The sequence below is a fragment of the Anastrepha ludens genome, chromosome 6, assembly GCF_028408465.1.
Source record: "Anastrepha ludens isolate Willacy chromosome 6, idAnaLude1.1, whole genome shotgun sequence".
Classification (NCBI taxonomy): Eukaryota; Metazoa; Arthropoda; class Insecta; order Diptera; family Tephritidae; genus Anastrepha; species Anastrepha ludens.
The window spans coordinates 50,746,939-50,807,010 of NC_071502.1; the positions used below are offsets into that span (position 1 = coordinate 50,746,939).

Here is a 60,072-nt window from a genome sequence, read left to right on the forward strand (position 1 = left end):
TACTCCACTGAGCTCAACTTTCACAATACATTTTACTATTTGTAATATTTTATTGAGTTTTATTTCCTTCCCCTTGCATCTAATAAAATAGAAAGATTTACTTCCATATTAATTAAAATCAGCTGGAAAACGTACACCCTCACTTTTTGTAGAGCATAAAAAGGCGGTAATTTTGTCTGGTCGGAGTTCGAGGAAAAAATACGCAACCTAGTGAAATTGCTGAAAGATGAGCGCTAAAATTTGACGGTCATAGCTCAGAGCAGAATAAATGCGACATCAATACAAGAAAAGAAAACCCCGTTAGGGTTTAACATTTTTAATGTCAATCGTATTCGGAGCATTTTGTTAAAAGTGTGCCATGTGTTTTATGTACCGGTATGTATGTATGTAGGAGGATGGATCCATGTGTAGAAGTCCACGCAAGTGGGGAAAGTTACTGATCGCCATTCACTTGGGAATGGCCAGGACGATTCTTCTGCATATGGTTCAAGCAGCTCACAACGGCCGGGATTAGCCCACGTATCCTCTGGGTAGCTTCCGAACATCCGTTCGGGAGTGAGCTAACGTGAGAAGGCGAAACATTCCAGGATAGCTGGTTGTGCGTTGGGTTTGGGACCCGCCACTTAAAAATCGCCCCCAATGAAAAGTGTAAAAAAGCCTCGGACGAGACCTCCCTATACTGATGACGTCCCCTGCAAACGAACTAAGGATTATAATTTGAGGGCATGCACCTGGAATGTCCGGTCCCTTAATGGGGAAGGTGCCTCTGCCCGGCTGGTTGATGTCCTCGTGAGAGTAAAGGCTGACATCACTGCCATCCAAGAGATGCGATGGACGGGGCAAGGAAAGAAAACCTAGGACCTTGCGACGTCTACTACAGCTGCCATGTAAAGGAGCGCAAATTCGGTGTCGGATTTGTTGTGGGAGAGAGACTTCGTCGCCAAGTACTATCGTTCACTCCGGTGGACGAGCGTCTCGCAACAATCCGCATCAAAGCCCGTTTTTTCAACATATCGCTAATTTGCGCCCACGCCCCGACGGAAGAGAAGGACGATGCGACCAAAGATTCCTTCTATGAGCGCCTGGAACGTTCCTATGAGCGCTGCCCCCGCCACGACATAAAAATCGTGCTTGGCGACTACAACGCCTGGGTGGGCAAGGAGGGAATTTTTGGTCCCACAGTCGGAAAATTCAGCCTGCACAACGAAACATCCGGCAACGGACAAAGGCTGATCGACTTCGCCGGGGCCCGAAACATGGTAGTCTGCAGTACCAGATTCCAGCATAAGAAGATTCACCAAGCCACCTGGCTGTCTCCTGATCGAAAAACACGAAACCAGATCGATCATGTTGTGATAGATGGAAGACACGCTTCTAGTGTATTAGATGTACGTACGATCCGAGGACCCAACATCGACTCGGATCACTACCTTGTTGCAGCCACACTGCGCACACGCCTCTGTGCAGCAAAAAACGTGCATCTACCTACGCAAAGAATGTTCGACATCGAAAAGCTGCAATCACAACAGACAGCCAGAAGATTCGCCACTCGACTCTCACTCCTGCTCTCAGAGAGCACTGCCCAACAAACCGGCATGCATGAGCAATGGAGCAACATTTCTCGTTCTCTACGTACCGCCGCCGAAGAAGAAATCGGATTCCGGCGAGCCCGAAAAAACAATTGGTACGACGAGGAATGTCATGCTGCCGCAGAAAGAAAGGATGCCGCCTATAGAGCCACGCTGCGATCGGGCGCAACGCGAGCCATGTGGGATCGCTACAGAGAGCTCAAAAAGGAAGAGAGACGTATTATCCGAAAGAAGAAACGAGAGGCCGAAATACGTGAGTGCGAAGAGCTTGAGATGCTGGCCAACAGGAACAACGCCCGAAAATTCTACCAGAAAGTTCGGCGGCTTACGGAAGGTTTCAAGACCGGGGCGTTTTCCTGTAAGAACAAAGACGGCGAACTGGTGACTGACGTACAGAGCAATCTTAAATTATGGAGGAAACACTTCTCGAACCTATTAAACAGTGACAGCTGCGCATGTCACCGAGAAAGTGAAGATCCCGATACCCCAATCGTTGACGACGGAATTGTCGTTCCGCTACCCGATCATGACGAGGTGAGAATAGCGATAACGCGGCTAAAGAACAACAAAGCCGCGGGCGCCGACGGACTGCCGGCTGAGCTATTCAAACATGGCGGCGAGGAGCTGGTAAGGTGCATGCATCAGCTTCTATGGTCGGATGAAAGCATGCCTGCCGATTGGAATTTAAGTGTGCTCTGCCCAATCCATAAGAAGGGCGATCCTGCAATTTGTGCCAATTACCGTGGGATTAATCTTCTAAATATCGCCTATAAGGTTCTAGCGAGCGTATTGTGTGAAAGGCTGAAGCCCACCGTCAACCAACTGATTGGACCTTATCAGTGTGGCTTCAGACCTGGAAAGCCCACCATCGACCAAATATTCTCAATACGCCAAATCTTGGAAAAGACCCATGAAAGGAGAATCGACACACACCATCATTTCGTCGACTTCAAAGCTGCATTCGACAGTACGAAAAGGAGTTACCTGTATGCCGCGATGTCTGAATTTGGTATCCCCGCAAAACTAATACGGCTATGTAAGATGACGTTGCTCAACACCAGCAGCGCCGTCAGAATTGGGAAGGACCTCTCCGAGCCGTTTGATACCAAACGAGGTTTCAGACAGGGTGACTCGCTGTCGTGTGACTTCTTTAACCTGATGTTGGAGAGCATCGTACGAGCCGCAGAACTTAATCGCTCAGGCACAATATTTTATAAGAGCGTACAATTGTTGGCGTATGCCGATGATATTGACATCATTGGCCTTAACAACCGCGCTGTTAGTTCTGCCTTCTCCAAACTGGATAAGGAAGCAAAGCGAATGGGTCTGGTGGTGAACGAGGACAAAACGAAGTACCTCCTGTCTTCAAACAAACAGTCGGCGCACTCGCGTATCGGAACCCACGTCACTGTAGACAGTTATAATTTCGAGGTTGTAAAAGACTTCGTCTATTTAGGAACCAGCATTAACACCGATAACAATGTCAGCCTTGAAATCCAACGTAGAATCTCTCTTGCCAACAAGTGCTACTTTGGACTAAGTAAGCAACTGAGCAGTAAAGTCCTCTCTCGACGAACAAAACTAACACTCTACAAGACTCTCATCATGCCCGTCCTAACGTATGGCGCAGAAGCTTGGACGATGACAACATCCGATGAAGCGACGCTTGGAGTGTTCGAGAGAAAGATTCTGCGTAAGATTTTTGGACCTTTGCACGTTGGCAATGGCGAATATCGCAGACGATGGAAAGATGAGCTGTATGAGCTTTACGACGACATAGACATAGCGCAGCGAATAAAGATCCAGCGGCTACGTTGGCTGGGTCATGTCGTCCGAATGGATACAAACGCTCCGGCTTTGAAAGTATTCGATGCGGTACCAGCTGGTGGCGTGCTAACCGGCGCCAGCTCGAAACACCAAGTAAAGCCAAGACCTTCTCCACCTGATCTTTCCAACGCAGAAGAGGTATTTCCCTTCCCCTGCTACCACCAGCTCGTACCGCACCGAATAAGGTCCGAGCCGGGGCGTATGTATCCATTCGGACGTATGACCACGTAGGTTTTAATGGGTTTGGCAACGTGAGGCCGAGCGTTGTCATGCTGTAGAATCACTTTTTCATGCCTCTCCGCGTATTGTGCCCGCTTCTCGCGCAGTGCTCGGCTCAATCGCATCAATTGAAGTCGATACCGATCCGCAGTGATGGTTTCGCTTGGTTTTAACAGTTCATAATAAATAACACCAACTTGGTCACACCAAATACATAGCATAACCTTTGCAGCGTGAATATCCCTCCGAGGCGACGACGTAGAAGCATGACTGAGCAGTCCCCATGACTTTCTTTTCTTTGGATTGCTGTAATGAATCCATTTTTCATCACCCGTCACGATGCGATGAAGAAAACCCTTCCTTTTTGCTGCTGGAGCAATTGTTCACAGGCGACAAAACGACGTTCAACATCCCTTGGTTTAAACTCTTAAGGACACCAAGAACCCTGTTTCTGAATCATTACCAAAACATGCAATCGGTTGGAAATGGATTGGCGGTTAACTCCTAATACTGAAGCAAGCTTTTCTTGCGTTTGACACGGATCCTGATTGAGCAATGCTTTCAGTTCAGTGTCCTCGGTTTTTGGCCTTCCTTCACTTCCTTTGAAGCGACGAAACCAATCTCGGCTCGTTGTTTCACTTAAAGCAGCATCTGCACAAACTTTTTGTAGCTCTCAATACGCTTCAGCCGCCGTTTTTTTCGAATGAAAGAGGGAAATCAACACTTCCCACAAATGACGATTATTCGGCACAAAATCAGACATTTTCACGAAACCAAAAGTATATGATACCAAAACAAAATCACTAATGTGTTGAAGCAGTTTGTTTACCATATATCTAAGCTTAGTTTATGGCGTTTAGGTTGCTAGAAACGAATAGCACACACTGCTGGCGGCATCTATTAACATTAGATCTTAGTTCCGCACCTAATATATGAAATATCACGTCATCCAAATGGCTGTTTTGGCTTCAGTGACAATGTTTCAATCAATTGGCCCAATTACTGATGACTTGGTCCAATATGTGCGGCCTCGATCTCTTCCAATGGGGTTAGTTTGCTAGGGTAGACTTAGAACGTGATGTAACTTCAGAGAAAATAATCGAGGGGCATCCAGTCGGAAGATCGCTGTGGCGAACTCTCCCCGGGAGATGACCCAGGCGTTAAATTTCTTTTTCACAACTATGAGCGTTGCCACTATTTGATGGCAGCGTTCACAACTGTCATTGGGAATTCCTGGCGAACTACTCAGATCTCTCTCTCTCTCTCTTTCTCATGGGAATAGTCATGCAAATTTTTTACCATTATATGCAATTGCATATAATCCTTAATACCCTTCCCAAAAGATTCCTTTTTTAGCAAAAAATTTAATCAAAGCGCAGTATTCGAAATATGGCAGAGTTTTTAATGTCCGTTGTTGTTGCTTGTTCCAGGCATAACTGTTAATGAAAAAATAAAAAGGGCTATTATTTAAAATACAAACGAGTCATGCAAATAGTGTTATCAGTACCGAGTTGTTGAGTCATCGCTAAGTACCTTAGTTCGCGAACCTATCAGACGCCGGCACATGCATGTATGTGTGCATTCGCATCTGTTAAGCTGTCACAAGCAAACGTTACATGAACAATCTTACCATACCTTAGTTGACCAGCCGTACTGGGTATAAAAAATTCCTGCATAACGTGAATTTGAGATAACCTTTACCTTAGCATAGCACTTACTGCCAATTATCGAATATATGTTATAACCATTCTCTCTTAACAAAATTACATATCAATACTTTCTCATTATCTTCCAAGACCCTAAATTTATTAAAAGAAAACTACAATTTGCGATTTTGGAATGAAATTCTTATCCTATATTTTAATGGCGCTCAGCAGAATATAAACACACATATGCAAACAAACAGCGACTGAAGCCGTGATTGAAAAAGCGTGAAGCGGAATTCTCAGCGAAACTTGGCGCAATGATTGATATGGCAGCTGATAATGCACCGAAGAGAGGCGATGTCGATGCCGATGTCAATGCCGAGCCAGAGAAATGCGGATTCAAATCTACGCTTGATCAGACCAATAGACCAACGAATACTTTTCGATGTCCATCAACAATCAGTCGGGATTTGTACGGATGCACAAGTTGTTGAAACGCGTTATTGGTCAGGTAGTTGGGACATTAGCGTAGAGAAGCTGTAGGGTTAAACTCAATGAGAAAATATTAAAAAACGAAAGTGGTACATAAACATTGCAAACAATAAGAAAAAACCGAAAACGAAATCCCCAACGTATATCTAATATAGAGTAGTGCAGTGTTATTGCTTTCTAAGTGTATATGTACTTGTGAAAATTGTAAAGAAAATAATTTTGTGTAAAAAAAATCGTTTACAATCGGTAAGTTGAAATATTTTTGTTGTTAATTTTCAATACTGATATTCGAATGACCCCACAATTATATTGTTAGTTAACAGCGGCTCAGCAGTCATGAGTATTTGTTTGTATTTGTATGATTTTCGAAATAATACTACAGTTATCAGACGCCCTATTCAAATGCATATGAATTTACACAGCCTTATTAAATTCAAGTGCCTGTGATGGAGGTCAATACCAAAATTGTTTCCCCGTTTAGTTTATAACACGTTTTAGCATTTGCACGCGGTAATGACATCCCGCTCTTTAAGTATTTCAGCTGCTCGCCTTCTCTGTAACTTCTGTTGTCTGTCTGTTAGCTTACATGCTTTCACTGGACTTCACATTGCCGTTTATCACTCACATGCTATGCCATCCTTTTTTTTGCATTTTTACCTCTTCGATTCTCCGTTCTCCTCAATCCATTGCTTTATGATCATTTTACTCCGTTTGTTAAATAATCATTGCTGCAAAGAGAATTAAGAGTGTGTATTGGCGATACCAGAACGGTACAGAGCTGCCGCTACAGTAGATTCGGCCGCTGGTACTGGATACCGGTACATATATTGGCTCGTAAGAGGGGTAGAGGAGAAGAGATTTTGTATAATCATTGTGTTGTGTGTTGGTGTGGAGCGCATATTGTTGGTTTTGAAAACGCCTTGAAAATTACCATACATACCTATGTATGTACTTGAATATTTGTATGCACAGTTTTGTGGCTATGTAAATGAGCATTTTATTTTGTTTTAGAATTTAATACTGAAGTTGAGTTTTCTACGTTTCGATACACTTTGATCTCTATGCCTGTTGATAATTTTCTTCTTTTTTTTCTTTTTTTTTTTGCATTGCCTTGTCTTCTTTGCAGCCGCACTTCCTTTGCAGTTTTTTGTTCTTTTTGCAATATCAAAATTTTTGTGTGTGTTATTGTTTTTCACAGCGATAAAATAAACTCTAAATATAAAATATTTTGAATTATTGCTTTTAGCAAAAATTCGCGACATTTGATTATATATTTATTTTTATTAATTACTAATTAATTTTTGTGTATTCATATTGACTAGTATTATATGTATGGATGTATATTATATATGTACTTGCAAATATTTTTATGTATATGTGAACTTATAAAATGAACTCCTTCTCACATATTCTACTTTAATGGGCAGGCTGAATCCCAGTTGAAAGAAACATTTTTTATCTTTTCATATTTCATATCAACTGTAAGCTGTAAGCTTCGAACCATCACCCAACACCGAATGGTAATCACGCAATAGCAAAAAACTGCAGCCGGCGTATTTTTTTTACGTCAAACGGAATCTATACAAGGTGAAGTCACTGGAGCAAAAGCCACATTTACGTGTATTTGTTTTTTATAATATAATTCGCTGCTTGGACGTTTAAAATTCCAAGCAGAATGTAAAAAATAAACAACAGCTACAAAGCAACAACATAAAACCAGATCACTTTGACATTCAACCCACCCAATCGCAATAAAGTACCGAGTAACAACACCTCTTAATATTCGTTTTGTGCCTATTCGAACTTAGACCAATCCAATGGTATTCAGTCCCAAGCCCAGCTAACTACGGCGGCCGCTATAACTAATTTTTAGTTCTTCACAAATGAACATGAATGCAACTATTATACGAGTATCAATGGCGATAATGATGTAAAGGTACCCCGCATGATACTGACCACCTATTCACTTGCCCTCTTAAACCCACTCATCTAACACTTATCTCCCTTTGAACTGAAGGCACCGAGTTAGCATATTTCTTGGGCCTACCGTTAGATGGGATATACGAGGACGACCGGTGACCACATCGTATTGACCAGGCTTGATGAACTGCCACAACATCAACTAAATGTTTCGGAATAAAGATAACCCCAAACAATGACTAAAGTCGCCATTTTGTTATTTTCAGAGCCGACTCGGAAAAAACTCGTCAATGTATTGTTTTTTTTTAATTTATGCGACTTTTGAACATTTTGATATTCTTATATATACATTCTGTCAAAAAAGTACCGAAAATTGTTCCATGAAACGCAAATTAATTGTTTAATTATCAAAATTTATTTTTTGCATTCAAAATAGACTCCATTCGAAGCAATTAAAGCACCTTTTAAAAGCATTTGAAGAGATCTTCTTCAACTCCTTCAGCGAATTTTCCGTAATGGCCTCTAACGATTCAAAGTGGCGGCCGCGAAGTGGCAATTATGTTTTGGGAAAAGAAAAAAATCACAGGAGGCTAAATCCGGTGAATACGGTGATTTTTCGATGATATTTGTCAAGTTTTTGGTCAAAAAAAGGTTCACAATATGAGCCTTGTGAGCCGGTAAATTATCATTGTGCAAGATCCATGAGTTTTCTTTCCACAAATTAGGCCGTTTCCTACGCACATTCTCGTTCAAACGTCGCATAACTTCCAAATAATATTCTTTAATTACCGTAGAACCATTTGGAATGAATTCCGAGATTTCGAATGCACAACACCATGATAATCAAAGAAAACGAGTAGCAGGTCTTTCACTTTTGAACGACCTTGACGTGGTTTTTTGGGTTTCGGTTCATGTAGATAGCGCCTGTTGACTAGTTTGCATGTCAAACTCATATACCTACGTTTCCTGTTACGATGCGCTGGATAAAGATTGGGTTAGAATTCACTTGCTCAATAATGTCTCTAGCCACCTTCCTCCGATGAATTTTTTGAAAGAAATTCAACTTTCTTGTCGAACAGCCACGCGTCTCATGCCCAATTGATGGTGAAAAATATTGCAAATTTATTCGTGAGACATGCTAAGGCCACGAACTACCTCTGTCAAACTTAAATAATGGTTTCCCAGCACCATTTCCTTGACTTTGTCGAGGTTTTCTTCCGTTAAAGACGTTGATGGGCGACCAGATCGGCGCTCTGCAAAAGTCTTATACCACTCGTAGATCCGTGTTTTGATAAAGTACACTCGCCATAGGCTTTCTGCAATATTTTCAATGATTCGGCACACGAAATCCCGTTTAAATCACAAAATTTAAGAAAAAATCTTTGTTCGATATTTTTATCCATAGTGAGAAACGCAGAGCACACCTGCGGTTGACTGACATAATTAAATGCCAAAAACAAGCCAATCGGCAGATTACTCTAAAACTCTGCGACACTATAGAGGACAGTTGTACCAACATTCCTTTTGTGTAACGCGCACTTTTTAAATGAACAAATCCCGATATTTGTTAGACAGAATGTATATTTTATACTTTTTTGTTCTAGAAAATGTTTTCTTAAAGATGCCTACATATTTTAATATAGTATTTTTTGAGTTTTAAAGCTTCTCGAACAAAAATATTCTCGCATTCTCCAAAATCAATTATTTTCCCACGGTAACTCTCGATCACTTGAAAATTTTTATACAAGAAAATGGATTCTTGAGCATCTAATAAAATTTACTTCACTTGCTTTCGAACAGCTAAAAAAATACCTACTAATTTGAGAGAAAAGTTAAAAAATAATTAGATATTATAAGGAAAAGTGCTCTCAATCTGATGTCTAAATTTAAAAAACATCAAAAATTAATATCGGTAAAATCTATAATATAAAATTTATTTGCACAAAAACATGTAGTTAAAAAATTCCAAGCACTTTGAAAATTCTAGTTAAGCCAAATATGTTCCATTAGAATGAAATTACGAGGGTTGGAAACTCATTTTAGACCCATGTCGTAGTTCGTAATAATAAGAGGAATGAAAAAAATTTGGTACCAGTGCGGCCGATTCCCAAAAAGCTGGCCAAAAGTCGAAAAAAAAGTTTCTAGATAGAGTTTTTTGTCTTTGGGTTGGCTACAGTAATGCCTTGAGTAGTGAAAACCGTTCATAGCAACGCCCTGTACCCTAAGTATCCTCTGTATTTTCAGTCGCAACGTGGCCTTCGTTTGAGCATCGTATTACTGTCGATGAATAGTGAAAGTTGTACACATTTGAAAGATTTTGTAATGGAGTAAATTGAACAAAACCAAATGGAATCATCTTCGGAAGGTTAGTAAAATACGAGAAATCTTTAGTACATATCAATACCTCGACACAAAGTTTTTAGCTGCAGCATTACGTAGATACATTTTTTGCAATTTTTTTTATAAAATTTGAGTTTTCAAACTGTATAGTAATACAACGCCGTCATATGCTGCTTTGAAACCTATTAAAGGTTACTCAAAAAAGTAATGGTTACTGAATAAAACAAGATTCAGCTGCTACCACTTGCTACCTTGCGACCCCGAAAACATATAAATTTACATGCATCTTGATTATGTTCTTGAATATACGCTATTTCACGTGAGGTGGTTGCCAATAGGGATGGAAGGGGGTGGATTTTCAAAATTCTAAGATCAAATTCGTAATCAGCGACCCCGACATCCCCCGAATAAGAAATTTTGAATCAATTACTGAATTTTTTGAGTTTTGGCCAGCTTTACGGGAATCGGCCGCTTTATCGTCTGCCAAACCACCCCACCTAGTATTCATAGAATATGAATTCTATTTTGTTCACTATTCGAATGAAGATCCGACCTTCCACAGAAATGAAAATTTTGGCCTTTTAGACGTAGTAAAATTAATCCATGGCTGTAAGCACTTGGATTTGTATGTATATGTGAGTCTCAGAACACGACTTGATATGTATATATATAATTGGTGCCTTCACCCTTTTTGGGTGTTTGGTCGAGCTCCTCCTCCTGTTTGTGGCGTGCGTCTTGATGTTGTTCCAAAAATGGAGGGACCTACAGTTTCAAGCCGGCTCTGAACGGCAAATAATTTTTGAAGGCGTCGATGGAAGAGCGAGAATGGAGAGTAAAATTTCAAGGCCATGCAACGTTTAGGGCATTTTCGTTCCGCGAGAGAGAAAAAAGATATAACGTAGAGGAAAAGGAGAGAGAGAAAGCTATACCTTATATATATCTTAGATACACTTTAGGCTATTTTTCCTGAGTTTTTCCTTGTGGTTGCAAATTACTAGTGAGAAATAATACTGTCTACTTTTTGGAGCTTGTTTGTTGGTGCAAGCTTGTAGGAAATATATTTTTGGTGCCTACTTTTTGTCGTTATATTTCCTTGGTGCCTACTGTTTGGGGCGTTTTTTGCCCCCATTCTTTTTTTAGTTTTTTTTTTATGCCTACTTTTTAGTGCTTATTTCCGTTTACTGGATTTATTGGTATTGCCTTGCGGTAATTTGTGCCGTTGCTGCGGTCCTGGAAACGCTGTGTTTGTGCGGGTGATAAACGCTCGTAGTAGTGCGCGTTGTTGCCACGGTTTGTGGCTGGCGTTTACCTACACCGGTCGACCCTTCTCTGTTTTTTGTAAATGTTGGCTATTTGTATTCTCTGCAAATGTTGTGAATTTATTTACTAATATACTCTTTCTCCCTCTCTCTCTCTCTCATTCTCTCTCGGGTCTCTTCCTCTTTCTTTGTCTGCCTTAAAAGTTTCACTGCTGTTATGTGTACTAAGCTACACGCACTTGTTTTTATGAGGAGCTTCTTCATGGCAGAAATACACTCGGAGGTTTGCTATTGCCTGCCGCTATTAGAAAAAACTTTTTCTTCTTTTGGTTTTTTCACCTTGATTCGAACCTACGTTCTCTATGAATTCCGAATGGTAGTCACGCACTAACCCATTCGGCTACGGTGGCCGCCATGGGTTAGAAATGAAATACTTGATAGTGGCGCTTTTATCCGAGAAGAACCTTTTACACAATCATTTGAAAAATTTCGACCATAGTAGTGCTCTTGGTGTAAATAGAGCATTATGTTAATGCAAAAAAGGTTAACTTTTTAAAGATTTTCTGAAAACAGTATCTATTTTAACTCAACTAATATACTCTGTATGTACATTACTCATTTATTTTATCTCGGAAATAGACGTAAATACATATAAAATCTAACGTGTATACATTTATTTATACAGAGTAGTCAGTCCAACGTTTCGAAATTAATTCGGCTATAAATTCGGCATGAATATTTTGCGAGGAACTCTTTTTTTTGTATTGCAAAGCGTAAACCTTTCCATGGCTAACTATTTCATTCACAGCTGGCTTTACAAAGCATATTCTGTCAAATAAATATTCTAATTTAGTCAACTCGCAGCTCAAAGCGCCCAAGTGAGCCTGACTATTCGATTTTTGAAAACATTGGGTAAAAGATCAAATATAAGAGGGGCTGTATGGTACGTAGGATGTCCTGTTGAAACGAAATATCATCTATGTTATCGTTTTCTATTAGGAAAAGAAATAAATTGGTTAGCATGACTCAGTAAAGCTTGCCAATAACTGTTACGGTGGCTTTTTGCTCATTTTCGAAAACAAATGGATCAACGATGACGCCCCCTCTATGAGAGCAAATCTACATGCTCGAAAATTCTGTTTCTCAACGCAGCCACTGAGAAGAGAACGAGCGTCCATTTCATTCACTCACATAAATTTCTTACAGCTTACTTTAAAGAATCTTCATTTTGGAAATACAATATATTTGTAAAATGTAGCAACTTTGTTCAAGCAAAAAGCGAACCATGCTGTGAATGTGTAACTAAAATTGAATTTCTTACAAACCGCACCTGTTTCCAGCTATCAAAGTCAAAAAAATGTACAGTTCAAATGCCCTGGACTACCCTGTAAACTAGTTTCGTTAATTTTATTCATACAAATATATGTATATTATTTACGCCTACAATGGCTATAAATATTTTATGTTTGCATTTATTCCGTTATAGGCTTAAAGCGCATAAAGGCTTTTTGAACTTTTCTATCGCTGACCTCATTAAACTTGGCGCCCGGCTTTCTCGTATAAATGAAAATACTAATCAAACACACACACACACACACATGCATACTCACAGCTATGTTCAGAATAATTGCAGCGCAATACATTGCAAAGTTTTGATCATTTATTTATTTGTTATCACATTTTTTTATAGAAAAGGTTTAATTATTTTTTATAACACTTTTTATAAGAAATATTTTTTTTAATTTTTAGTTTTTTATAAAAAGTAAGGGAGAATGGGGAGTTGTGAGACGGGTTTTGTTTTTGGACCCGTATTACTCAAAATCTTAATATTCTGCATATGTCAACGATGGAATCTTTAGTCAATGAATACTGGAAGCTATTGGTATGGCCTATTTAACAAAACTACAATTTTCCTTAAAATTAAAATTGTATATAATCATATAAAATATAATAATTACAAAATACAAAAATGTGGGGAGTTGTGAGACACCATGGCTTAAATCAATAAAAATGACTTATTTTAGTTGTTAGTTCTTTATTAAGATGAAAAATAAAAAAGAAAAGACAATTGTTATAAAAAAGTGTATTAAAAATGCAATGCCATCAATCTGATGATTCGCAGTGAGAACATGTATAATAACCAGTTCGTAAATTGGCGCACTTTAGGTGCACAGCTCGATCGCGTACATTGCAATGAATGGAACTGTTTCTGCTTAACTTAAAACAATAAAAACTCAAATTTAACCAAAAATTTCATGATATATGTACAAACAATGCATGAATATTGCGAGGTACTTATGAAAGATGCGTTAAAACGTCGAAAAAAACGGTGTCTCACAACTCCCCACATTTGTTGTCTTACAACTCCCCAAATCGTTTTTTTTATAAATGGCCGCGTAGTCATAAACACATCGAACGTTCATACCCAAGTGAATGTGTAAATTCAAAGCTAATAGGACAATTAATAATTTGTATATATTAACATTTGCAATTTGCTTCAACAACTGATCGAATGTATCGCAAAGCAAATGATGAAAAAAACTTACCGAGAAATTCCAAAACACAGTAACTGGAGAGACGCGTCGAATGCGTGTAAATATGACCAATGCTAGCTGAAAAGTGAGATCGCATCGAGAACACTTGTTGACACTTAAAATCGAATGTAAACAAATGAATAATGCCGAACGGTAACAATGTCTCACAACTCCCTATGTCTCGCAACTCCCATTCTCCCCTATTTATTTATTTTTTATTACATTTTTTATACAAAAGATTTATTTAGTTTTTATTGGTTGGTTGGTTGGTTGGTTTAAGGGTGACCCCGCATCGGTGCCACATAGACCGCAAGTTGGGTCCGTTGTGTTGCCCTAGAGCTCATTATTTTAAATGATTTCCCCACCTAACCGAGATTTTTATTGCAGATTTTGGTCAAAGATATTAATTCGTTTCGAAAATTTGATGAGAGATAGTTTTTATTACATTTTTTATAAAAAAGATTTGTTCAGTTTTTACTAGATATTTTACAGAAAATATTTATTTAATTTTTAATACAATTTTATAAACAAATATTTATTTATTTTTTATTACCTTTCTTATAAAAAAAAATATTTATTTTTTATTACATTTTTTGTAAAAAAATATTTTTTTCATTTTTAGTACATTTTTTATAAAAAGTATTTATTTATTTCTAATCACAGTTTTTATAAATAGATTTATTTATTTTTTATTACATTTTTTATAAAAAAATATTTATTTAATTTTTTATAAAAAGTATTTATTTTTTTTTTTTTTTTAATTTTTTATAAAAAAGATTTATTTATCTTTTATTACATTTCTTATAAAAAAGATTTGTTTAGATTTTAATAAATATTTTACAGTAAATATTTATTTAATTTTTAATACAATTTTATAAAAAAATATTTATTTATTTTTTATTAACTTTCTTATAAAAAAAATTAATATATTTATTTTTATTACATTTTTTATAAAAAATATTTATTTTTTATTACATTTTTTGTAAAAAAATATTTATTTAATTTTTACTACACTTTTTATAAAAAGTATTTATTTATTTTTTTATCACAGTTTTTATAAATAGATTTATTTATTTTTTATTACATTTTTCATAAAAAATTATTTTTTTAATTTTTAATAAATTTTTTATAAAAAATATTTATTCAATTTTTTATAAATTTTTTTAACTTTTTTTATTTTGCATACATTTTTTATAAGAAAGATTTGTTTAGTTTTTATTAGATATTTAATAGAAAATATTTATTTAATTTTTAACACAATTAAATAAAAAAATATTTTTTTTTATTAACTTTCCTTTAAAAAAGATTTATTTATTTTTTATTAAAATTAAACATTTAAATTTTTATTTAATTTTTAATACAATTTTTTTAAAAAATATTTATTTATTTTCATTACATTTTTTATAAAAAAATTTTATTTGATTTTACATACATTTTTTATAAAAAATATAGTTTATCTTCACAGTTTCAACCTTTGTAGAAAATTTCAAAAAATTTTTAAATTTTAACCGGAATAAAAAAAATCTGTTTATAGCTCATTCAATTTTGTTAAAATAAATTGCAAGTTTGAAGTAGCTCAAAACTTACATGAATTATTTAAAATACTTTAGAAAAAAATGTCGATCATTCATTATACGGAAGACAATGCAAGATACTGACAATAAAAAAAAATATTAAAAATCAACACGAATTCTTAGCCACATTAAATTATTGGAATTTATATTATCTCACAACTCAATTGGTTATAAACTACATACGCAGAATTTTTCTAAAGATGCTTATCAAAAAATTTAAAAATTCTAGTAAAATTTGTTGAATTTTTAAGTTTTGATCAAAGTTTAAAACTTTGAACTCTACGCTTTTTGTTGTATTTTTGTAAAAACATAAAAAAAATAACTAAAAAATAATTGCACATTCCAAACCGTGCAATATATCGCACTGCTATTTTCGTGAACACAAGTGCACATATGTTTGTTTACCAATATTCTAACAATTATTTGCTCTATCACGTGAACAAAATAATACAAAATTAAAATTAAAGACCAAATTCCACTTCCACTAACTAACAAATTCAACATTTCAATAAAGACTTACAATAAAAAAAATATATAGTTCTCACAAATAATTCAATGCGTTGCTCATAAATAGTAGCGATTACTGATAGTGAAATTTGCACCCACAAAAACAAGTATTAATTAATTATAAATTTTTGAATAGTTGCGCTGATAAGGGCCAGTGGTTATGCAAATAAATATGTATGCACATATATGTGTATGTGTTGTGTCTTTACTATACAGAATCTGCTAGGGCAGTATGAGTGCACATGTATGTACATACATGCACATATACGTCGGCAAAAAAAAGACAAAAAAGGAACAAAAAACATTGATCGACATGTAAATTTATGTGTCGCCAAATAAAAGTGATTTTGCGTGTTTGCTCTTTGATTTTAATCGAACAAAGCGATTACTTCATCCAAGTGTTTTTTTGTTTGTTGTTCAGAAAGCGAGGCTTTCCGTCTGCTCTCTATTTCAATGAGTCAAGTTCAGCATAAGTTGTGTCTCGCTGCGCTCACAGCTGCTGCCGTTATACCTAATCTTGCTGTGTATACATATGTATGTACATTTGTAAATGGAAGACGAGTACAAACTAAATAATATTCAGCGATAATAAAAATAGATTCACACTAGTAGAGTATATTACATACATACACTTGTAAGTATGTACATATGTACAAATATTTAGTTGTAAAGGGTGGTTAAATATTAAGGGCCGATGTTAAATGTGAACCACACCTAAACATCAAGCTTTTCTGCATTTGATTTGACATTTTTTAATCTCAGACTAATTCTATTTGAACCATGGAAAGATACACAATCGAGCAACACGCTAAAGTTATTGCGGCTTATTATGAAAATGGGCGTTCAAATCAAAATGCATATCGCGCACTTGCGTACAATTGTGCAAAAGTTTGAGCAAACGGGGTCTGTAGGAAATGTGAAAGCTCCAGTGCATGCTCGTACAGGTCGTACTGCAGAAAATATTGCTGCTGTTCGCGGTAGTGTGGTTGAAGAGCCGTCCACCGTCGTCGTGTCCAACAATTGCACCTCTCACGCTCGTCGTTGATGAACATTATGCATAAAGACTTGCATTTACACGCTTACAAGGTCCAATTGACTCAAGAACTAAAGCCTCTTGACCCTTTCAAGCGTCGCAAATGGTCAGAATGGTGGCAGGAAATGGCAACAGTGAATGACCAATTTTCGAAGAAAATCATCTTCAGTGATGAGGCAAATTTTCACCTCAGTGGATTCGTCAATAAGCAGAATTGCCACATTTGGGCGAATGATAATCTAAGAGTTATTGCCGAAAAACCAATGCACCCACAAAGAGTGACTCTTTGGTGCGGTTTATGGGCCGGCGGCATCATTGAGATGGGGAGAAAACTCCTAATCTCAGAATTGTCTGCCGTATAGACAATGACCGCTTATACAAGCCACGACCTTCAAGATATTCTCTTTTGAGAGGCTAAGCAGTTCCTTTCCTTTTTCTTGTTCATTTGTGGCCATAGTAACCTTGCTGTCACGCGCGTGTCTTCAGCTCTCCATGCCCTATTGGCCTCTTGGATAATGTTTTTCTTAATTAATAATTTGCTCGTGGGTACAGGTATCCCAAAGTACTTCTATCAGTGAGCAGTTGAAGAGTAGTACCTTTCCTGGCTAACTCATCAGGTTTAGAACTGCCCTCAATATCTTTGGGTCCCCGAACCTAAGTAAGGTTGACCTTGAATACGACACTAATACCATTTAGGGCAGCCGGCATTCCTGTGCAACCTTCGATCTCAGTATAGCGGCACTCATTAATTTAAAAAGCCGCATAATCCAAAGTTTAAAACTATGTACAAAATAAAAAAAAACCACAAACTTTTATGAAAATTTAAAATATTTTTGTCAGAGTTCAAACAAAAAAAAAATGTTACACAATTTTGGAGAGTGCAGCTTTATAGCCCTTTTGGTTTAATAAAATGCAAGTTTGAGACGGCTCATAAATTGTGTTGATTTTTGAAAGTATTCTCTTACTGGCGGGTTATGCATTTTCTATATAAAAAAATTCCAAGCACTCGTTATATGGAATAAAATGCACAACACCATCAACAAAAAATCAACGTGAATTTTAAGCCAATTACACTGCCTTGCATGGGTACACACCGAGAATTTTTCAAGAAATTCTGACAAAAAATTTTAAATTTTGATGAGAATGTCTTTATTTTATTTTTTAATTATTACATAGTTTAAAATTTTGAGTTATGTGGTTTTTATACGACGAGCTATATTTTAGTAAAAAATAAAAATTAAAATAAAATTAAAAATACTAAAGAATAGATAAATAGGAAAAATTTAAAATATGTTGCGCTGCTATTATTTTGAGCATAGTTGTATGCATTGTCATATAGTAAGCGGGGTTTTAAAAATAACAAAATAAAATAGTTAGATGTACCGACCACCAATAAGAGTTTTTACTGTTCTTTAAGTGCCATGTTAACTATCCGAATTTCGACCAGGAAGGAGTAAACGGAGAATTTCGGCCGTGGTAGAATTTAAAACTTCGCTTGTTCAGAAAATCCTCCACGAGCAGTTGCTTTATAAGATATGTATTGGAGGCAACATATTTCTATGTCCTGATGTTTTACTTACTTACTTGCCTATATGGCCGGACCACTACCCGTTACCGAATTAAGGCCCACTGTAACTATCTCACCAGGTCTCTCTGGTTTGCGCGCGCCTTCTCCAACTTGTTACACCAAGCGATGATAGCATTCCCTCGACTTGGTTCTTCCATCGGAGGCATGGTCTTTCCCTACGTCATTGTCCTCTAATTTTCCATCCGAACATCTTCTTTGCAGGAACTTCTGCATCCATACGCTATTGATGCTCTTCACTATGTCCACAACGTCGTAGCGCTTATATAGCTCGTGGTTCATTCGGCGGTAATAGTTATCGCCAACACGAAGAGGATCGAAGATTTGCCGAAGTATCTTTCTCTCAAACATCCTAGAGCTATTTTATCAGTCTGCGACATAATCCATGCTTCTGCGCCTCCTTAGTCGAATAGATGGTGCGTGACTACCATTTGGAATAGCACAGGTTCGAATCTCCATGCATGAGACACGAAATAATAGAAAACGTTTTTTCTAATAGCGGTCCCTTGTCGAATGATTTTAAATTTAAAGTTTCTCCCTAACTGCTGAGCGTAGGCGGGAATGGGCTGTATCAGGTTCGTTATTCGTACGAGTTATTTAACTGCAATGTCGCAGTGGACGGGTGATAAATGTGCGTTAGAAATCGAAGCATATTTCAAGGTCAATAATTCGTGTGGAACTGCTCGTCATACATTTTTTTCACCTTATTATATTCGACGTTTGCGGGATGCTGCAAGTGAAGATTTGACTCGTTCTTGGGTGCGAAAATAGGTGACAAAAAGCTCGGTGGCAAACAGCCCACGGTCGGGCCCAACCGGACTTCGAGAACAAATGAAAATATTGAGCTCGTTGCTAAAAGTTTGTATGATAATCCGCGTAAGTCTGAACGCAAGAAAGTGGCTGCTCTGAGACTTCCAAAAACTCGAATGTGCATGAAATATTGAAAAAGGATCTGATACTTCACCTCCTCTAAATTTAGAGCAAGCAAGCACTTAAACCTAATGGTTACAATTTGCGTAAACATTTCTGCGGGATGATGGTTTTTTTTTACATCATAATTTTTTTATTTATTTTATTTTTTTATTTTTTTTATTTGTTTTATAATATATTTTAACACCCTTTATATATATGTATGCAAAGCAAAACAGAAAAAGTTTTCTCAAGCTAACTAAACCTTGCAATGATTGTCTTTATTACTAATAAAGGTATTTATTACTAATTTTACAGTTGAGCTAAGTTCACTCAGCAGTTTTCCTACTGAAATATGGAGCTGGATTCCAATGCAGAGCAGCAGCAGCCTCATGAACGGTCCGAAACGGAAATCGAACCGGAACCGGTGTTGGAAGCCACCACCAGCGGCAGCGTGCTCTTCGACAAAGCTTATCAACTAATGGAGAGATTCTCATCCACTCGTATCGGCCAATTTGTATTGGAGCGTGGTGATCGAGTGCTGCGCATTTTTGAGGATACCGCCAAGTGGAGTTTGCCACATGGTAAGACATCTTTTGGGGAACTGCTGCAATGCAAGAGTCCAATATTTTAACTGCATTTATAACGTTTTTGTTTTACTTTCAGATAAAAAGGATCCCTGCTTGGTGCGCCCTTTGCCGTGGCTACCATTTCTTGTGCTAATCATAATCATGCGTCAATTACGTCTGGGGCTATCGCTAGTTGCTCTGCTAATTGGTAATGGTCCCGTTACGGCCCACAGTCTCGTCTACTTCATACAAACACGCCGTCGTAAGCTACGTTCCATACGCATGAACGGTATGAAGGCAATACAGGAGTGGGAGAATGCGCGCAAATCGCAGAAAAATGATATAATTGGTGATGTGATGTCCAAGCTGAGCAAGATAATTACTGTAGGTGTGTACCGGCCGCGCATTCACTGCCAACCAGCTGGTGAAGTATTTTCGGCACCTGATATGCAGGACTTGCTTCGGGTGTGTTTCATGGGAAAAATTAATGAAATATATAGAACTGCAACTAGTTTAAAAAATATTTTCTTCTAATATTTCTCACATAGCCACGATTCAGGCAAAAGCGCCCACGCGAGGATGATTGTCCTGAATCGGATTTACGTTGCAACCAATTGTTGTCGATATATGCCAATGCAAACTCCGACGATGACTCTGACTACATGCCAATTCAGGAGGAGGAAGATGCGCTCAATGAGTCTACACCATCCGCTAGCAGTGGATATAGTATGGTAGGCAAGACAAATAAATTCGATATTATGTATTTCAAATTAAAAATTAAATTAAAATAAGAAGGGCTAAATTCGGTCCGGACCGACCTTTCTATACCAGCCGAAATTTTAGCAAATAATTTAATTGAGGCTGGGTGTTAATTTTTAGAATCAAGCAAACTCATGGACCTTGAGAATTATAGTTCGGAACTTCAGATGAATTCAGAGAATTATAGCTCTGAACTATTTTTCTTCGTGGAACCATTTTGTAGCTCTTATGAAGCGCAGAATTGGTCCCATCCCCACGCCACATAGTTCTGTAAGAGAATTGGAAAAGTATTTACCTAGACAACCTGCTCTGATTTAGATAAGTCTGGACAAATGCAGAGGAACTGTTCAACTGTTTCTTTCTCTCCCTCATCTCTACAACTTCTACAATATTCATGGAAGAAAACTCCTAATCTCAGAATTGTCTGCCGTATAGACAATGACCGCTTATACAAGCCGCGACCTTCAAGATATTCTCTCTTGAGAGGCTAAGCAGTTCCTTTGCCTTTTTCTTGTTCATTTGTGGCCATAGTAACCTTGCTGTCACGCGCGTGTCTTCAGATCTCCATGCCCTATTGGCCTCTTGGATAATGTTTTTCTTAATTAATAATATGCTCGTGGGTACAGGTATCCCAAAGTACTTCTATCAGTGAGCAGTTGAAGAATAGTACCTCTCCTGGATAACTCATCAGGTTTAAAACTGCTCTCAATATCTCTGTGTCCCCGAACCTTCAGATGGATGCATGGAAATTTAGGCTTAACATAGAAAAAAGTGGACGTGGGTTTATAAATAATATTTATGTAGGATCTAAGTGAAATGGAGATCAATACGTGTACCAGGGTTGAGTAAGTTTTACTAAGTTGCTTCATATGCATTTATACAAAAGTGGGCGTGGCACTGACCATTTTTTTCTTGCATTGTATTTATTCTTTTGGGGCTCATCTTTTGTACCAAATTTTAGGTGTTTATAACGCCTTTTTTAAAATTATCGCTGGGAGTGGGAGTGGTTAAACAAGGTGAAGTTCAAAATAAACAAGACTGGTGTCATAAAAATGTTTTTGAGGCCGCCATCTTTTTAATGATTTAGTGCATTGGAAGCTATAATACATCTTTAACTGACTTCCAGTGAAAGCTTGCTGGCATTGGGTTGAGTGGAAGCGAAGTTATTGCGTCTAAAGTGTCGGTATATTGGTGTCATCGGCACAAAAATGAGTTTCGAACAAAGAGCTAATATCAAGTTTTGTTTTAAAATCGGTAAAACGTTTATCGAAACATTCGAACTTGTCAGAAAAGTTTATGGCGATGAATGTATATCTCGTGCTAGAGTTCATGAGTGGTTTACACATTTCAGAGATGGTTGGGAGGACATAAATGACAATGAACATACGGGCCGCCCAAAATCAGTAATCACCGAAAACTTCATCGGAATTGTTCGTAAATTTATCAAAAATGAAACCAGAGTTGATTATCTCCAAAACATCGATTTCATTCCGCACAAATTAACTGCAGACCAAAAATTGCTCAGAATTCAACATTCGAAAGACCTCATTAAAGAGGTGAGAAAAGACGAGAACTTTCTTTACAACATTGTAACTGGTGATAAAATGTGATATTTCCAACATGAACCTGAAAGTAAGCAATCAAAAAATCGCGTTTGGAGAAGTTAAAAATCAAGTCGATACTCATTTGTTTTTACGATTCCATGGGAATTGTCCACAAGGAGTTCGTGCTAATGAGCCAAGCCGTCAATGCAATTTTCTATCTTAGCGTTTGGAAGCCTTCGTCGAATTCGTCCTGAAAACCGCGAAGGAGGAAGCTGACGCTTATTGCATGTAATGCCCAAACTCATCGATCCACTCTAGTGACTGATTTTTTGACTAGAAACCGCGTTTTAACCATCAAGTACTCACCGTATTCACCTGATATGGCACCCTGTGACTTCTACCTATTCAGAAAATTGCATTTGACCATGAAAGAAAAACTTGTTGCGACCGTAGAGGCCATCTAAAGGGCTTGTACCGACATCTTGAGGGACATTCCGTTCAATGACCTGAAATACTTTTCCGAAGAGCTTTTAGATCGCGCAAAATAGTGTATCGAGGCCAGAGGGGACTATTTTGAATAAATAAACTCGAAGTTATCAGAACAAAGCTCCTGTCGTTTTTATTTTAGCTCAGTCTTGTTTATTTTGGAATTCACCTTGTACACCGATTTATCATCTCACGGGTTACAGTGCAGCAATGATGATTAGATTGCCAGGTTTGGCTTTTAGCTATGGTAAAAAGCGAAATTGTAAGAATAACTTCACACAATTCCGCATGATCATTTCACATGGAAAACGATTTTTAGAGATATGTTCTTTCACAGACCGTTACTCGGCTTTGAGTGAATTGGACAGAACCAGCTGATGGGCTGCCGCCACTTAGGATGTGTTTGCAAAAAAACTAAGATTTTGTTGGTGATATACGAAAAAATATCAACCAATTCCCCTTAAGGGGGTATTCTAGTCTAGAGGCCCGAATTTCGAGCATTTTTTGACGATGAATTCATATATTAGGAGCACACAAAATAAATTTGAAAAAAAAAAATGAATTTTCATGGAGTTTTGCGTCCTTGAAGTGCAAGGGGGGGGAAAAAGGCAGTGTCCCCGTCGTCATGATTTCTACCCTTGTGGTCATCTGAAAAAAAAAAAAAAATACAAATTCTAAATTAATATGAATGCCATTATCGTATGAATCAGAAAAAACGGAAAAAAAAAAATTTTTTCCATAAAATGGCGGCTACTCAAAAAATTGAGGTCGATTTTTCTCTTATTTTTAAGCTTTCTCGAATTGTTTACACATATTAAAAAATTGAAATTTCCAGTTTTTCGAGCTTCATGCGATAGAGATATATTTAAGGAATATTCATGAGAAATTTCAAGCAAATCGGTTGATTAGAACTTGAGATATCGTGCCGACCGTATCGAACGAAGTAGTTTCGAGAAAAACACTTTTGAAGTTCGGCGTACGCTCAAACCAGTCAAGCTGTCGCGTCACTAAAATAGTTGTAGCTTCGAAAATAATTCGAATTTTGAAAAATCCTTTTAGGGAGATATTTTTGAATAGTTAAACTATCAAATTTTGAAAAAAAAAATTTTCGATTTTTTCAAATTTCTAGACTAGAATACCCCCTTAATTACTATCTGAACAACGATTGATTGGGCGAGTGTGTGAAATGATTGTGGAAATTTCGGCTTGCAGTAAGTCTGTATTAGTGATATACGAAAAAAATCAAAACAACTCTCTCTCATCCTACTTCGTTGCAATCTGAACAACGACTGATTGAACGAGTGTGTGAAATGATCGTGCAGAACTCGACTGCCGAAGCTATCAAGTGACGTGGCAGCCGAAGTTCCCCCCACCATTTTTTTTCTCCATTACGCATTCTCACACTAGTCCAATCAGCCACTGTTCAGGCGGCAACGGAGTAAGATGAGTGGAGGGAGAGTTAATTTTTATATACCATCAATACAGTCTCAGTTTTGTCGTAAGAAAACCGCCGTCACATCCTCTATTACATACATTGGCACTTCTACTGATTCCTTCACATTTGTTGAGTGCCGATGCTGCCCACACCTTCTGAATTTTTTTTCACTATGAACCTAACCCATAATTCATACCCTATTTTAGTAGCCTTTATCGTGTATATCATTTTTGTGTTCTTTGAAAATATTGATAGCTAATTTATTTCTCTTATACTTAATTTTTTTTGCAGGATACTAGCGATGAGAACGCCAAAGACCTCAGTTTTACCGAAAAATCAGAATCGAAAGAGACAAAATCGCCCATTAAGAAAAATATACCTACGATTCAGATCAAAGAAGCAGAGGGTACGACAGCTCCACAGAATTCTGATTATACTGATCAAAAGCAAACAGCTTCAGCGGAAAGTGCTAACTCAGTTCCAGTGTCGCCGAAAACACCGCAGTTAGCACTTGACAATGGGCAAAAAAATAGTGAAAGTGAACTGGGCGCAGTGGGAGGAGTCGGTAATGGATATTGAATAGATAACTAATAAGTTTCGCTTTATGCTTTTGCTTACTTATGTTATGTTATATAATACATTAGTGTTTACTTTTCCACATACATGCGTACATACACTTACACTTACGAGCAAAAAAGAGCTACCGAAATTCAATTAGTTCTAAAATTACAAACCTAATGCTTAGAAATAATTTCATAAAACACAACAATTCTGAAGTAAAATTTTTTAATTAAGAATTTTTTTATAAACAATTCGAACAAAGATTGAAATGAAATATATATATACATCTGTGCAAGTTTTTAATTTTAAATCTCTACTCTATTATTGGCTAATTTTCTCATCTTTCACAGCATCCAGTTTGCTGACACGCGTTGATAGAAGATTTGAATTTTTTTTAATTTAAACTTTTTTCTGTGCACGCAAAATTACTAGCATTGTGCATTTGGTTAGTTCTGTTTGTTTTGTTTTCTTTTCTTTTGTTAAAAAAAAAAAAATCAGTATAATTATCTCTTTTGTGCCGCTCTCCCATACAGTAAAACCGCGTGAGGCTTTGAAGCCTCAAAATGAAAAGTTTTTTAATAATTTGAATGGTCATGCTGATATGCAAAAAAAATCAACACCAGGACATGAAAGCGCCGCCGACACCAAGCCGCACGTACCGCTGCCTCTGCTGAGCAATGTTGTCAACGCAAGTAATTGCCAATTTCGTATTAACAATAATTATGTTTAGAAAATGTATTTCTATCTATTTGTATATTTCAGCTTTTTGTTAACCTATAGTATTTTGTTTTTGCTTTTGTTATTCCCTTTACATGCTCAATCACTCCTGATCCCAAAGTTCCCACGGATGAAATGCTCATAGATGCTATTGATGATTGTATTGCTAATCAAATTGAAATCCCAACCAATAAACCACCACAACCTCAACAACCACCACTACTCTCACCACTTTCGTCTCCATCCTGCTCCACAGAATCCTCCACCTCCTCGTTAGCTTCGTTTGAGACCAGTTGTGATAATGATTTTGTTGACTCTGAGCGCGATGACACGCCAACACTCAATGCGGCTTCGTCGGCGGAGGACGTCTATCTAAGTCCGATCGGTGTGTGTCGTTTTTACTGTAACACTAACTTGCATGCAATATTTTTGAGTTGGAGTAAGAGCTGAATTTTTGCTTGGGTGAAATTTACAATAAATTTAATATTGACGTGTGCATTTATGTTTGTAAGTAGACCTTAATTTTTTGAAAGATTAAAATTTATAACGATTTACTATATTTTCGCTTTACCAAATTGCAATATAATAAAGAAAGTATTATTTCAATTATGAAAATTATTTGATGCTGCTAAATATATTTAAGAGTAAACATTTTTATGCAATATTTCATTTCATTTCATTTATTGCCCAAAATCATTTTAACATAGGAGTTTACAAAGTTATGATAAAATTAGATTATTTAGCATTATCCTAACATACATTTGTATTTATCTAGGAGTTTAAAACTTATTTTTCTTTTGATTATACAATAGGTTATCATTATTATTTGGAATGTCTTTGGCATAATTTTAAAACTTATTTATATTCTCCCAAAAAGGGCTTAAAAAGGAGATAACGTAAGCTAAAAAGTAACCAGAACAACTCTAACTCATCAGCTCTTTCTCCAGCACCAAATTGATCTAAATAATTTCCAGCATCCGAAATTCACACAGCGCTCGACCCTAATGGCGTATACCCTATTTTATTCTTCCATTTTTCTAAAATTTTAAATAATTTAGAGGGACTGCTATCAAAGAAGGCATCTAGCTTTGCTTGGGATCGAGAAGAAATGGTTAAATAAAAATAAAAAAAAAATTAAATAATCTTGTCTATCACTCAAACATAAAAAAACTAGGGTCTGTCAGACTCACGCACGGTAGAAGTGAAACTTCTAAGTTGGTTGTTCCATGCATGGGAGCCCCGGTTTAGATCTCTCTCCCCTCTCTCGTGTTAAATTCAGGCTTTCATATTTTTTTTTCTATATCACTGCACATAAATTTGTACTATTTATTTTTGTCCTTATTAGCTTCAAATTTGACACTTGGGTGCAGTGTTGCACTTGACGCTGACATTTCTTTGCACTTCCAATGGTATTTTTTGCCTACTTTTGGCGCGTTAATCAATTTGCTTTGATCACCGAAACGGTTGAAATGTCATTTTACAACCTTCTACTTCAACTATCGTCACTCGTTTGGCAAACGCACTCATTGTATCGCTTCGTCTCCTCCATACCTACCATCTATTTACTTCACAGCAGTTTCTTATTGCTTTCCCGCTTACACACATTCAATCGGCGCTTTATCTGATACTCACACACAGCACTCATTTGCACGGGCTATGGCTATCTATAATACCCGTTGTCGGTTGTCGATTGTCGGTTGCCTGCATGTCGCCAGTCTACTTCAATGCTTACTTGTGTGCTATATACATTTCGGCGTGTCTCGGTGGCTCCCTCACATCGTTCAGCGCTTGCGATGCGAGAGAGCGACAGAGAGAGCGAATAGGCGAGAGTGGGAAGGAGCAGCTGCTCCTTGGCCCCGCCCATTTGACGGATTTCGGTAACGCTCCGAACTTACCGTTTCACTCGCCTATTTTCAATCTGCCTTGGGGCCCCCGACGCGCCTAAAGAAGTTTCACTTCAAAAATGCAACATTTTAGCAGAGTTTTATGGTCATGTAGGGACTGATTTTGTTGTCAGACTAATATCAGTTTAAATATAAAAATCACTTACTCATAAATACGTTCTCATAATTAATAAAAAACATTCTAATAACTAAACCTTTAAAGCGATTTTCCTGAAAGTATTTGTTCAGACTATAGAATACTAAGTGTAGGTATAGTTACCATTTTGTTGTTAGTCGGCAAAATGTTGTCTAAGCCGTTGGGCACAATCGGTGTAATCTTCGGTGATTTATTGATATTAGTGGAAACATCTCTACGTGGTCCAAATACAAGTCCACCATATTTTTGAATCATAACCCGTTGTGGTGCTGACAGGTCTGTGCTGCCCAAAATCTTAATTTACAGTCAGTATCATACCTCCATAAATGAAAAATACCGGGTATCTGCTTACAAATGTACATATTTTACATTTCTGGAACTCTATTTTTCGTAGAGCCATCAGAGCTGTATTCGATTTTTCCATTACTTTTTTTCGACTGTTAAAACATGTTTTTCCTAGTCGATCTTTGACTCAATCAAGCAGTAAAAAATCGCAGGGAGCCAGATCAGGTGAATTCGATAGCTGTTGGCTGGTATTTGTTTCGTTCTTCGTCAAATATTCAAGGATAATTATGGTACTGTGCGACGGTGCGTTATCGTGGTGCATAATCAACGAGTTGTTTTCCCACAAATCATTTCTTTTTTAACTTGGGTTCTTTTGGTCTTGGTTTATTCGGAGCTCTTCACTCAGCCGTCTGATATCTGGATTACGTGTCGTACTCATAAATCTACTTATCCACGTCTCGTCTCCAGTAATGATGCATTTGATGAATATTGGATCGGATTCTGCCTTGGAAATCATATCTTTGATGATATCAACACGGCCCCTTTTATGCATGAAATTCAGGTCCTTTGGAACCAACTCGGCGCAAACCCAAATCATCAACTACAGTATCCTGAATGGGTCCATATGCAAGGTTCCACTCCTCTTTCAGCTCTCTGATGGTTAATTTATGGTTATTGATCAACTTTTCTTTCACTTTACTGATTTTTTCATCAGTTTTCGAAGTCGATGGTCTGCCACTACGTTCATAATCCTCTATGGACTCACGATCTCTTCTGAAGCGTTCATGCCACTCGTAAAACCTGTTTTCTGTAGAGTTTCATTACCGAAACAGTTTCCCAACATTTCGAAACGGAATCAGTTTTAAAATTTAATAACAAAATTTTAAAACTTAAAACAATCGAAAACACCTCCAGAGGTAGATTTACTCAAGGCGGCGCAACTTTTGCAAATGGAAAGCAATGACGATACAATTTTATAAGGAATGTTAATCACAGATGTGGCAACCTAACAAACACAACAGAACTCAAATCAGTTGTCTTAGAGCGTCACCTGGCGCTTGTTCCGGGAACTTTTTGATCATGGCACTACGCGAATACGTATGCCAGGGCTTCGCTAATGTAGTATTTTCTACTAGTTTTTTACTGATTTGCTGCATAACTCGAATTACACTATCAAAGTTGCAGGGATTTCTAAGCATAGTCACAGTTATTGAAGAAAAAATTAAAAAAAAATCTGAGGGGAATGCTTAGAAAATGGCTGAAAACATTTTTACCCAAAAACTGTCGACAAAAAAAATTTGATTTTTATATTTTTTCTAAGTACATTTTATATAAAAATTAAAAAAATAATAATAATAATACTAATTGGAAAAACTTTGTGCCAAAACTTTCAACATCGAATAAATATACATTTCTTTTAGTTTATTTCTGTTATACTCAAACCCACAAATAAGCCAAGCCTGGGAAGAATTGACGACAGTGTCCTCAATATTTGGATCAAATGAGAGAAAATCGCCCAACAGCGGGGTTGAATAATTGTTGGTTCATATTGTTGTAGTTGGTGATTAGTTTGTCATGCATCATTCATGCTTTTAGATGCTACAGTTTCCGTCTACGGTAGCTTATTGCAGCTGACCGAGGTTACATTGAATAATTTTTCACTACGCCTTATGTACACCTAAGTTACCAAGATAGTGCGTTGAAATATAGTTATTTTGGAGTACATATCGATTAATTTTATTAGTAAGTTCAGTAGTTCCGTACTGACCTCGATGACGTTGTACAAACATATTTCAAAGGTGGGTACCTGGTTGCACAAGCAGTACAAACCTGGCAGAAGTGGGATATGTGCCATGCCTACCTAAGAGAATTTATGAGACTCACGAAATTAACAGATATATTCTTCGTTGACATTTGGGGCTGCTGGTGGCGAGAGTGTGAAACCTAGTTCTCACAACAACATTTCACGCACCAGTCTGCTGGCAGTTTTACTCTAAGAGCTCGAATTAGTCGCTTACGATATCCGATTGATACATCCATTGAAGTTGCAGGGACTTATTTTCACTTTGCAGTTAGACTGCTCGAATTGTACATTGAAAAGTCTTTCAGCATCGATGAGTTGCGTTTTTATTTCAGTTATTGTATTACTAAAACGTTCTTATACTATAGCTTACGCCTTTTTTGAGGCAAAATTAAAGAACGTGAAAGCTAAACTGAAAAAGCGTTTTAACTTCATTCGAATTTAGTCTGTACTGGTCTGCGATGACTTGGGGATAATGTAGAAACTATTTGCTTTTAAAAACTTTTATTTTGACCACCATTTTTATCAATCATTAAGAGTTACCACTCTGCACCTTTTTTAACCAGAAAATTCACATCCATCCATCTGCATACACTCATTAACGTCACTGTAAAAATGTTCTTTTTATTTCTTTTAGGCTCACCTCCGAACTTCAATGCCTTAATCAACCCAATAGCGCGCAGTAACATTGTCACATTTGGTGCCACAGAAGGTAATACACACAGGGCGGCTGACTAATATTGCTACATTAAGAAACTGAAATAATTTTTTTTGTTATACATAGTATTACATTTTTATTCATTTTAAAAGAAAATTCCATTTTATTTATTTAATTTTTTTTTTACAAATTTTTTTTTAAATTAAAATATTTTTTTTTAATATTTCTTTATTAAAATTTTGTTTGGTAACACCTTTCATTTACCATCCCTGTATGGTTCAATTTGTTTATCCTCACACAAATCGTAAATCAGCTTCCTTGCACATTCACAGGTTCAGCTCCCAACGATGGTGTTGATAAACTGATGCCTAAGCCCAAGCATTTCAAACCTGAGCAAAAAACGCAAAATCAGCGGCATCAACAAAAACAATCACATCAACAACGACACCGTAGGAACCGATTTTGAAAAATGGCATTTATTTTTATATATTTTTAACATACGTATGTAGTTTAAAATAAAAGTTTGTGTAAGAATTCTGAATTTTAAAATGTCTATTAAAACCTATGAATTTCAAAGTAATTTTTGTAATTAAATATTTAGTGAATTAAAATCCACTAATGTAGTGTTTTTTAAGAGAGAATGAAAATAAAAAATTCTTTTTGTAAATACTAAGTTCTGGTCACGCTTTAACCAAAGAAATATTACTGGTTTAAAATATGTTAGGTTACGTTGTGTTGGGTGAATTTTTGTTAGGCTAGACCTGATTAAGTTAGGTTGGATTAAATAAATAAATAAATAATTGAAGCGTACACTTCTGTTAGGTGTTTGGCCGTGCGTATTGATATTGTCTGCTATTTGTGACGTGCCTCTTGATGTTGTTCCACAAATGGACAGACCTACGATTGGTTTTTATGAGGACCCTTTTCATGGCAAAACACACACTCGGAGGTTTGCCAATGCATATCGAGGGGCGACCGCTATTACAAAACACTTTTTCATTTATTTGTTCCTACAGACCCCGTTTGCTCAAACTTTTGCACAATTGTATGTGTTAAGAAGCGACCACCTTGGCTCCTTGGCAACACAAGAACTACTCAGATTTTTTCGGAGGTCGGGTAGATTTAAAGAAAATTAAAAAGGGAATCCGAATATTTTTATGTTGTCTGGGTGCTGTACTTGCTAGTCTGTACCGACAAAAAAAACAAATATTTTATGTAGTTTTATTCAAGTATTGGATATAATGTGAAAATCTATAAAGCGGCTGGGCTTTAGTTTTGGCTAATTCTGTATATTTTAAAAGCCGTCTCTCTGTATTTGCAAAGAGAACGGTTATGTCGACCTTTTGGAAATTATCATTATAAACTCAGCATGGGCTCTCCATTGTTTCAGGCAAAAAAAAGTTTATAATAATTTCTTAAAAATGGTATTTTCAAAACTTTCAGAATCCTATAGAAACTTTAGCTGGTAGCTCAGGCACATCTAAGATATAGCACACATAAAAACATTGCTGCATTGCCAATCACAAATGAGAGTGTTCCTTATGGTGCTCACACTCACCAATGTAAACGTACGCCCGTACGCCCGTATCAACTGACACGGTGAAACAACGCTCTACGATACTACGAAACGGAACAGTGGTGAGAATTCATTTACATGGGGCTCTCATTACTTTCAATGAGTCAGTTGATACGGGCGTACATTATACCCAGTGGAGAGAATTCAGAAGGTGTGGAAAGCATCAGTTCCTTATCCAGTTCTCCGGGATGAAGGGAATTAGCTGATTTGATGACGTAAAAGAGGATGTGGCAGCGATTCGTACCGGACAAAAATGAGATTGTGTTGGTGATATAATAAAAAATTAAGAGAGAATTGCTCATTTTACTTCGTTGCCGTCTGAACAACGACTCATGGGACAAGCGCAAGAATTCGTGTGAAAGGACCGAACAGAATTTTCTTTCCGTATCTCCCATAACGAGGCAGCCGAAGTTACTCTCACAATTTTGCTTCCGAAGGCCAAACTTTATAATATATCATCTGAATGCAATTCTACCGAATTTACAAACAATTACAAACAGCTCCGGGCACCACTCTCATATTTCAGAGGATTTCCGAAGGATTTCCCTAAAGATTTAAAGATTTAAAGAAGAAGAGAGAAAACATGTCGCTTGTAATAAAAGTCGATAATTTTCATTTTCCACGCTACTGCAAAATTGTTTTCGAGATACACTCATACACGCACAAACAACACGTACTATGAAGCTTCAGACTTCGACTGGAGATAAAAAAAGGCCACATCTTTGTAGAAGTATATTTACGAGTGACGCTGAATTAAATGACTGTCACCAGTTGGGGGTGAGGTACGGTACCCTAGACAGGGCTAGTTTACTGGGGCGGCAGCCCTTTGTCGGGAAAAACCCGAGTCATTCCGGTAACGTAGAACCAGCTGCCATGGGAATGTTAACCTTGGCACAATTACGTTCTGGATGCTGTAGCAGGTTAAGCTCCTACTTCTCCAGAATTGACCCCGATATACTAAATATATGCCCAACTTGTGAAGGCACCCCGCCCACACTAACCACCTTTTCACATGCCCCATCAAACCAACTCAGCTACACCCCTCTTCCTCTTGACCTAACCGGTCGAAACAGCAAGTTTCCTGAGCTTACCGTTAGATGAGCTAGACGAAGACGACCGGGGATTTTCACAACACTAACAGGGTTAAGTATACTGCTACAACAACAACAGCAGTGTCACCAGTTTATAAGTTATAACTAAATTTCCGAAGCTTAAGGGGGCATATTAGGGAAAATATTATATTTAAAATTATTTAAAATGAAGAAGTCAATATATTTTTTTCAAAATTGGCATACAGTATATTTATACATTAAAATAATACAAAAAAAAAAGTTTTATTTGAATCATTTGAAATGGCCGATGTACACTCAATTCTTCCAGGAAGGTCGCAGCGGGGCTTCTCAATCGGCGGGCATTGTAGCATCGGCGTCAGGGACCTGAATACAAAAAACCAATTTTTTTGTTTGTTTATTAATGTCATAATTTTTATATCAATTAAAAAAAAAAATGGAAAAAAATCGCAGAATAAAATGCTTCAAAAAAATGAATTTTGGGACGAATCTTCCTACAATTTTTGCTTCGAAAAAATTATTTATTCGAAAAATTTTAGAAAACTTGTAAGTTCACATAGAAAGTAATATCATAGAAAAGAAGTGTGCAAAATTTCAGGGAGATCAGTCAATAACTTTTCGAGTTATCGTGTACGCCAATTCGAAAAATATAGTTTTGAGAAAAACGCGTCTAAAGTTTGAATACAAGAGAATTCCTCTTCCAGCGTTCGAACGCAAAGAATAGAGACATCACGGTTGACGATCTTTAATATAAGAAATACTTTAATTTACGTTCTAAAATTTTTTCGACACATTCTTAAAGGATTATATTAACATTTTATGATAAAAAAAATGTCGAAATTTACCTGTAAAATTGTGTTCTTAAATGCCACACCTCTAATAACCAAGTCATAACGCTTCTTTCTATTATAGTTTTTGTTATTCCAGTTGACTTTTACAGGTATACAAAGTTTTAAAGCGACATTAAAATCAAAAAGAGTTCAAAGTACAAATATTAGCAGCACGAATGCGACCCTACTCCACCTCATCGAACTTGAATTTCATTTCACCGCATGGCGCCAAAACTATATTGCTGACATACTGCAAACCATTTTGCTCATCGGTCCAGCTGATTTTGTATTTACGCAGCATTCGTGCCAGCAACACTTCCAATTCCAACTCGGCCAAACGTCTGCCAATGCAAGTGCGTGGCCCAAAACCGAATGGCAAGTACACAAAAGGATTCTGTGACTTGGCATCATCGACAGGACGCGCCACATTTTTGGGCATTTTCAACCAACGCTCCGGTATGTATTCGCTACAACGTGGAAAAAACTTTTCCGAGTTGCATACTTCCATATTTCTCATATTCACGCCGGTGCCTTTGGGCACCTTGTAGCCAGAGAGCACCAAATCGCGACCAGTCTGCCGCATAGTACCCGATACAATTGGCGTTATGCGCATCGACTCTTTGATGCAAGCTCGCAGATAGGGTATATTTTTTAAGTTCTGTGCGTTCAATGGAGTATCACTGGTTGGAAGTAGTGTGCGCAATTCTTCACGCAAAATGTCTTGTTTCTCTGGATTTTTTGCAAGCAAATAAAGTGCTATTATTACTGTGGAGGAGGTCTGGAATAAAAAAAATTAATAAATATTTACAAAAAAGTTAGCTAATAGATTTAGTAGTCAATTATTTTTACCGTATCCAATCCGCCAAACATCATATCTATCGCCATTACCACAGCTATATTCTTATCGACACGTAAAAGTTTTTCAAACACACCACTCGCCTCTTTGTTGCCCTCCGCTTCGATGCGTTCCAGCGCGGTGTCAACAAATTTTCTGGTAATTTCAGTGAGATCATCATGCATTCGCATTAGGCGCTTAAAACTGGGCGTCTGGTAGTAAATCCATATCGATGGCGCAATATCGTGCTCGTAAGTGGACTGCAAAAACTCCGCCATGGTGTCAGACATACGCAACGCGTCGGCATCTGCCTTGCCACTGACGAGATGTAGTCGTGAATTTAGCGCCACATAACAAACGGACTCAAAGGACCACATGCGTAGTTCCTTAACAAGGTCAGTGGTCAACATGCCAGTCTTTGGGTCACGCATCACATCGATTCTATGTAAACATAAATATATAATAAATATAAATCAAAAAAGTTAATATTGGTCGTAGTTTCGTGTACACGAGTTAAAAACGAACATTCCAACTCGGTTAAACTATATATCATTTATGCACAAAATTAAGCAAGCAGTGACCAAAACAATATGATTTTAATTTGTAATTTTCTTTCATGAGCTCATGCAGTCATATGGCTTCTCCAGGTTGTTCAATAAGTTTTGCGGTTCGATAAGAGAAGGCATTGCTACTAACCTAATTTTGTTTTTTTTGTAGTGTTGGTACACTCTTCATATGAACGTATGTGAAGTTTTAATCTGTCAATTCATTTTTTGATTACAAGCCATTTAGTACCGATTTTTATTTTTGGAAGGTTTAAAAACAAAGGAAATTTATGAACGAATGTTCAAAGTGTACAAGGACTTTTCGGCATCAATTTGTACAGTAGAAAGATGGGTTGCTGAATTTAAACGTGGTCATACAAGCCTTTAGGCGATCCACGTCAAGGACATCCAAAAACAGCAACAACACGAGAAATCGTATAAAAAATACAGGGTTTCTCAATAACAGGTGTTACGAATGAATGGATTGCGCTATCGAGAGATGATTAACGATTTTTTATGGCCAGAATTGGCTGGTATTGATCGGGATAACGTGTATTTTCAACAAGACGGTGCTACGTGCCACACACGCAACGAAACCATTGATATTTTACGGTCCATCTCTCGAATAGGTGATCACAATTGGCCACCGAGACCTTGTGATTTAACATCTTGCGACTTTTTTCTTTGAGGCCACGTGAAAGAGAAGGTCTACGCCAGCAGCCCATATATAATTGGCGCGTACACCCTTTTTGAGTGTTTGGCCGAGCTCCTCCTCCTATGTGTGGTGTGATTTTGTTCCACAAATGGAAGGACCTACAGTTTCAAGCCGACTCCGAACGGTAGATATTTTTATGAGGAGCTTTTTCATGGCAGATATACACTCGGAGGTTTGCCATTGCCTGCCGAGAGCGACCGCTATTAGAAAAATGTTTTTCTTCACTTTGGCCTTTCACCGAGATTCGAACTTACGTTCTCTCTGTGAATTTCGAATGGTAGTCACGCACCAAGCCATTCGGCTACGGCGGCCGAATACCAAAATATTCTAGCAAATATTTGTCCCAAAATTTTAGGGTAGGCTACCTATGCGTTCCGTCAATATAACAGGTTAACATTTTGAAACCTCGAATCACACTTAGACGCGCTTGTCTTTCTTCTAAAGAAATTATTTTCTCGTAGTTTAAGACACTTTCGGTATTAAACAGTTGTTTTCTGTCCTAAAAAAATACCTAAATACCTACTTATCCACCAATTCCTTTGCAATGCAATCGATTTCCGGCAATTCCTCGCGCATACTCTGCATTTTCATCATAATCGGATTGATCTTCTGGCGTATTCTGAACCAACGTTCACCTTGTCTGAAAAACGATGAAAATTTTTTCGATGAAATAAAACAGAAAAAAAATATTCTCCATTCTTGCACACTAGTACAATATTTTCCTATACGTTTTTGTACCATACTGCGCTACTCACTCTGCCACTAAGCCAAAGACACCAGGATATGCGTTTGGATTCTTTACTTGTCGATAGTATTTAATGCTGCCTAGCCCCTCACGTATCGGCCAAACACCTTCCGTTCGGTACACCTTTTCGAAATCAATTGGATTGAAAGAACAAATCAGATCGTCACGTCCGAAAGAGCCGCGTAAAATGAACAAGTCGCCATAGCGTTTGCGCAGTGCTGTGTACATTTGTAAAAAATTCGCACCATATAACTTGCCTAAATGGGTTTTGAAATTATTTTTTTCACTTTTAGGTTTAATTAGTTGTAAATATAATTTACCCCCTGGTAAGAAGTCCATCATTAATCCAATACTGGATGGTCCTGGTATTTCTTTGTACTCCTTTGCATTCGCCCATTCCTCCTCTATGTCCTTATCTGCTAATTTAATCTACAAGTAAAAAAACATAAGAGATACTGATCTTATTACGCTCAAGTGGAAGTGGAAAAGACAGATTCAATTGATTTAGCAACACAATTGGAATAAAAGTAGTGTTGGGACACACAAATCAAAGTCAATGTATATTATTTTCCCTCCTTGTGGCACAATTTATTTCAAACTACTTCCAAAGTCCCAAACTCAGCTGGAGGTTCAACGTAGAGTACAGGGTAAAGAAAGCGAATATAGCCCTTTATAGGTGTAAGAGAATGTAGGGTAAAAATGGAGTCTCCAACCAAAACTATCCAATTGGTCCTACACAGCCATTGTAAGGCCAATACTGACATATGCGGCACTAGTCTGGTGGTCCGCAATAGAAAAGAAATACAACCAAACCAAGCTGAAAAAGATACAAAAACAGCGTGTGTTTTAACCACAGAAGCGCTTAACACTAGTCCTACTGAAGCGCTCTATGTACTAACTCATCTATTACCATTAGACGACTGGAAAAGCTGAACAACAAGATCGTACTGTCACAGCAAGATCCTCCTACAGGGACCCTCGCTGCTCAAAAACAAATCAAACTATGCAGTCCCCGACCTTAACTTCAAGAAAGGCTTTACGTTACGATTTCCACCGAGAGCCGAATGGGACAAAATTAAGGTGATTGAAAGGTACGATATTCAGATCTACGCTGACGGGTCTAAGATGAACTGTGGTGTGCGAGCTGACAAATTACCTATTAGGATGCTCTCGACCAATCATTTCACGCATCACTGCAACCCTTACAGGTCATTAGAAAGGTAGGAGATCATGCAGCCAGACACAACCTTCCTTTCAATCCTATCTGCAGATGCTGTTAGGCGGAAGTGGTGAAGGAAAATCTTTTCCACTACTTATTTGAATGTCCAGGACTAGCTAGGGCATAACTTCGATCTTTCGGTAAGTCTTTCTTACAGCAAATTAATGAAATCTCAGTCATCGAGAACAGTGGTAGTAAAACGGCGCTGGTAGCTAATTAGGATTATTTCAGGGCAGGAAGGCCTGCGGACACTGCAATGTATCAGATGTGCCTTTGACTGTGTGCAAACAGTTGCATGTGCCTTCCTTAACATCGAGGGGCTTTCGACAGTGCCTCTCACTCAGGTATATATCGTGCACAAGAGACGAGAAACGTGGAAAGACCCATCTCCACATGGATAGAGTCCCGCCTACAGGCAAGGATAGCTAAAAGCGTAGCAGCGGGCAGTACTACCCAGCTACAAACAAATAAGGGGTGCTAACAGGGGAGCGACATACTGCAAAGAGATTTAAACCTGACGAAGAGATGGTGTGCTGGAATGGGTCTGGACCTTCCAAAAGAGCTATTATTATTTTCACCAGGAAAAGAGTTTGTTTTTGGTCCTGGATGGCGGGGAAATCCAGGGACTAGAGCCCAAGAATCATGAGATGGATGCGCATCATGATATTAACACATGGCGCGGTCTCTTGGGTATCGAGAGCTACTCTCTCGACATTGCGGGAGCGCTAACTAAGTTTCAGCGCTTAGCATGCGTATGCATCACTGGGACGAAGCGGATCTGTACAGCTGCGATGGAAGTAGTGCTTGAGCTAACACCACTTCATACAGTTATTCAGCAATTAGTTAAGCGTACCCTAGAAGGGAATCGTGAGAGGAAAACTGATGTCAACTAAAACCATGGAATAACTGAGGCTGCAGCTCTCACTTATGATATCACTAAAGTCATCAAATTTGAATAGAAGTTCAAAATTGAACTGGACGATAAGTTCAACTGTAGTAGACCTGCACTTGAAAGAAAACTCCAGTGTGTTACCCGCACTGGTACGCAGATGGCTCGAAGGCACCAGAAAGTATAGGCGGTGGAATATATGGCCCTAAAACCGCGCATTCTGTGCCGATGGGAAATGTATGCCATCTGTCTATGTGCAGAGATAAACTTAGACAGAAATTTTCGGAATGAGTGAATTGCCATTCTAAGCGAGTCAGGTATTTTTATTGCTCAGTTCAGTCAGGAAGCGTATGACAAAACTGAACATTGGAATCATTGTGTACCATTGAGATAGCAGGGATTAGTTTAGCAAGGATATCGAAATTCCCATAAAAAGGTTATAAAAAAAATTACCACCTTAACACATTGACTGCTACGTCGGCCATATATGTGTGACACTGTACTATGCGGTTTAATCCACGTCGGACACATATGTCTGACACGACTATTATTCTCTCTCGCCATGTCACACAGCAACGATTGACGATAAATATGATTTTATTGCAATAATAAAATATATGGCTTCCCATGAAATTTCTGTTATAGTGGCTTCGGCGCAGCTCAAAAAACAATTAGAAAAATTGGTTTTGAAAAAAAAATTTAATTCATTTAATTGCAGTAACAGAAAATTGTTTACATATTATTTTTACAAAGTAGTTATACAAATGAACCCATTAAACTTGTTTGTGGTGATTCCCAAAACATTTTAAACACATGAATGGCTCTTGGGGATAATCCGGGCAATACGTGTATACTCTTTTAGCCTTCTTTCTGGCGATCTCCCTTCCTTCCATTTGTTTTATTCTGGAATAACATAAAGCACATGTTCGACGTAATTTTCTATTACTTGCACTTAGTTTTATTTTTAAAATATGAATATTGCCTGACTTTGGCTTCATTTGTTTTTCTGGCTTCTGCAAATTTAGAAGTGATGAAGTAATTTGTTCTCTAAACCATCGTATTTGTGCATTATATTTTTTCGTAGCTTTCTTGTACACTACAAAAGCATTTACTACTGATAGTCGAAGCAGATATTCTATACCCAGTTTGCGGTACCACTTCATGCCCTTCCTCAAAATAGTAGCATTAGAACAGTTCTGGTCTGATAAATCAATCCCTGCTTTTCCTTTGTTTTAAGCAAGTATGGCTATTGGCTTTTTCTTATTCTTCTTCGCCAAGCGACGTTTTGAGCCAGAGGTGTTACTGGTTGATGGTTGGTCAAGGTCAGAAGCTAATGCTTGTTCGCCATTATCTTGAGCTTCTTCTACCATTCTTGGACTGTGTTTTGTTGACAGAATCCGTACATCACGAGCATCGCGCTATTTCAGTATCATAATTCCATTTTGCTCTTCTCTATGAATTACCTCACCTTTTTCCAATTTGGCATCAAACACTTCTTTGGGCATATATTTTTTGTTTGCTCTTAGTGTACCCACAACGTGTGTATTTTGTCGTGAAAAGGAAAGTGCCAACTCATAGCTTGTATAGAAATTTTCAACGAACAGTGTTCTACCTTGATTTAGTAAGTCCTGCGAAAGTTCTTCGCCAACTGATCGTCCCAGGCCAGGATTTCTTGCGTAAACCTCTGACTTTCCTGAGTAAATCTTACTTGCCCATGTATATCCTTCTGTAGAACATAGCTTGGATAATTTTGTGCTATACTTATGGGCTTTGTTTGGAATATACTGTCGAAATACTAAGCGACCCCTCCAAGGCACAAGAGTCTCATCAATTACAAAATCCTCAGCTGGGTATAAAGTTTCTTGGTATTTTTTTTGCAACATATCTATAAGTGGTTGCACTTTTCCAGTCCTATCCCCTTTTGGAATGGTCTCATTGTTGGCGAAGTGTATATTTGCTAGTATTAACTCAAAAGGGTTCCGCGGCATTACCTTGAGCGCTACATTGTTCTTATAAATTTTACTTGTAGACCAGTATGATGGAATACTACCACATCGAACAAGACCCGTCCATAATACAAGTCCCAAGAACTTTTTCATTTCATCGCTATTAGTTGGAGTCCATTTCTTCATTCGACTTTCGCGTTTCAATTCTTTTGCAATCAGTTGTTGCTCAGCGTATCTATTTGTTTCTAATACGATGAGGTTGATTATTTCATCGTCAATAAACAAACGAAAAACATCAAATGGGGTGACACTTTGTGAGACATCTACTTGTAGGCCTGATTTTCCCGAAAAAGTAAATGTTTAGTGACGACCTTCGTATTCAGACCAGACAGCATTTATAATTTGGGGTTCACCTGCGACCCGATTTTCTTGTTCTTCATCGCTTTCTTCCCTATTCTCTTCTAGTGCTAGGCTTTCAAGAACTTCTTCTATATTATTTATGACTTCCTCATCTTCTTCACTTTCCGAAGAGTATGCAGTAGGATTATACATAGGATCCTTTACAGAGTCATTAGAGCTATAATCTTCATCTTCTTCACTTTCTGGAATTGCGAGTATTTTTTCTAACTCAGTATCTGATAAAAATTTTTCTTTTCGACATTCCGTAACTCAAATATTATCAACCAATATAACGCGATCAAGTCTTCTTGTTTACTGAGCATGTAATAAGCTTTGACTTGTTTTTGTTTGCAAAAATAACGGATTCAAACATCAAAATACATTGTCGTCCTATAACGTTGTTTGGTGTTTGTTTGCAAAAACAACATACTCCCAATTGTTTTGTTTTTGAAAAACGAAGTAGAGCTTGTATGACGGCGATGTATTTTGATGTTTAGCCAATGTTTTTGTCGTGCATATGTATATAATATGTCCGCCATGGCCCTGAGTTAAAAAAAGTCGGTAGGCGCCACGTCGAATATATGTGTGTGACATACTAATTAGTTAAAAACTGCCTGCTTCTAAGCAGAAAATATTACCAGCACTACCCTAAATTCCAATTTTGACGTCTCTGATGAGATTTAAAAAAAAAATACTGTGGCCCCAGAGCATCTTATTTGCTGAAAGTGCCTTGGCAGTCAATGTGTTAAATACTTATACAAAACCGGATCTGTAAGCTGAAAATTCTTTTGCCATTTTGTTATGTGAGGTGTAACCTTTCGTTATCTTTTGATTTCAACAAATATGGTGAATGCCGTTTTTTCTATAATAAAATTGCCAAACACTTTTTATTGCTTGTCGTCATCAACTTTTTTCCACACTTTCTTTTAACTCTTTCAAATATGCAAAAACAAAAGAAACCTTTAACAATACTACAGGGGACTACAAAAATGAACTGAGTATTAGCAGCAGAATATTGCCGTAATTGTTGCATATCTCGAAAACACCCTCCATTTCAACATCAAAGCGACTCTTATTGGATATGAATAGCGCGATTTCAAAAATAAAATATTTCAAATGTGCTCATTAATAAGCGCATTAATTTATTGTTGTGCGCGAAAAGGTTCAATGCACCCGTCACTCAACGAACAAATTAAATATACCGAAATCCGCAAGCAATACGCACGTTATGCGCTCACTGATAAGTAGCAGCTTGTTTTACTCCCATTTTAGCTCTTTTTATTCTTTTCGCATAGCCATTGGAGTGCAGTTGTACTCAAATAAATACTTATTTACCTGCTGCAGCAGCGTCGCTTTATGGGTAGTCAGCGGCCTTGCGTACGAAGAAGGTAGAATACACAGCGGTGGTAAAACATTAGGCGTTTGCAGGGAGCGGCATAAACGATTCAATTTAACAAAAACCATAGCTTAGCCGAAGGCAATTTATTTCTTCTTTTCTTTTGAGATCAATTGGTTCTATATATACACGCACACACACACTTTGAATTGGATTTTGGTTGATATGCGTCCACCAGTGGTTGCAGTGGCACTGAACTCTTCCGTCGCACTGCGTTAAACTTAAGTAAAAGCTGTGCACTGCATGGAGAAAGTAATAAAAGCAATACAATTAATATTCGTGTAAAATGGGAAGGCTGCAGAAGAAGAATTAGAATGGGAGAGCATCGCTCGTATGGAATTGGGATGCAATGGATTGCCAATACAGAGAATTGCAAAGATCTTTACGCATTGAAGGGAAAGGTACCTTTAGCACATACACTGCAAGAAATACTTATGTGCATACGTATAAGGACGCGTTTATTTTAATTTTAGTAAAGAACAAGAAATATTACAATTAATCTTTTTTTGACTTGAATTAATTTAACTTCTGGGAACGAGTTTTTTTACTTTTTTTATTTTTTATGATTAACGATTCTTATTCATTTTTTAGAAGCGTTATACCATTGTATCTTGTATATAATTATAAAAGCATACTAATAAGCAATTGATAATTTAACTTGTTTTAGGTGCATTTTAAAGTATAATCGCTACTCGCTCTCCATAAGGTCTGCTACCGTTGTGGGTTTTAAGCGTATTTAAGCTGTGGCAAATTAAGAGCAGATAAATTAGGTTGAGCCGTAAGCTCTGGCAGCTAGTGCTCCTTTTTTTTTATTGTAAAATAATAATTTATTGTTATTTTCGATATATTAAATAAATAAATAAAATAAATTAGGTTGGAAAGGAGGGGGACCCATTTATAGGCCCAGAGCCAGTATTTGGCCTAGAGAGAGTAGCTTCTCCTTTAAAGACAAAGAAGACCAAACTGGACAAATCTACTGCATTTATCGCAATCAAACCCAATGGTAAGTACGGTAGATACCTATGAAATGAGAAGTTCAGCTATTATCCATAGATGTCGCTAGGATTTTTTTTAAACCTTCCCAAATGTCTTGTTTTTTTCGTCTGTCATCTGTCAACAATGTTCAGTTCATTGTTTGTTACGTTTCATATAACAATGCATTTTTGTCGCTCTTAAAAATGATCTTAAAATGCCGGTAAAAAATGTTTCGTGCCTTCAAACTACGATTTGCGGACATCGTTGATTTTCTGTTATCAATTGAAGAAAAACGCTTCTCAAGCTCATCAAATGCTTATGGAAGCTTATGGTGGGCATGCTCTAAGTAGAGCACAGTGCTTCAGGTGGTTTGAAAAATTCCGAAGTGGTGATTTTAGCGTGAAGAACCAGGCACGTGGCCGGTCACCGAAAAAGTTTGAGGACGCCGAATTGCAAGTATTGTTGGATGAAGATGATGGTCAAACGCAAGAAATGATGGCAGAGCAGTTGGGAGTGACCCAAAAAACCATTTCCAAACGTTTGAAAGACATGGGCATGACTTTAAAGGTCGGAAGATGGGTGCCGCATGAACTGACAATGTGACAATGCACCGCCAAATCGAACAAGAGCGACCCGGGAATTGATGAGACGTACGATTGGGAACCGCTGGTGCATGGGGCTTACTTATCACACTTGGCGCCTTCCGATTATCATTTGATTGCATCGATGGGACACGCACTTTCCGAGCAGCGCTTCAATTCTCACGAAGAAGCCAACAAACGGTTCGATGATTGGTTTGCTTCCAAAGACGGCCAATTTTTTTTGGCGCGGCATCTACAAATTGCTTAAGAGATGGGAAAAATGTGTCGCTAGCGATGGCTAATATTTTGAAGATTAAATATGTAACCATTTTTTATTAAAAAAAGAAAAAAAGTCTCATTTCATAGGTAAATACCGTAGCTTTAACCTGAACGGTTTTAAAGATTGTACATAATTAAATAAGAATAATTGTAGAATCACACGAGATTTCTAACAGGGCATTGTAAATTACACTTGTTGGTTGATGAAGCCCCTTAACACATTCTGACATCGTGCCCATCACAAACGCCACAGGAGAAAGCGACACTCAATAAAATAGAACAAATACTAAAATTTATTTATTGACGACATTTGGCTTAGAGAAGTACTCTAAATAATACTAATAACAAAAAACATTTGCATGAAAAATAGTGCGAATATTCTAAATCGACGAAGTAACTTAATTATATACTTACAAGGTGACTACTTCTTTTTCTTAAATGACGTGATAACAGCTTACGGAATTTTGTCCGAGTTTAACAAAGCGCGCCAGTCGTTTCTTTCTCGTGCTAACTGTTGAAAGTAGGAAACACCAAGTGAAGCCAAGCTCTTCTCCATCTGATCTTTCCAACGCAAAGGAGGCCTTCCTCTTCCTCTACTACCACCAGCTGGTAGCGCAACGAATACTTTTAAAGTCGGATCGTTTTTATCCATTCGGGCGACATGACCCAGCCAGCGTAACCGCTGGATCTTTATTCGCTGCGCTATGTCCATGTCTCATAAAAACTCATCGTTCCATTACTCGCTTCATTTCAATCGCGAGTATATCCGCTGGTATCATGCCAGCTATAACAATAGCCTATATACAGAGAGTAAGTTTTGTCTGTTTGCCTTCAGCTTCACCGCATTTGCCCAGACTGGGGTTGCATACAGTAGGACTGACCGGTTGACTTTTGGGCCACCTATGTTGGGTAGGATCCTTGAGAATGCGGCTTGGATGCTCGCCATTTTCTCTATCGCGTAGTCAATATGCGCCTTAAAATTTAGTCGACAGTCGATCATGACACCTAGGTATTTCAGCGCGGATTGAGATATAGTTTGCTCTCCCACTCTGATTTTCATATTTTCGACTTTTTTGAGGCTTGTTATCAGAACCGCCTCCGTTTGGTGCTCAGCTTGTGTCAGCCTTGCTTGATCCAACCATTCTTTCGCCTGTTTTATCGCTTCGTTTGTTATGTGCGCTACTTCTTGTATGTTCCTAGTCACCGTCACTATTGCTATGTCATTCGCAAAGCCTATTATTTTTACTTCCCTGAGTACTGGTAAGCGAAGGACTTTGTCGTACATGAAATTCCATAAAACAGGGCCTAAGACTGATGCCTGTCATACGCCAGCAGCAACTTTATAAAGTTTTGTTCACCCTATCAGAGAAGTCGTGTAAAGTATAACTTGATTCTTATTTAAGTGAAATAAAGAGTTTTCTTCGTTTTGGGCACAGATCGTTTCATTTGGTTGATCCGATTTTCTCGTATGATGAGAAATGGGACATAATAAATATCCTTACAAAATATAAGTCCTGTTTTTCACAGTGCTTTATCTTTTATATCATCGGTAATGTAATTGCCTGCCCTCTTCTAAAGAGTATTTATTTTCACATTTCACAAAAGTTCCTGGAGCGGCTTAGAACAGTTCATGCCTCTTATGTTCCGATGCAATAAATAATGAAAGGATGTAATAAGGCTTCAAATTCATTGGCATTCGATTTTTCAACTTCTAAGCAAACTTAAAAACTTTTACTGAATAAATTATGTACATATGTAAATAATTATAAATTATTATCGCTAAGTATTTTGGTGTAAGTAAAATAATAAAATAAAAACAATAAAAATTGTGTTCAAATTGTTAATTATTTTATTACTTTATCACTTATGGGTTGAATAAAAACAAGAAACCATTGCTTATTATAAGGATAAACTACCAATTGCACAATCCGCCTCTTCAAGTGGCATAAATCTGAATTTCAAAGGTGGTTTTGGTGTCATTATTAAATTACTTATATACTGCATATCCTCCGGCGATGCCCATGACACTTTATATATCCGCAGTAGACGCGCCAAGCACGTTTCCATTTCCATTTCCGCAACGCGCTTGCCCACACACGTACGCGGCCCAAAACCGAAAGGTGCGTAAATAAATGGATTACTGCTGCGCAATTCAGGACAAACATTTTCACCCGATTTTAGCCAACGTTCCGGTATGAATTCCTTAAATCGGGGATAATATTTTTCGCTATTGCATAGAGCCATATTTCCCATGTGAATGGAGGTGCCGCAGGGAATGCGATAACCTGAAAGCACAACATCTTTTGGTACAGTGCGCAGATTGCCTGGAGCGATGGGCGTAATGCGTTGCCCTTCTTTTATGCACGCCCGTAAGTATGGCAAATTCCTGGTGTTCTCAGGAGTCAGCGGAGTTTTTGGATCGGGCATTACGTCCATGAGTTCACGTCGTAGTGCCGCCTGTTTGTCGGGATTTCGTGCAATGTGATATAGTACTGTCAAGAAGGTGGATGCGGTCTGCAAGTAAATTGAAGTGCATTAAAAAATGTTCCGAGTTTAGGGGTGTTCGGCAGAGCTCCTCCTCCTATTTGTGGCGTGCGTCTTGATGTTGTTGCACAAATGGAGGGACCTACAGTTTCAAGCCGACTCCGAACGGCAGATATTTTTTATGAGGAGCTTTTTCATGGCAGAAATACACTCGGAGGTATGCCATTGCCTGTCGAGGAGCGACCGCTATTAGAAAAATGTTTTTCTTAATTTTGGTGTTTCACCGAGATTCGAACCTGTGAATTTCGAATGGTGGTCGCGCACCAACCCATTCGGCTACGGCGGCCGTAGGTGAAGTAAAAATGTCTGAATATTTTGCGCTAAATATCGTTGGGCAGCCATAGTTTACTACATACACAGGGTAGTGTATATAGCGGTTTTTTCACTTGATATTTTGACAGTGACAGCTCTTCTATATATTTGGAAACCTTTTTTGAATTTTTGAAAATACACCACTATATGGACTACCCCGTACAGGTCATATTTAAAGGCAATTCAGAGATGAAATTATGCCTAAAAAACAAGGTCTTTGAGAGCTTTCCGTTTGCAGGTGGCAGTCCTTTGCTGCAGCTTTCCACAATAAAGGTAAAAACAGAGAAAATTCGATCATTTATTAAGTACAACCACAACCAAGGATAAAAGTCGGGGAAGGAAAAAAAATATTTTCCAATGCAAAGGCAAGAATGACCTCAACCATTCCATGCTGGTACCATCGACATCGAAATAAATTACGTTCTGGTAGGTCAATCCTCAAAGTGTCGATAAAATCGTAGAAGTTGTGTACCCTGACCAACATGTGAGCACTTACTGCATTGCCCAAGTACTGAAAAATAGCGAGGAAATCGTTTGAAACATTTGCATAAGACTGGTCTCAAGAAGCAACTTGATGTAAGAGCGCCACGTGAATTTGCGCTATGGATCGATGTGGACCGAATCGACGCCTCCAGGTCTTGGCTGAAACGGAACGTAATCGATCCGTTTTAGAAAGGAATGTAAGTAACCGGTTATAACAACATACGGTGAGGCGTCCCTTGGATTATTTGTTTCTGCAAAGGATTTTTGAACGCTTGAGCATTAGCGACGGCGAGTATCGGAGTATGAACTTTACGTCGACAAAGCGCAGTAAATAAAGACCAACGGCTTCGTTGGCTCAGCCATATCGTCCGAATGAATACAAACGCTCCGACTCTAAAGGTATTCGATGCAGTACCAGCTGGTGGTAGCAGAGGAAGAGAAGGCCTTCTCTCTATGTTGGAAAGATCCGGTGTAGAAGGGCTTGGCTTCTAGACCGCATTTCTGTTAGTACAGTAGTTGATACAATCACCGGGAACTGCCTAGTGGGAACACATGTGAAGCGTATGAGATTCACTTGTATTGACTTCTGTCGCAGCTACAGGAACGAGAGCGGTATTAAAGGCATTGAGTAGTTTCTATGCCACTGCCGAACTCTTGTCAGAATAAAACATCGCTGTGTAAACTCTCACTTTTTTGGATGTCTAGCAGACTTAGCATCCGCAGCCATTCACAATATTTCAGAGTTTATGAAGAAATTTTGAATTATAGGGGACTTGGGCAAGTGGTGTCTCAGTGGTTACCCAGGTCTAAGTTAGCACCTTCAGTGTCACCACCGCAACCTGACTTAACCTAAGTATGGTAGTTATACAAACCGTATCCATGCCGGAGGTTAACATATCTATGGCCATCACTACGGCATAATATTTATCGATACCCAGCAATTTCGCCACTACGCTCTTCGGCTCCGTTTCACCTTCCGCTTCGATGCGACATATGGCTTCGTCAACATATTTCGAGGTGATCTCGGTAATGTTGTTATAAGCGTCCATTAATTTCTTGAAACCGGGAGTTTCAAAATACTTCCACAGTGATGGTGTCATATCGTATTTAACACTTAGATTGAGAAAACGAGTCATCATCTGGGATAAAGTTATCGCATCTTTGCTAGCATTTCCATTAATCAAATTTAGACGTTTGTTTAATGCAACGTAGGAGACCGACTCAAAGGCCCACATTTTTAGTTCATACTCTAAGTCCATTTTCAGTAGACCAGTGATGGGATCTCGGCACGTTTCAAACCTGTGAGAAAAAATATGTCGATGGAAGAAAGTATTAAGAAAACAAAATGGAAAAGGCCATAACAGTTAATTAACTTATCTACGAATTCCATAGTGATTCTGTCCAGTTCTGGCAGGGCACTTCGTATGCTTGCCGATTTCATCAGAACCGGATTAATTTTATTACGCATATCCCCCCAACTGCTGCCATGTCTATTGAAGAAAGCAGATTTAAAACAAAATCATTAAGAAGGAAGGAGAAATTAAAAAACTAAAAAGGAACACGGCATTTTACTCTGTTACAAGTCCGCTGCAGCCCTTAAAGAAATCTGGTCGCTTGACTTTACGATAATAATCGAAGCTCATTAATGCCTCACGTATCGGCCAAATGCCTTCGATGCGATAAACCATCTCGAAATCTTCAGCATTATAAGTGAAAACGGTGTCATGCCGACCAAACATACCCTTCAGGAGGAAAAGGTCACCATATTTATTGCGTAGTTTTTTATTCATATCGACATAATTTAAATTATGGAGTTCGCCTACAATTTTAGTAAAGCAAAAAGAAAACAAGAAAAAGAAAACATAAATTACTAGATATGTAAATTATTTCCGTATAATGGAAGTTAGGAAAATTTTTAAATTTCAGTTTGTTAGAAAATCGACTGAGAAATTATGACAAAGAACTAACCTCCCGGTAGAAAGCTAAGGAAAAACCCAATTTTCGACGGCCCAGGTATTGATTTATATTCCTTTGCATTCAGCCATTCGGGGTCTGTACGCTCCGGAGCATTGCGGTGGATGAGCGAGTTGAGTTGTTGTTCGGTCTAAAAGAAATGTGCAGATGTATGTACAATATGTTTCTTGTAATATATGGTTATTAGTTTAAGAAGGCTCTTTTCCCATCTGCCCAACAAAGAGGGCATTTCTGTTCGGGCCGTTCCTAAGTTCAAAAAGCTTTTCACTTCTGTAAACAAATCACTATAATCGCATTAGAGTTGGTTTCTCATTTCAAAAATGTGAAAGATAAAAATTATCAAAGTTGTGGAAAGATATGTCAAAGAGGTTCTGGCAAGTTACAGCAGCAACGGGTAAGCGGCCTGCAAGTGGAGAAATGCCATTGGGAAATTCAGGAGGTAAAAAAGTTTGATAAGGGTTAGTCGATGAAAATGATGTTTGCTCATGTCATTCTGCAACGTTTTCGGAGCCATTATCTAGGGAGTGTGTATTGGAATTGGCCACAAAAACCACTACTTCTATTTGACCAAAGACCTTGTTTTTCTTATTCATTCGCAATTCACTACCGAATGTAAGTAAAAATTTAAAATAAAATTTATAAAATAAATGTTTAAAATAAATTATTATATTATAAAATAAATTTTATTTTATATTGGTTAAAAACTAATATTTACAATAAAATGTGTAAATACAAATCTATAATTCTAATATTTGAAAAAGTATCTCTTTCTACGGGTAACTCCAAAATATGAGCAATATTTTGAGCTCCAATATATTGGCATACATTCGGCAGCCATGATAACTTCTTTCTTCTGATGCCTCGTCTGGCTTCAATTTTTCCTTATAGTATAAGCTGCAGTTGATTATAAAGGGTGATGAATTTACAGTTATCGGAATTCAAATTGAATTAAAATAACGAAAATTCAAATTGATTGGACAATCTTTATTATTGTTGTGTGCATTTATTTTTAAAAGATAATCCACTTCAAATATGGGCCGCAAATGCGGTGTAGTTCGGCCATCAGCAAACACCAATTTTGAATCGCTCGCTGAAGGACTTCAGTCAGTATCTCGTGAATACCTTTAGTAAGAATACTGAACAAAATAATGTATTTAGTTTGGCAGTAGTCATGCGTGATCTGTCAAAAACAAAAAACCCTATTTTAAAATATATCTCAAATCTGATCACCCTTTACTTATAACTTCCGCATATGTGGCACAGTAGGTAGTTTTTCGGCGTTTACTGCATCTTTGAAGCCCTTTTTTGCTATTTAATCTTCGAAGTACTACAGAGTTGGAGATACGGTCGGTCCACGGAATTTTCCGTAGTCTTCTTAGTATCCACATTTCGAATTATTATAGGGAAATTTCATCGTCCAAGTTTTCATGCCACATAAGTTGCCATGCCATAACATCAAACAAACCAATCATGGCTTTCTTAGAGCACTGCTGTATTTATGAAGTGTTGTAGCCATTATTATGCGGCATTTAATTTTCATTGAATTCGCATTTGAATCGTCGCATTTATCATTGATGAAGCGCCCAAGGTATTCAAATTTATATGGCTCAAGATCAAGCCAAGAAATAACCTTCCGAGCTTTTCCATGTCACTGATTTGCTGAACGTATTTGAATTTTAACTCGAAATATTATGGGGATCCCACTAAGCAACTTCCAGGGCTTACTAAGCATAATTTCGGTAATTTAAAAATAAGAAAGCAATTTTAAGGGTGTATTTTTCAAAACAGACAAACACAATTTTTCTCCAACATTTTTATGTATATAAAATCTTATTCAAAAAAAAAAAATACAAAATTTACTCCAAAATAAATAAATAAAATCGTAACCCAAAAAATATATAAAATCATATTCCAGAATAAATAATAAAATCTTATTTAAAAAAATATTAAACCTTATTCCAAAATCAATAATAAAATCTTATTTCAAAATAAATTATAAAATTTTATTTAAAGAAAAAAACTTTTTCCAAAACCATTAATAAAATCTTAATATATTAAAACAAATATATAAAATCTTATTCCAAAATAAATAATAAAATCTTATTTAAAAAAAAAAATATTCAATCTTATTCCAAAACAAATAATAAAATCTTATTTAAAAAAAAAATATTAAATCTTATTCCAAAATAAATAATAAAATCTTATTTAAAAAAAAAATATTAAATCTTATTCCAAAATCAATAATAAAATCTTATTTAAAAAGATAATAAATCTTTTCCAAAATCAATAATAAAATCTTATTAAAAAAAAAAAATATCTTATTCCAAAATAAATATTAAAACCTCATTCCAAAACAAATAATAAAATCTTTTTTAAAAAGATAATAAATCTTTTCCAAAATCAATAATAAAATCTTTTTTCAAAATAAATAATAAAATTTTATTTAAAAAAAAATGTTAAATCTTTTTCCCAAATTAATAATAAAATCTTATTTAAAAAAAAATATATAAAATCTTATTAAAATAAAATATATAAAATCTTATTCCAAAACAAATAATAAAATCGTATTCCAAAATAAATTATAAAATCTTATTCCGGAAAAAATTTAAAATCTTCTCAAATAAATAACAAAATCTGATGCAAAAAAATATAAAAACTTAATATATTAAAAAATCTCTTTCCAAAATCAATAATAAAATCTTATTAAAAAAAGAAATGTAAAATCTTACTCCCAAAAACGAAAAAAAATATTAAAAAGTATATTCCATCGTTAAGAATTAAATGAAAATAGCTAAAATGTTACAAAGAACCAAACCGAAAATTTTCTTTTAAAACTCTATACCAAAATTATCAGCATTTAATAAATCTCAAATGAATTTTTTTTTTCTAAGTTCTTTCATTTTACTACCTTTTATACTCCAGCTCACAAATAAACAAATTAAAAAAAATTACCAACAATGTCCAAAATTATAATACTTGGCTCGCGGCACATAGAATCACTCACCTATATTTGTATTTATTTATTAATTTTTATTTCATATTTAACCGTGCGGCCAACGCTTTAAAAATTGCCATTGAATTTGTTGGTGAAAATTGCACCTTCCGTTAAATTTGGTACGAAATGTTTACAGATCGATATTATTTCGTCTTTTTTTTGAATATCCCTTCATAAATATTTGAAACAAAAAAAAACGATACAAAAAGAAACTGTGAAGTATTGGTTTTTTTAATTTTTAAATATTTATTACACTTTTGGAAGTTTTTAGACTCATTATAATAAAAATTAATTTTTTGTTTTTTAAATAATGCATAGGATATCACTTCTTGAACACTTAGGAAGAGAAGTTAAGAGAGGGGATTAAATAATATCCATCTGGAAAAATTGTATACAAAATTTACAGAAAAGCACTTTTTTATGCAAATCCAACGAAAATGTTTAAAAAGTTGGCGGCACGGGTAAATATTAAATAAAGATATACGTATATATACATGTATATATCGGTAACAAATTTTGCGGGTAGCATCAGGAAGAATTTTCTTTAAGCATCCTGGTGTATGCATTTAAATACAGAATGGGTCCATATGGTGGTTTCTTTTAAGAATTCAAAAAATTTAACAAAATTCATTTTGTCTGAGAGCAGAATTAGTGAAATCTTCCCAAAAATTATTCTACTGGACCTTCTCGAAGCATCTAAATATCTAACAAATTAATTCTTTTAGACTTTCTACAAAAGCATTAAAACGGCATTGTCGTGATCAAGTTAAAATATTAGTGTTCAGAACTTACTCTATATAAGATAAGCATTTTAGTTGTTTTTGTTGCTTTCTCCGATTAGGCCATACTAAAAATGTTGACCTAAGAATGCAATAAGGCTTTGTATATTTTATTTTTTATATAAATACACGGTCGAGTATCTTCACCCTGAGCTGAAACACTTGCGTTCTCTAAAGTAATTATTTAATAGTCACACCTAGTATATTATAAATATATATAAAGGGTGCTCTTTAGATGCAGAGAAAGTTAAATGAGAATATGCCATACAAAATGTTCTTAATCTCAGAAGAAGTAATCTAAATGAATCAATCAGGTGGTCAAAGCTAAGCAAACTGGAGCTCTTTCTGAATGTAATGACGTTTCAACAATGGATTGTGGATTATTATAGCTAATTGACACTGTTTTTTTTTTATAAATTTCTAAAAGTGTCAATTGCTTTTCCGGCGTGAGTCTATTCATGTTGAATTGGCATGCAAACTAACCTCAAAACAAACTTTCAAATCATTGTCGAAAAAAAGTTCTTGACCTCTAAAAAACAACCATTGCATATTTTCTGACTTTTTTGCTGCGAAAAGTTACCCATTTTGTAAACACCTAACCATAGAATAAATTTCTGAAACAACACGAATTTACTTTCAGCTAAAAAATAAAAAACATGAACTAAGAGTTCAAATTCCAAACGCTGGGTGAGCCACCTGTATAATTTTTTTTAAATGAAATCAGTTTTCTGATACAGAAGGATTCAAAGAAAGAAAATCGACTTTCCAAATGAATATCTTCTATTTCTTTACCTATAAAAAGAGAAATTTATACTCAAACTCATTTTTTAACTCAATCGCAACTAAGTTTGGAAGCCACTTATTTTTTTTTAATACAAATTTTAGTTATTTAAAAAAAAACAATTTTTTATTTATAATATAAAATGTTAATATAATCCTTTAAGAATATGTCAAACAATTTTTAAAACGTAAATTTAAGTATTCCTGATATTATAGATCGTCAACCGTGACAACTCTATTCTTTGCGATCGAGCGCTGGGAGAGGAATTTTCATGTATTCAAACTTTAGACGCCTTTTTCTCGAAACTGTATTTTTCGAATTGGCTTACACGATAACTGAAAAAGTTATCAACCGATCTCCCTGTAATTTTGCACACATCTTTTTTATGACATTTCTTTCAACGTGAATTTACAATTCGAAAATTTTTCGAAAAATAATTTTTTCGACGCAAAAATAGTAGGAAAATTCGCCCCAAAATTCATTTTTTTTTTCTGAAGAATTTAATTCGGAGTATTTTCCCATTTTGTTTTTAATTCATATAAAAATTATGACATTAGTAAACAAAAAAATTTTTGGTTTTTTGTATACAGGTCACTGACGCCGATGCTACAATGCCAGCCGATTGAGAAGCCTCGCTGCGACCATCCTGGAAGAATTGAGTGTACATCCGCCATTTTAAATGATTCAAATTAAAAAAAATGTTATATTACATTATTTTAATGTATAAGTAACCTGTATGCCAATTTTGAAAAAAATATATTGACTTCTTCATTTTAAATAACTTTAATGAAAATCAGAGAAAATATGACCGTTTACAGGTATCTGCCCCCTTAATAAAAAAAGCGGGTAACCCTCCTCTTGAATTGCGCTGAGCAGCACTGGACTGTTGTAACATTCTTCTGGTCCGCAACCTATACTTATTTTTATCCAAAATGAGACTTGCTTTTGCTTTCTTTTTTCTTTAATTTTTAAATGTGAAATATTCGCACACGCGTCGCATTTATTATGCAAGGGATAAATAAAAAAATAATAATAATTGTTCAGACGCAAACACAGGGTAGCTAAGCAAAAACAACAATAATAATAATCACACTGCCGGCTGAGTTCAGTGCACTGATCGCATATCATATCTATTCGTACATACATACGAATAAATTTACTTATGTATACATGTATATGTTCACAAGTATTAAAACCAATTTCGCAGATTTTATTTTGGCTTCTTTTAAGTCAAGCAGTGATAAAGAAGTCTGAAAAATTTAAATATTCAAGTAATAAAATTTTTTATTGTATCTTTTGCTTATTTAATTTACTTCATTGTTTGCATATACATTTTTTAAATTTCCTTTTAAATATAGTCTTGTTACTTAACGCTCATTTAATCCGCTTGACAAATATTTTTTTTATTTAGTATAAATTTATATGAAGTTGAAAGCCTTTTGATATTCCGTATATTACTGGGTAAAAATAAAAGCTTTTGTACGCTGCACTTTTCACCATACTGTGGTAAACAACTTAGCATAAGCGCTAATCAGCTGTTTGGTACAACAAAGCACAATAGAGATAATGCAGAAGAATCAGGTGTTATGCTGACATAATTTTCTTCTAATTTTTTTTCGTTTTTTGTTTACAAACAATTCTTTCTTTCTATTTACTTTTCTATTATTTCCCATATTTATATTGGGTGAAGCAAACAGCTCTCAACTTTTTTCGTTCGACGGTTATGTGTAATTATTCTTATGCAAGTGGCTCCAAATATTTTCTGACCATGAATGATTATTTATGATTGTGTTTAGGTTAATAAATAAATTAATTATACCTTTGTTAATAAAAGTTCGCTGGGTGTGGTAGTGAACGAGGACAAAACGAAGTACTGTTGACAGTTTTGATTACGAGGTTGTAAAAGAATTCGTTTATTTAGGAACCAGGGATAACACCGATAACAATGTTAGCCTGGAAATCCAACCTAGAATCTCTCTTGCCAACAAGTGCTACTTTGGACTAAGTAGGCAACTGAGCAGTAAAGTCCTCTCTCGACGAACAAAACTAACACTCTACAAGACTCTCATCATGCCCGTCCTAACGTATGGCGCAAAAGCCTGAACGATGACAACATCCGATGAAGCGACGCTTGGAGTGTTTGAGAGAAAAATTCTGCGGAAATGTTTGGACCTTTGCACGTTGCCAACGGAGAATATCGCAGGCGTTAGAACGATGAGCTATATGAGCTTTCCGACGACATAGACATAGCGCAGCGAATAAAGATCCAGCGGCTACGCTGGCTGGGTCATATCGTCCGAATGAATACAAACGCTCCGACTCTAAACGTATTCGATGCGGTACCAGCTGGTGGTAGCAGAGGAAGACGAAGGCCTCCTCTAAGTTGGAAAGATCAGATGGAGAAGAACTTGGCTTCACTTGGTGTTTCCAACTGGCAACAGTTAGCACGAGAAAGAAACGACTGGCGCGCTTTGTTAAACTCGGCCAAAATCGCGTAAGCGGTTATCGCGCCAATTAAGAAGAAGAAGAAGAGATATATGTAGTACCTTCCGCCCTTCTCACTACTCATCTAAAATTACATCGCAACGAAAATTATCTTAAAATTCTACTTGAACGTAATCGTATACACCACACCAAAATACTGTAAGACCAACCAAATTTCTTATGTTTTTATTATCAATTTAGGGCTAAGAATTTATATTTTTAATATTTGAACTTTTATTAATAAGTATTGTAAAAATACCCAGAAATAAGAATGCATCTCACGAAATTTAAGTTAAATATTCAGAAAATTAAAATTTATAGAATCAAGAAAGTACAGGGTGGGCCAAATAAGACCTACTAATGTTAAGCACAAATAACTTTTTTATTTTTTCGCATATTTATTTTTCTCTTTTTGTTGTAGGTTATAATTGAATTGTTGGAAATTTATTATGGAACTCTATCGCAAGACCACCAACAACGACTACAATACGCTATTGGTTTTACACAATTAGCCACACAAATTGATTTTGTAAATAATGTTTTGATGTCGGATGAAGCTCTTTCTCATTTAAATGGTTATGTTAACAAACAAAACTGTAGATTGTGGGGCTCTGGAAATCCAAGGGCAACACACCAACATCAGTTGCACCCATCTAAATGTACTGTTTGGGGCGGTGTTATGGCCACTAGAGTTATCGGTCCATATTTCTTCGAAAATGAGGATAAAACGCCCGAATCGATTTCAGAAGCTTTTAACAGAACATTGATTGAAAACTTTTTGCGGCCAATGGCAGAGCAGTATCCTAATTTGTGGTTTCTACAAGACGGAGCAACTCCGCATACTGCTAGTAGTAATAGTGGTAGCATTAGTAGGTCTTATTTGGCCCACCCTGTATTAGACAAATGTTATTATATTAAAAAAAAAACAAGTACAATTCTTGGGGTTAGTTTATAATTCGGAGTTAGTCCTTTGTTTTGGATGCTCATTTAATTATAACTTGTGAAAGTCTTCGATGCATCGATTTGATAAAGTTTTTTGTAATATTTTGATGAATTTTTGACCATTCGACATTAATCAGACTTCTAAGGCTCTTAGCGCTATCAAACTGTCTTCTATTTCTGAAAACCGATTGAGAAAGTATTTCCCATACATTTTCGATTAGGTTAAGCTCAGGGCTGCAGGCAGACCATTCTAAAAAACTAGTTTTTACGCATCCGAAAACTCTTTTGTTGCTTTAGAAGTACCATATAAACAGTTGCGGTGTTATACTGAAAAATCCACTCCTCATTGAAATTATCATCAAAAAAGTAATAAGTATTTTTCAACTAGAAGTTGTAATATAGTTGACACTATTTATTTTCGTGGATTTGAAACATATGGACGTTTTGCCTTTGACACTATTGGCTGTCCAAACCATGAAAGAGTCCCTGCCAAAATTAAGAGCCAATCTCTCCTGCTTTTGCTTCCATTTATCATATCAACACATTTGAGAACCATCTGGTCCGTCCAGATTGATTTTTTTTTTTTCATAGGATAAAATTACTATTTTCTATTTATTTTCCCAAAATTGGCACTTTTTTGCAAACAGCCATCTGACCTGATTTTGTCCTGTTCTAGACTAGAAACCGCTTGCAAAATTTCTTCCCAACAATGGATAGTAGTTTCCAAATTAAGAGCGTGTTTAATTTCAGCAGGAATATTTAATTTATTTACTCATTTATAGCTAAACGTGTGATATCCCGAATATATCTAGCACAAAGTTTTGGTTTTCTACCACTTCTACTGGCACATCCGTCCTTTTTATTCAAATTGAAGTAATGCCAAACACAGTTTTGCTTCTCTTTAATTCTGATGCAATCTCTCGCATTGTAAGGTCTCTCTCTTTCCTTACTGCTCAAATTCAGACAAAGCTTTTTCGTGGGACAAATTTTTTACTTCTGAACCAAAACAGGCACATAAACATGAGAACGAGCTAAAGCGATCAAAAGCACTTTTTATATGATTTAATAACACAGGCCGACAAAATTTAACCAACATTCAGACCCAGAAACCAGACTATATATTTCCGAAGGTTTATGATGCGCTGAATCCAAATCCGGCCTCAGAATTGCTCTATTAGTTTGAGTTTTCGAGATATCCTAACCTAAAAGTGCAAAAAACCCCATTTTTGCCCATATTTGAGGTTAAGTAGCCTTGCAGATGTTTTCTTTCACCAAAATTAAAGGATGGCATCTTTAAATACAATCCTTCTTTTTTCAAATGGCGTTTTGTTTGCTCAAATATCATTTTTTTCGCAGAGATATCGCTTTTTGAAATTTTCATGTTTCGAAATTTTCCTACACCTGAAAATCGATTAAGATAACATAGACATGATATATTCGATTACTAATTTTCTTGAATTGAGTCTTATTTTTCTTAAAATTTTGTCTCACACCATAAGTGTGCTGACTCACCACATCCCTACACTATCTAACCTTTGGGTACCGAGTCACACACAGCCCTAACCCCTAGAAACCACCCCTATCATACCGCGAGCAGGCTAACCCACATAACCGCAAGCAGGCTTTTCCACAAACTCCAAATTTACATACTATTAATCCATATATTTCAGGCCCTCAAACCCAAGAAAATTAGTAAGCGACTATATCATGTCTATGTTATCTTAATCGATTTTCAGGTGTAGGAAAATTTCGAAACATGAAAATTTCAAAATGCGATATCTCTGCGAAAAAAATGATATTTGAGCAAACAAAACGCCATTTGAAAAAAGAAGGATTGTATTTAAAGATGCCATCCTTTAATTTTGGTGAAAGAAAACATCTGCAAGGCTACATAACCTCAAATATGGGCAAAAATGGGGTTTTTTGCACTTTTAGGTTAGGATATCTCGAAAACTCAAACTAATAAATTAATTTTAGTTATCAAACCGAATTTTGCATGGACAGAGAAGCAGATATTAGTTTAAATTATTTCGGATACTTTTCCTTGTAGACTAGTGTAATTTTAAAGTAATAATAAATATTTTACACTTCTAAATTAAAAGCAATCACTTTTGGTCTTATAATTATTTCGTTTGCACAGAACAAGAATTTACGTGTTAGTAAAATTCCAGCAATAAATGCAGAATAATTTCCGTTTTAAGCTCACAATCAACGAAATTACATCGGGGCATTTTTCTATTATTGCTTTACCTACCTACCTTAACCTATCGAACTGTGTTAATGGAATTTGCAACAACTTAAATACCTACTTCACTTTCTTTTGATTATTAATTATTAAATGATTATTTATTGTTTAAAATTTACGAATGAATCGAAAGTTTTGAACGAACACAAGTCATTTACATCTCGTAAGTTTTTAAATAACGCGTCCTCTTCTTCTTCATTCCATTTTCACAAATAAGTTTACTAGAATGCGTACAATAATGAAA

The 60,072-nt window shown here is 36.6% G+C and overlaps 3 protein-coding genes across 6 annotated transcripts in view; 1 reads left to right on the forward strand and 2 right to left on the reverse strand.

Annotated features, from left to right (window-relative positions):
* Positions 1–5,710: 5,710 nt before the first annotated feature.
* On the forward strand, positions 5,711–30,904 carry LOC128867905 (uncharacterized). 4 transcript variants are annotated; one of them, XR_008455040.1, is made up of 9 exons: positions 5,711–6,019; positions 19,753–20,018; positions 20,101–20,468; positions 20,552–20,734; positions 24,519–24,792; positions 25,322–25,480; positions 25,627–26,012; positions 30,269–30,343; positions 30,622–30,636. XR_008455040.1 is itself a non-coding variant. In XM_054109510.1 (9 exons), exons 2-9 carry the CDS (start codon positions 19,790–19,792, stop codon positions 30,753–30,755), a joined length of 1,686 nt encoding a protein of 561 aa, XP_053965485.1. In that variant the 5' UTR covers positions 5,712–6,019; positions 19,753–19,789; the 3' UTR covers positions 30,756–30,904. The 4 variants fall into 4 exon arrangements, 3 of the variants coding, with proteins under 3 accessions (XP_053965485.1, XP_053965487.1, XP_053965486.1); XM_054109510.1 differs by having other exon boundaries at positions 5,712–6,019; positions 25,627–25,890; positions 30,622–30,904; XM_054109512.1 differs by lacking the exon at positions 25,627–26,012 and having other exon boundaries at positions 5,716–6,019; positions 30,622–30,904.
* Positions 30,905–33,201: 2,297 nt separating this feature from the next.
* LOC128867420 (probable cytochrome P450 12b2, mitochondrial) lies at positions 33,202–42,680 on the reverse strand. Its single transcript, XM_054108611.1, has 7 exons — positions 42,394–42,680; positions 36,926–37,034; positions 36,616–36,862; positions 36,384–36,500; positions 34,615–35,041; positions 33,781–34,543; positions 33,202–33,301 (listed from the first exon to the last, which is right to left on the reverse strand). The coding sequence occupies exons 1-6, from the start codon at positions 42,520–42,522 to the stop codon at positions 33,950–33,952; spliced, it is 1,623 nt and encodes a 540-aa protein (XP_053964586.1). The 5' UTR covers positions 42,523–42,680; the 3' UTR covers positions 33,202–33,301; positions 33,781–33,949.
* Positions 42,681–46,123: 3,443 nt separating this feature from the next.
* LOC128867419 (cytochrome P450 12b1, mitochondrial-like) overlaps positions 46,124–60,072 on the reverse strand; it is a 14,792-nt gene continuing 843 nt past the window's right edge. Inside the window, exons 2-6 of the mRNA XM_054108610.1 lie at positions 49,597–49,732; positions 49,201–49,447; positions 49,002–49,118; positions 48,501–48,927; positions 46,124–46,803 (exon numbers count right to left, since the gene is read on the reverse strand). Of these exons, the coding sequence (XP_053964585.1) occupies positions 46,189–46,803; positions 48,501–48,927; positions 49,002–49,118; positions 49,201–49,447; positions 49,597–49,732 (1,542 nt within the window). The 3' untranslated portion in view covers positions 46,124–46,188. The remainder of the gene's footprint in view (positions 46,804–48,500; positions 48,928–49,001; positions 49,119–49,200; positions 49,448–49,596; positions 49,733–60,072) is intronic.

Excerpts from the sequence above, each read along its gene's own strand:
- LOC128867905 (XM_054109510.1), top strand. The coding sequence starts at position 19,790 with ATGGAGCTGGATTCCAATGCAGAGCAGCAGCAGCCTCATGAACGGTCC. Across the intron at positions 20,469-20,551 it reads ATATGCAGGACTTGCTTCGG|CCACGATTCAGGCAAAAGCG; the intron begins GTGTGTTTCATG and ends TTTCTCACATAG. Across the intron at positions 30,344-30,621 it reads CACATTTGGTGCCACAGAAG|GTTCAGCTCCCAACGATGGT; the intron begins GTAATACACACA and ends GCACATTCACAG.
- LOC128867420 (XM_054108611.1), bottom strand. The coding sequence starts at position 42,522 with ATGGTTTTTGTTAAATTGAATCGTTTATGCCGCTCCCTGCAAACGCCT. Across the intron at positions 36,863-36,925 it reads GATGGACTTCTTACCAGGGG|GCAAGTTATATGGTGCGAAT; the intron begins GTAAATTATATT and ends AAACCCATTTAG. Across the intron at positions 34,544-34,614 it reads TGTTTGGCGGATTGGATACG|ACCTCCTCCACAGTAATAAT; the intron begins GTAAAAATAATT and ends TTTTTATTCCAG.